Below are 72089 nucleotides of genomic sequence, written 5' to 3'. Positions count from 1 at the left end.
CTGCAGTGTTACTACTCCAGGCTTCTAAGCAGGAGCTTCTGCTGAATTGTATGGTGACAGGGTTTGCTTTCACAATCTATTATATATTCCACCAAAAAAGGCAATCCAATTATTCCCCAGCTCCCAACTATGCCAAGCACAAGAGTTTGAGGCTACACAGTCAGCTAGATGAGGGAACTGATCCAGCTTAAAACTGACTTACCAAAGAAAATATTTAGTCCTTAGCTGGGTGACCACATGGCTGCATGTCAATGGGAACAGCAGGGAAGAATCTTCCTTCAAGAACAAGGATTTACGTTGTCTTAACATAATTAAAATTCACCTATGGATTATTTTCAATTTTCACTTCTCATAATACAGCCCATATTTTTATAGACATTGCATTGCTTATTCCTAACTATCCAGCTTTAGAACTCTGCATTTGTCTGTACTCACTAAAATCCATAGGTAGATTTGTGTACAGGGAATGAGGTCACCGAGTAACCCAAACTCCTCTTCATGGGTGCCCTGACCAGGTCATGACCTGCCACTCTGACAATTTTTATGTCACCTTTAGATATTAGTCATGATTTTATATCTATCATTCACATGTGAAAATGCAGGGAGTCAGGTCTCCTACCGTTCCCTCACAAACATGGTAAAAACACTCCCATTTAAATGATGATGCCCCATTAACAACTACTTTTTGATATCTGTCAATTAACTGGCACTTAATCCATTTTAGATGGGCTTTGCTGATATTGTAGAGTGTTAATTTTTTATCAGATTGTCACACAGTAGTAAGTCAAATACTGTACAAAAGCCTAAGTCTATTACATCTACATCCACAATAAAGCCCACCATTTTATCACCACAGTTTTACAACCTGGGTTTCAAAAGCTGCTAAATTCTTTTCTGTTTTTTAACATTCCATGTCTAAGTTTTCAACCTTGAATAAGTAACTGAAAAAATGGAAATTAAATAATTTACCAGTTTCAGATTCTAACCAGTAAATTGCTGTGAATTTGTAACTGCACTATCATTTTCATTGTACTACATTGGCCATTTAGGTGAATGATAACCCAGGAGACAGCACCATGCAGGGCTAGCAAACAAGTAAATCATTTAGATTGCACACTGCTTTCAACTGAAAAAGGGGCAGTAAATCTGTCCTGCCATTGCCTTCTCTTTTGTTGAATTTTTAGGATGGTGCAGTCTTTTCATTGAAACAAATAAAAAAATTCTACAGATTTAATTTATTGTCTGGGTTTTGCGCATAATGACTAAGGCTGACCAATACAAGTCAATGCTCTAGAAGAATAGGTTTAGTCATTTAAGATTGTGCCATATATAACATGCAGCTGGTTTTAAGCATATGAAAATTCTGGTTACGCCATGGCACCATCTAATGGCTTTGGGTTTAACTGCAAGAACTCCAAGTAAGCAGGCCTAAGTGGTGGCAGTAGGAAGTGCCCTTACATAATTATTTTGGCCACCTACCTCCCTCTGTATCATACACATTAAAAAAAAAAAAAAAAAAAAAAAAAAGAAATCATGTAAGTTTAAAATAGGAAGCAGGACTGGCAACTTACTTGGTAGTAGCAACTGCAGCCTATTTTCAAATCGTGGCTGAATATTTTAGTTCCAAGATAAGTACTTTAATACAAACGAAATCTAGGTGTACATCACTGCCTTGTTGTCTATACACATAAGTAACATAATACTGTATTTTCAGAGCTTGTAACTTACTTTTGGATTATTTTTGCCAAGAAAAAGCATGCCTTGATTTTCTGTTGTTTTGCACAGCGTAACATTACATTTCTTTGAAATGTATGCTCAGAAAGACAGAACTTTATACAATTAATTGGCAACTTCTGTTTTGATTTTCTTTGTCTGCAAGTGAACTAGTGATAGGTAAGAGACAACCAAAACTCTTGGATTGCATTCCCATCTGCTGGTGACTTACTGTATTGTACTCAGCAGATCACTAGTTTTCCTGCACGAAAACTGTTTTCATTACAAATATGGCAATGCTAATATTAAAATTCCTTGTAAGGATGCCAAAGATTAATAAATCTTTCGAGTATATTAAGAACTAAAAACATGCATTGTCGTGAGAAAAATTACTCTTGTAGAAATTCCCTAGTAAGAGATGCAATGGCCAGCATTTATACAGAAATCTTCGCTTGGATATTAAGTGTAGTTTAAGAACACATGACTGCCACTGAGATGTTAACAAAAAGCAAGTTGTATGTAAGAGACTTATAAGTGAAAGGCGCAATAGCTTTACCATCCCATCAATTTCATTCACCACAGTTAAAACATAGTTTAAGCCTAAGAAAAGGGTGGTTGAACACAGGAACAGGCTGCCCAGAGACGCTGTGTAGTCTCTACTCTTGGAGATATTCCAAATGCAAGCAGACAGCCCTGGGCATCCTGCTGCAGCTGCCCTGGCTCTGAGCAGGGCTGGCCAGGCTGTTCTCCAGAGGTTCCTGCCCACCTCAGCCGTCCTGTGCTGCTCTGATTCCCTTAAATGTTTTGGTTTTGTTGGGGTTTTTTGCTGCTTTTGAAACAAAACCCCAGATCTCAACATAGAATTACATTGTGTTCATCTCCAAATCTTGTGCTTATCCTCCAAATCTCCTAAGATTTAGAAAAGTTCCCTCTCTTGTAAATATTTAGGATAATATCTGAGGCTAGCGAAGGAGTGAACAACTGGAAAGACTTAATAGTGAATCTGGAACTAACTCAATGGTTCCAGAGACAAACAGTAGAATTTGGTCACACCTGGCATTATTCACAGTACACAGATTTTTTTCATCTATGAAGATAGCACTATGAATAAAAACAGCAAAAATTTAAAGTCAGATCTACAAAGTAATTCAACTGTTCTCACATACCAAAAATAGATTTTTACTTACGTTCTACAAAATGGGAAAACAATTTTTGAAAAAAGTGAATAAAAATACAAAATCAAGGGACAGAGAAATAGACCTGATTAATACACACACTCTAGACCTTCTCTTTTTATCCTTTAGAGAGATACATTGAAAAGATCTCCTTGCTACTTTGTTCTCCATACTGACTTTCTCATGTTCCACTCATGTACAGATAATCAGTTATTTTTGTGATTACTGCTGGCTTGGAGCCTATTCATGTCACTAATGCAAAAGCATTTGCTGACTCAGCTATAATTTGGTTGTTCCCTTTTATAATCACAGCGAAAATCTGTTCGGAATTGCAGCTGGTTCTGAATCGTGTTCTAAGCAGCAGGATGGGTATGAATACATACGCTTTGGCAAAGCCTAAAGCATCATAATGCATTTTTATTAGATCCCTCTTGTAAAACTGGATCCCGAATATTGCTTAGACACCTATTCTTCAGGGATGCAATAATGCATTTGTCCAGCTCACAGAAAACTGAGGTATGGATAGGGAGCCACCGTTGCTCCTGTCCAACACTTTGAACAGTTATGATCACAGTCACTTGGACAGTAGTGTAGTGAATACCTCAATATGCACAGAAAAACGAAATCTAACAAAGGAGATAGCCTGAAATCTACTATTATTAATTGTAAGAGTAGATACATTATTCAAACATAAAACATTAAAAAAAAAAATTAGTGTACTAGAATTACCTGATTATGGAATAAAAACAAACATAAAATAGTTAAATACTCAATAACAGAATCATATGTTATAACTTTGCATTTATATAGTATATTTAAGATGTCTGTTCCAACTACAGATTCTTACAATGGGAATACAAAACCCCCTGGCAAAACCGAAATCTAAACCTAGTCATAGTTCTTGTTTACAAGGATAGTTGTAAAAGCAAGAAACAGAAACAGCAGCCTGAGGCACTGACAAGAAGTTCTTTACAGCTAGAAGCCCTGTGCACATAAGGTAAGCTACTGCACCAGGTGAGCAGTGATGTATTTACCATTGGTTATACAAACATGTAACCAAAGACTACCATAGGATATATATTGGGGAACTAAGTGAAAAGACAGTTGAAGAAACACAAATAGACACTTCAGACAGAAGAACAAAGAATAAAGAGCAGCAGTTTAAGAATCACACTGAAACAAAGGTATATAAGACAGAGAGCAGGCCACAGTAAGATATTTTGAGAAATTAATTATGTTATTTAACTGTGATAAGAAACATAGTCTGGGTCAAGCATGGAAGAAAGCACAGAGCCTACTGAGAGAAGCTGCCTTTCAGTAGTTTTTATGCTTACAGTTTAATATATTCCAAATCAATTATCTCACAATATATTTTCAAATGTTCGTATCGGTTTTCACCCTTGATAATTTTATCATACCTCCTCTGTAAAAAATAAACAAAGGTAAAATGGCAATGAACTACATATTTTTCAAGCTGCAACCTCTGTATGCAGAGATTCCACTGTCTGACAACTACTCAAAATCTCAGAGCTCCTATACTGCTTATTATGGTATCAAGTCCTACATAAGCAGAGATGTAGCAAGAGAAAGTATTGTTTTCCTGCATCTTAACTTCACTCCCCTGTGCCCTATGGCTTTGTTCAATAAAGCTAAATCATGGTGAGAAACTTATTGTTCCTCCTTAAACTAACCTCCCACAGCTCGGGTTATTTTTTTTTTCGTCTGTGAAAACAGCAACAGCGTGGCCAGTGGCCATTCACTGTACGCTGCTTTTTGAACTTGTGTCTCCACAGAGCATCCTAGTGCTGCAGGTCGTGCACAGCTCCCTGGTGGGACAGCGTAGGTAGCTCAACACTTCAGCAGGATGGACTTGCCACAGGTTACAGCTTAGGTACACTAATAAAACAGTGTGTGAAAAAGCATATTGTGTTTGTCATCGAGAGGCTGCCTTTTAGTCCCTCTGAGATGAGGAACATTAATACCTACAAGAAAACATCTACGGTTAGAGGTTTAGCTCCCTTTTTTTGGCTGTCTTTTCTTAAAATGTTAAGTACTGTTTCTGGGTTCTTTTGAACTCAAGACTGCAAAGAGAAAAACTGCCTCAACTTCTCTTTCTATCTACCTGATATCAGTATGTTCAGCCTTTACATACCTTTCCCTTCCCAAGTCACAGATACATAACACAAGAAAAAGTGGTGCTATTTAAAAACCTGATAGGAAACTAAGCAACTGAAGGGGTTATTACCACACAGTTGCTTTACAGTGATATCCCGAAGCTACAAAAAGGTGTTACAGTAGAAATATCGAATGAAACCTGTGAGATTAGCAAGAGAGCCTCAGATTTGAAGGAATGCAAATAGAATTTCTTTCTCTGTACTATATATACCCCAAATAGTCTATTATTGCCAGCTTTTATTTCTCTGATCCTGTATGCCTGAGATGGAATGCAGATTACAAAAACAGGGCACGATAGAGGAACAGTGGGAGAAAGGCAGCAGTCACAAAAGAATTTTAGCTCTTTGGTCATCATAGAGAAAGATTATGGTAAATCACATACCAGTCCCTAACAAAAATGCTTGAGTAGTAATTATTTGTGTTAGAAAGAAGGACACAATTCTACTGAAGTCATGCAAGAAAAACAAGGCTGATGATAAACTTGTTTTCAGAATGCTTAGGATTAGTGTACGCAGTAATGAGAGTAAGTGCATAAGCAGATGTGTATTTTTTGTAGGAGAGGAAATAAATGTTCAGCAATGGCTAGCATATCCAGCTAGCATTAAAACAAGCAAATAAGATTCACCATCTCATACACATAGGAGGAACAGAGACTTCAGATCCAGACTCAGTTGCATTACAGATTGCCTCCTGTTCAGTGGAAATATTTGTAGAGATGTATCCCTTATGCTGACTTTGAAACGTGCCTTTAATTAAGTAGTTCCTTTGCCTTTAATTCATTTATCAAGCTTGATGCAAAGAACAGACCTTTCAAGAAAAAGCACACTTTTCTTTCCCTCTTGCTGTATTTTACAGCACAGTAACCTCACTGCTGATCCCATACGCTTTCTCTAGGGTACTGCCTGTGCTACCTTTGCTGACTTACCTGTTTTTCTATGTACTCTCTCCCCACAAAGTTCTCCAGATCAACACCTTCTTCCTGGTCTCATGATAACAATGTTATATAAGTAATTCTGGCCCTCTACAATCAATATATTCTCCAGCCGACGTTTGGCTATGCTGTTTGTCTCTCTATCATACAGGCTGAACATCTTACATTATAAAAGTTAACTCAGTTTAAGTACTTTATACATGATTCTCTGTATTTTCTCTCCATAATGATTTACTCTGAGACTCTGCTAATCTAAAGATCAGTTCAGACTATGCATGCACTACCAGCTGAAAACAGTTTCTCTGATTTTTCTTTCTAGGAAACAAAGGATCAGATTAACATTAAGGTTCTGACACTATACTTCAACAGATGTGACTGTATCAGCATCAAATGTAGATGAATGGTTTGAAATTGATGTTGAACTGGAACTATTATTTATTGTATACCAGTTTTAAGCTGTATGAACCAGTTAAGCATTTTCAGGTTCTTATGACTCATTTCGAATGCCTAATTTTTGGACAGTTGATATAACATTCAAGAAAGTCATTACATGGAATTAAATGGTTTTAGAGTAGTTTTGAATTGCGTATCTATGAAGAGTGTACAAAGTTTTGTCTTCAAGTCTCATTAACGAAACAAATCTTGGGAGAAAGGCTGACATGTATTTGTAAATAAATAATCTGTGACTGTTAGCTGAAAAAAAAGCACATTTTATAAGAGAGGAAAAAAATAGGGTACAAATGCTGGGAAGATCATACTTCTAGACTTATTTTCAGTAGTGTCCCATGGCACGCAAGACACTTTTAACAAAACAGAGCTACTATATTTTAGTTTAATTTCTACAGTTCTTAGCAGAATTCTAAAGACAGTGTAATAATCAGCACAGAAGATTGTAATCCATTTTTGTTGAGCAGCCCAGAGCCACCCTAAACAGATAGCTCTTTTGCCCTGCATTTTAATCCCTCTGGAATGTATGAAAAAAGGATAATCTTCTATGTAATGTATATATAAAAGTAACTTGGATATATTACAGTGGTGTCCACTTAAGATGATTCTACACTTCTTCACCTCTAAATTTTCCACTAACCCTACTCTGGCATTATAAGCAAAGCTGAAGGGGGCAGATAAAGCAGGGTAGAGAAGCATAAAGAAGGCCATACCATTAACTCAGATATAATGAAAAGTCACTTATGGCTCTTTAAACCGTTCTTAAAATTCATGGAAACTTTGCTTATGTGAAGTTCCACTCCTACACAGTCTTCTCTGAATTATACTTCAGTGGAATTTCTTCTGTGATCAGCAGCTCTAATAATCAGGCGCTTACAAAGAGGTTCCGCTCTACTTGTGCTGGGATGATTACATAGATGACCAACAGCCTGTGTACAGCTGACTGTATGTATGTAATACTGGAAAGGGGTAGGAGATTATTAATCTCTTTTCCATAACCTTTTTGTCCTTTCACTCCCAGTGGGACAATTTTGCAGTGGCATAATGCAAGGTTTGTAGACCCTATTATATGAGTCTGGAAGGAGCTAATGGGCTGTTGGGGCCCTAAGCATCCTCTCCCAGGGGTGAACAACAGACTTCAAAGGAGGAACAAAAAAGGAAGAACCCTGCTTAATTAGTGCTTAGCAAAGACGACGAGCAGACTTGGGGAAAGACACAAAGATAACTGCTCCCTGTCAGAGTCCCTTGGTAGAGACATAGGCCTGGCAAAAGATGTTTGCTTCTTTGGCTGCCAATGCTCAACTTAAGCTTGCCTGAGTCACGGCAGCATGGACATTTTTCATGCGTTAGTCATTCACAGAAAGGAACAAAGAATCTGCTGTCAACACAACCCAGAAGCAAAACAAAAGTGGAACTGTTCTGTATGTTTAGGTCTAATTTTACATACACCAAAGAGAGGTTGCGTATACCTTAAGTGGAGGGTTACATCTTTTCACTCCTCCAGGTGTCCGTGGGCTGGTGAAGCAGCGGGAGCAGCAGGAGCCAGCGCAGGTAGAGCTGCAGGTTCTGTACCTGGGCACGCTCTCCAGGGCACAGTCCCGGGTGCACCCGCTGCCTGGCAAGCGTCAGAGAGCAGTGACAACTCGGGAGGCATTTTCATGAATTAACTGCAAGTTGTGAAGGGCTTTTCAACATTAACTTTGTACAACTTCTGTGCTTTTTATTATGAAAGGCATGAAAAGATATGGGTTTGTCATGGTAGGTGTTTTTTAGGTTTTTTCCTTTCTTACTTTTACCTAAGAAATATTAGAAACTAAATCTGGTCTTCAGTGATTTGCCTGTGAGAGGTGGACAGTAACTGAGAAGAGGACAATGTTCTAAACCAAATATATGTTCATAATAAGCTCATAAATAAGTAATAAAGGACAGACAAAAACCCCTGCATTTCTCTTACAGAATTGTAACCACACAGATACCTCATCTGACTCTTCGCACATTTTCATCACATTGCTCAAAACAGCAAACTTTAAAAAATAATTTAGGAAAAAAGAAACCAAGTTTTAATGGATATAGGAAAAAATATGTGCATCTTAACTGTCCTTAACAGAAAGAGATTATGAGAAAATATTGTTCCAGAAGAAACTTGTAATAAACAATTTCACTATCAAAACAGCTAGATATTTTCAGCTTAAATGTTTTATGTATTCATGTGTATAAATGCATATATTGAAATAAAAACATTTTGTCATCTTTTTCTTACTGTCAATTTTAATTTTAATTACTCTTTCTCAATTTCATTGTTTCTCTGTCCAATTACATATAAGATCAAGGTTGAGATAACTAGCTACACCGATATTAACAGAATATACCATTTGAATATAGAGACTGTCAACATGAACATTTTCTCTTAGAAAGCTTTTAATTTTTTTCTTGAATCTCACTGTGCTGGAAACAAATAGATTGATTTCTCATAATACCCAGGAGAATACAAGGCATCAACAGCTAAGAAAAAGGACAGAGCAGCTTTGGAAACATTAAAATAACAGAACAAGAGCTTAAGAACAGCATCTATACAGACTGCTTCACATCCTGTATTACAAAACCTACTCACGTCTAGAGGATACCACTTTGTTTTCAAAGACCAAATGAAGTGCACAGTCAGATTTATTATACACTTCAGAAAAAGAGAGATATGGTCTCTGAATAAGTAATCCATGCTCAAATGCACAGCAAAACGAATGTACAATTTTCTTACTTCACATTCTTCATACTGAGTATTATAGACATACACAAGCCTTTCTATGCAGGTTAATTCATAGATGGGAAAATAAAACTCATGTTAATAACAAAAATCTATAAAAGCTCAAGTCCTTAGAACAGAGTCTTTACAAGCAAGCTGAATAAGAGCTGCTGTTTGCCACAGTGTAACTGAGGAGGGGGAAAAAAAACTTAAGGATGGATAAACTGCATTGACAGTGTCTGTTTATTCTTTATCTCAAGACTAAACAAGTAGGGCATGAGCAAAGTATTATAAAGAAATAAAGAACGTGATGGACAAATCAGTCTTAGAATAGAAAGATTATCAGCTGTGTCTCTTAACATTTACTATGAGCTTTTGACAATCAAGGACCTTCTGTAGAAATACCCAACTCTTGGGTTTTAAATACAATGAATTATAGCTTAGAAACTTCTGGTCTTTATGTTAAAAAAAAAAGTAAGTAGAAAACCATCATGATCTGAAGCGGCTAATGGAAACAGAGCATGAGGAAGGAAGTACTGTTAAAACTGAACAAGTTATTATATTTTCATTTAGTACAGATCTAAGTTCAGCCTGAAGACTGCCATTAAACATAGCCTAAAAGTGGAAAAGGCAACTTATGATTCTTTAATAGCTTCAGCTGTTTCAAAAGGATATGCTTATCATTAAAATATTAACTAGTATCTATTTTGTATTAACTTTTCACTTTATTCATTGCTTATATTAAATAGTCGTTTGTGACCTTACTTCCCTATCACCTTACAGTTACTGGGAAGTCAAGAAAGTGAGTTGAAATACAACTTTCCAAGTGATAAAAACGAGAACAGCAATTAGGGAACTCTTTCTGTGCCACTGTAATTACTAATGGAGCCGGGTCAACACAAGTAAAATGAAAATGGGCTGTTGAGGGACATCATATATAACATAAATAGGTGTTCAAAGTGAGAAAGATGACACCAGTTTACTAGTATAGGAATATATGTGGTCTGAAGGCACACACATTGGCTCTACCACTTGGGCAAAAATACTTGTGTGTGTGTGTGTGTGTGTGTGTGTGTGTGTGTGTGTGTGTGTGAGTGTGTGTGTGTGTGTGTGTGTGTGTGAGTTTCCACTGCTGCAAAACCAACAGCACTTACAAATTTATCTCACAAAGGTTCCTGAGAATTTTGTGACAAGTGATATTATTAGACAACAGTAGTACAGACACCAGATGCGTCATTCTGCAAAGGTTAATATTTACCTAAGAAGCACTATATTGTACACACAGACCAATAAACAAAGATGTGAAATATTACTGTAACACTTCCTCATTATATGCGAGAAGCCATCTCCCCTCCACATTCAAAGTAACTCATATTCCCCAAGTATGACTGTAATTCTTAATTATTAAATGATGACTTAGCGCACCTGCCTTTTGAGCACAGAACACTATTTACAAAGGTGATTTCAAAGAAATGGTAAATGCAGAAGAGTGTCAAGAACAACACTAAGCAAGCAGTCGAAACGTTTTCTGATGATGAATAACCACCTTTGAAGTGGTCTACTTCAAAATCACTACTCCTGGAATTTCAAGCATGAACTCTGCAAGCAGCCAGACTACACATTTCTATTCAGTGGCAATAAAAGTCAGCTAATTTGGTACCAAGTACAACAGGATATTATTGCTTATGTATGCTCTCTATCTCACAGTTAAGGGAAAATCTGACAAATTCCACAAGTTATTTCCTTATTGAAGGGAATTTTAGAAATAAAGAGTGGGACAGTGTTAGTACACAGTCCTCCAATTTTCTTCCATTGAAATGAAAATGTCATCCTTGGAAAATACTCTTCAGTACTGAATGTATTCATTAGCCTTTTGCATTTGATCTTAATTTGATGACAAAGGCATTAAATTGATGTCATGTTATACTGAATGCAGTTTTGATAATGGGTTCATTCATTTATTGTAGTAAGAAAAGGTCCTTGTATTAAAAGAGCTAAAAATTCTCAAATATCATCTCAAAAGGTGATTAATTTAGGCATTAGCTTAAAAAATCCTGTCACACTCCTTTTAAGTTTTTTCCCTAAACAGTAATCAAAACACATTTGCACATTGAGACACTGTTGGGTGTCGCCTGAAAAAAAAAATCACAGTAGATAAATTACAAAGCAAGCTTTTTCACAATAAACACAGAGCTGTGCACAAATTATGATGATGTCCTCTTAATCCCTAAAGCAGAGTAGAGCCAGATGTATCATTAAAATGATCCAGAGCTGCGTGGGGGGGGGGGGGTTGTTGGTTTTTTGGGGGGTTTTTGGTTGGTTGGTTTTGGTTTTTTGTTTTTGTTTTTTTTAAAAAAAAAAACATACTCCAGTGCTATGGGCTTAAATTTCTGTCATTGCATTGCTCCAGGCAGTGGATTTCTAAACACACATGCTTTTATCCTGTGAATATAGGTGAGAGGATCCTTTGCCCCCAAACCAATGCCCATTTCCCAGTCTTCAAAATAATGGCGTTTGTAGTTTGGTTCTAACTGCAGTTACACAAGAACCTGTGAGATATCAAACAGGCTAATGACACCTGACTGCTTTCAAAAGGACTGGCTGAGAGCTTGACACTCATTTTTTAAATAAACATTTGAAGTTGTTACCTAGTGCAAATGCTTTCATTTGGGGTCCAAGAGTAACTTTCTTGTTATAACATAAATATTTCAAGTAATATCATAATGCATTGTATGTTCACTGAGATAATAGTATTTGATTGTCACAGATGTATTAGTATTAATTTCTGAAACCATCAGGTATGGAGTATATAAGCCTCAATAAATCTGATAGAAAAATACAGGAAGAATTCAGTGTCCAAATAAAATTTCCTAAGAGTCATTTGCATTTCCTGTCATACAGTCTAACTAGAAACTGATAGTTATCAGTAAGAAATGCCTTTCATCCCTTATTATAGTATATATCTGTGAAAATTGAGGTGGATTATAAAATAGTAAAATAATGAAGTGGTATCAATGAGAAAAATATTGATTAAAAATAAAGTGATTTGGAAAATAAAAAGTATTGATTATACTTACACCCATATTTTTTTAAATTGAATTAATCCCAGCATGAGTGTCTGAATAGTAATGCTACGGAGTAGTAGACACCAAATTCATTCTTCTTTTGAAATCTTTGATCTAGAGTTATGCTTTTGCAGCCTACCATAATTCAAGTGAATGAAATGTGGTCATCCAAGTGGCTTTGATTATTAGCTTGATTTGAGTGAAATGGTCTGTCACTGCTTTTCAAATCAATATATAAATAATTTGCAATATTTGCAATATATATTTCTTTATTACTTCAGGAAAAAATATTCTTTGAAATGTCCAGTTGCTTAATAGTATTTAAACTGGCATACAGTAACACTTTCGCATGCCACCCCATGACATAGCACGCATACAAATTCAAAATGCTTTTAGTTATTATTTATATCTTTATTTTGTATTTTCAGTTTTACCAGAGAAGACACTTTCTCCAACACGGGAAATTATTTGATCACAAAGCTTAAAGAGCAAAATATGACCTGGGAATAAATACCCTAATATGATGAGTAAAACATCACAGGTCTACTTCACTCTTTATTCAAGAAAAAATAGATACTTGTGTAATGAGAAGGCATTATTAATGTGTTCGTGACTTGCAATTACAGACCCTGAAGTGAAATAAGATTTGGATTGCATTCTAGCCAAAGTACAATTCAAACAAAAGATCATCCTGCATGTTAGGTCTATAGCTCATCTCCTTCACAAAACATTAACATGCCTTGTACTGGCTCTACATGCTGTATTAATGTAGCAGTCAGCTCCTGAATAGATGGCACCATTAAGATCAAAATAGTTGCTTGTTACAGTATGCAAAGAAAAGGGAATTTTCTTATCTGCACATACACTACTTTGAGGCTGTCCTATGACAGGTATCTCTCAAATATAACTATTTCCCCCTTCTTGCCTCCCTCCAAAAAGTTGCAAACTTTGATTTTATCATGCCCAGGGGAATGGATGAAAAATTACAAACATTGCCAAATGTGTAACTAGAAAAAGTGCCCTGGAGTGGGGGTGGGAAAGTTTACATCTTGGCAGCTGCTGTGTAATCAAAAGGTTTTACAAAAGCTAAAATAAATTAAGTCTTGTTACAGAGGCTTGCTGATTCTGTGAGTTATTTTCCTGCAGATGTTCTAAGATATTCAGCTTTCCAGACAACATTCACTGGGGTAGCTGTCCAGAGCAAGTGCATTGTGTGTCCCTTGAGCAGGCTTAATTCATTAATGCACAAGATTTTTGAAACAATGCAGAATCTATGCTTTTGAAAGCATGAAATGCAGCTAAGAAGTGAAACTCTGGCTATTTGTGGATTCTTTTGGCTAATTTCTTTAAACTTAAGTCCTGTTAACCACAGAAATCAGTAGCATCTAAAATGCTAGCTTACATGGCTAGCACGGATATTCAATGCATCTCTACTGATGTAACAGCAAACCATAGGCATTGAACTGAATCTTAACATTAATTTAAAATTAAATTAATTTGGTCAATGGAATTTTGCTTAAGGTGTTGCTGATGTCTAAGGAAATATTAAGGTAAAAAACTCACTAGAAAGAAAACAGAAGTAAATTCTGTCTTGTGATGCATGGTTCAGGACACGTGACTGAAGATGTACCAAGAGGTGACTGTAATACTTTACACACCATTATCGGTTTCTTTCATGTCAACAAGGAGAGGAAGTTGAATTTTCAACTAAATTTCTGTCTGTCAAATATCCTTCCTCACTTTTGAGAAACTACAGCTCCAAGATGGTGTTGCCGCTATCAGGTATCAGGTAATACCATCATGTAGAGCTACCTACCTCCGTAGATATTCTGGCACCTGACTAGACTGGAAAAAGCCCCAACACTCAAATAGCTTTAGCATATGCTTGTAGCAAGAGTAAGGTTTCATGGTAGAATAGGATTTTGAACCCATAGTTGAATAGAACTCCAGAATCTGGAAGCCATCTGCACCCAGGCAATCAGACAGAGTTTGGACAGAACACCTGGACACTTAGCCTGTGAAGAATTGCGAAGCATCGCACAGATTCAAGCTTCTTGTTTCTGCTTTGGGATTAAAGCCAACCAGCAAATACAAATACCTTGAGTACAATCAAGTACAAGAGCTTTTTTAAAAACAGAAAATGAATCCTTTCCTGAATAATGGATTATAATTTTGTATTTAAAAATCATATATTTAATTTTCAGGTGTTTCCTGAACTTCATATTGAGTCTGATACCAACAGGAATTCAAACCAAGTTTAAAAATAATTTCAAAAAAATTAAAATATGATATGAAATGCATAACAATTCCAAAGGAGAATTCCACAATATAAGTGGAATATCCACATAACTTTTTTTTTCTATGTAAACAGAGACCTATGATTAAAGTCTGAGCTACCATGGTTTTGAGGCATACAAGTATGCATTACACACACTGTCTCAGCAGATACTCATTATGCAGCCACGGCAAAGAAAAAGTAAATGCCTCTCTGAACAAGGAGAAAGGAGAAGAATTTTCACTAGTTCTGTCAATAGACAACTACAACTTCATTAGAAAGGGAGTTATTGCATACTCTTTTTTTTTTTTTATCTGTGATTTTGGACAAAATTACTTACTCATAATAAGTAGTTATAAGAGTACCTCAGTTAAAAATTGTTTCGGGAATCTGTAAGCCTCAAGAGTTCCTTGCCATTCAAAGAGTAACTACACAAGTATATAAGATTAACTAGGTAATGTAAAACCTAAGTAAATTATTAATTTAGGTTAAGTCAGAAACAACAACCTGCCTGTTAATATTTTGAGGGTAAATGATATATGTTCAATTACTCCAGACACACAGTCGCTGAAAGCTAGAATTAATCCAGGAGACATGGTCTAGCTCTTTACAGTATTTTTGTTCCACAGAGGATGTAAATTAACCCATCTGTTTCGGATACCATAAATAATGCAAATTATGTCAATATGCACACTTAAAAGAAAGTTACTTTTACATTATGTCCTCCATTCCTTCTCCAAATCCCACTGCATACCTTATCTTTAAGATGCTGCCCCAGTCACACAGAAAACAGACTACTTGCATCAAGTATACTGCTGCATTCAAAGTAGTGGTGTTTGCTTCATTCACCTTATCATATGAGACATGGAAAACTCTACTCGGCATGCCAACAGCTACCAAGATATCCAAGCTAAACATGGCTTTTGTGTGATCATGGGTATCCCAAAAGCTTCTACTTGCATTACCCCATTATGTGAACATCAGTTTGGGAAGGACAGAAACAAACATGGCTGGATTCCACCACAGCTTAATTTATTTGATTTTCCCCCTACACCAAAACCATAAAACTCTGAACCACAGATATTCCATTGCCTACAGCATGGTGCAGAGAGCTAGATCTGAATGAGAAACAGTTGTTCCTGTCTCATAGCAATCAAGATGTCTAGTTGGGCAATTCCTGATCAACACAACTGGATTTATCTAGCGGTTCGGGGGCTTGCATCATTTGAAAGCAGGACAATTAGTAAGAATATAAAAGGGCTTATTCTTTTGCAAGGAACTAAGAAGAAAACCAACATTTGACATCTTCAAGGAAGTAGTTTAAAAAGCACAGTATAGTGACTTACTCTGGTAAAGACATCACACTTCAGTATCTACATGCAGTCCCTGTTCATAGAAAAGAACGTTGTTTATCTAGACCTGAGGGAAGAATTTATTTTTAAGATTACATATTTAAATTAATGAAGCATGTAATGTATGTCAAGGACAAATTGTACAGAGTTTTTTTTACTAGTTTTTATGCTATTTATAGCAGTTTTCACACATTCTTAAATTAGTCTGTGGGCATTTTGAAGGTTAAAGAGCAATGAACTTTGAGAACATAATAATGAAGTTTAACGCAAAGAACAACATAAATCATATGCTGGACATGGTGACATTTCAATTTTGCCAGAGGCAAGGCAAAAAGCGTTAAAAACAACTGCATTGAATGGAAACTTGTTATGTTAAAAGTAAAGGTAAGAAAAAAATAGCAAGACTAAAGCCAAGACTGAAAATTACACATTTATTAGAGGTGTTTTCTGCAATGTCTCTCCTGTTCAATCTTTACAGCCTAAGGAGTCTGAGACAAAGGGAGCAGTGGCTGTAAAGGAGCATTTAACAATAAAGCAAACAACTGTAAACTTTGGAGGGCTATTGTGAAAGTGTGCGTGTGGAAGAGCCAATGCTGTCCGGCACACCAGGAATGTCCTCTACGCTTATTATTATGCACTGACTATTCCATAAATTCTTCCACTTCCATCTTAACACCACTAGAGGCTCATAGGTGGGACTAAGACAAATATTCCCTGAGAAAAATAGCAGCTGGAATTGCACTACTGTGTCATTGAGGCAATTTCTGTTATGAAACTCCCACTCTTAAGTTTGAGACTGGTATATGGCCCATCCATGTGAAAGGGGTCCTAAATTCAGTGTACAGCCAGTCTGATAACATAGGTGTCAAAACTTATGCAAAGTACATGCTCTAAACTTGAGCAGTGAGTCAAGCATTTAAATAACTTCACTCTTAGGATAAAATTTTTAACAGATGCAGCTGGTTAGAAAATATCTAGCATATCTGTCTCCCTTCTAGCCTTTTCTTCCTTGCAGTGGTCGAAAATTTACCACTTTGTTGCTAACAGTATTTGCATAGCCACTGTTGGACATAATGTCTAAGGCAAAACCAAACCATCAGAACTATAGGCTTTTTGTTGACTGTCGTTGATGGCTTTAATTTTCTATTGAACAGCAAACCCAAGTCTTCCTCTTATTAAGAACATAAGTACAGAATTATTTCCAGCTACTACTGATCCCTCTTGCTAAATATGCACTCCTTTCTGCACCTTTTGTAGTGCTATAGTAACTGTGCTACTATTGTGGAAAACTGTGAGTCAGGAAGAACCTTTGGAGGTCACTTAATCTGAATACTCTGCTCCAAACAGGGCCAGGCTGGACTGCTCAGCACCTGTCCAGGCAAGCTTTGAGCAACTCAGAGTGCCCACACTCGGGACAACCTATTTTAGAGCTGGAGCTCCCTGTTGTGAAGGTTTGGGGTTTTTCACCAGGTTTAATAAGAACCTTCCTTGTTGCAACTTGTGATGTTTGGTTCTTTTGTGTTCTTATAACGAACAACCAGAAGCATTGTTTACCTTCTTGGATTCTTCCACATGTGAGAAATCAATGAAGAGTTCATGATTCACAGCCCCTAATGGATAAAATTCCATCCACCCTCCTGAAAACATATACTTGAGCAGATGCATTTAGAGAAGCATTACTGTTATAAAACACAAATGAATAGTCTATACGTTTAAGTTTTCATTAGATAAAAACTTCAGATCAACTGTTGAAATGTACTGCATGTTAAAACCATAGTGTGTTTTATCACATGCTTGCGGGAAGTTTAGCCACAACCCAGCAAAATACTACAGCATGCATACAGTCTTAAGCACTTGAGTAGTTCCACTGATCTTCAAAGGGATTATTCACATACTTAAGTACTTTATTAAATGTTGTGGCAGATCAGTCACAGTCTAGGTCACAGTTTTAGTATAAATTTGGGCCTCATCTATATAGCAATATAACATCTGAAGTTTTTTTCAGACTGTACAGCACCTAGAGTCAAGTATAAAGACAAGGAATATTCTTCCAAACAGGGATTTGTTCTACTAGTTCTTCAGCATTATGGATATGTAACATATATGTAGTTTATCACATTGTAACCATAGCAATTTGATTATATGTATATAGATATAGAAAACAAATTTAGCTAGCGTTGCACTAAATCCCATAGAGCTTGCTCATTTAGACTATTTGCAAGAATAAATCAAGAAAGACTTTGGCTCATTGTTTGTAAACACATTCAGTACATACTGCAGACAGCCCCAAAATACTGAATATTCTAAAGCAAATCTATCCTAGCTCTGTAATGAAATTTTAAGTTTCTAAGCAGCTAAGGACTGTCAAATGGAAAGAACATAATAAAATTATTAGTTTGTCGCAAGGTGATTAAATTTATATAAAGACTATGGTTTTGATTAAATGCTGGGGGGGAGGTTCTAATACTGTAAAACACAGAATGACCTAAGTCTCACATCTGACTGTTAGTTTTTTACTTCATGCTTACACAGTCATAGTAGTATAAAACCTGGGGATTTTCTCAGGAATGAAAATACGGAATAGCTGTAAACCAAAGATATTTGGAGTCTGACTGTGTATCTCAAGTTTAACTTTGAAAACTAAATTTAGGAAAAAATGTAAATATAAACAGTAGCTTTAGAAGTGCATTTTTTGTTCATTTTTTATGTGGTTTGCTCAAACAACATAATCAACATCAACACTATCCACAGGTGAAATTCCTAGAACTGAAAGATTTCTTCCGTGGTTCACATATTCTTCATTAAAATGATGGAGGCTTTCTCACAAACTATGTTTCTCAAAGAATTTCAGTTTACAAATTCCAGGAGAACCTTTAAGTCAGTAAAAAGAAGTCAGCAGAACACAACATAAGAAAAATACACCAAAAATATGTGGAATATGGAATACTATGAAATCAAGGTAACATCAGTTTCTGTCTCACAGCACTCAACATATTTTTGTCCAAGCAACTGTGCAGTTTACCGCAATAAGGTTGTCCTACTTCCTGAAACTGTTTGCTAGTACTCACCTTGGAAAGACAATGCAGTTGCAAGTTAAAATATGCACAGTTATTTTTAAATATCACAATGAAATAATTATTATCAAAATAAGGACTCTGAAAATCCTGTTTTGATTAAACATAGCAAAAACTTCTAAATTATTTCACTCAAGTAGGAGAAAAATGCTTAAAAGTATTTAAATGCCTTAACAAATACTAGTAAAACCCATTCTTACCACTTTGAAGTGAAACTGGAAGAGAAGGGAATGGAGCATAAGCATCTTATCCACCAAGTCTAGGTTGCTTTATTCACTGTGAAAGTACTAATTGCACTGCCATGCTTGAAGAACAGTGCATTTTTACAAATTTGTAGCTTAAGTATCATCAAGTACCTTCCATAGATTCCCACCAAAATACAAGCCCTGTTAACGCTCTGTGGGTTTTGCAAGGTAACATCACATCCCTTCGTCTGCTCCAAGGCATCTGACTGGTCAGCTTCTGACACTCAAAATTTACTGCTCCTCATTTACAGAGATCAAAGGTAGCTGCATCATGCCCCAAGCACTGTATTTTCACATTAAGGAAAATCTCTAAGCAGAAATTGTGTCTGTTATATAAATGGTCTACTAAAAGTGCCTTATCAGTCAGTTATAAGCACTTGTCTACTTGTAATCTAGTAGCTACTTTGGATAACTTATTAAGACAATACCACATAGGTTCTGTTTCTCTTTCCATTGAAACATCTAAACTTCTCATTTTCAATTCAAATGCTAAGACTTACCAACTCATGATCTGCAAATCACAGTGAAAGACATGCTTTAAAATTATTGTATCCAAGTACATTTTACAAGATAGTCTGTTTCGATTTGTGAGATAGCTAACCTAGAAGCGTTTTTTGTGTTTCTAAAGGATGTCGCAAACAAAGAATGTAAAGAAAAGGCCAGTAAGATAGTATAATTAAACAATATGACTTGTGGAAAACTGGCAGTATTTCCTTGTTTTTACAGTTACAGCTTCTAGCAAGGCCACAGTTCATCAGCTGAACGCACCTCCAAAAGAAATCTCAGCCAACCAATCTTTTAAAACACTATACCGTGTTTTCATACAATACAACAATAATGACAGCAGTACCAGTCGCTTTTTCCCTTTTTTCCCCCCATACAAACACAGAGCTGGAAGGACCAGAGTTAGACCACATATTGGTTCCACAACTGCCACCAGTAAAAACTTGCTTCTAAATCCCCTGATATTAAGTTGCTGATATGAGCAGCTCCAGGTCTTCAACTGGAGCCATATGTGCAGGATGTGTTAACACCAAGAAAGAAAGAAAGAAAAAAAAAAAAAAAGTCTGTTGAACCAGCAAGGTTTGATTACTATTACAGCTGGATTTTTATGTGCTAATTAATTTCACAAACTCAACATTTGCACACTTCAACAGATTCCTACATGGAACAAACAACAAAAGTCACAGACAAAACGATCACTTCTGGTTTTCTTGGCTTTTTACTGCTGGACTCCTCACAATCTCTTTTTCTTGTTTTCAGAACAGTATATTGTCTTTGAAAATATTTTTTTAAAATAATTTGGTAAATAATTTTAACAATTTAATAAAATTTAATAATTTGACAAAGCATTTCATGTTACAAATGCTACATACAAGTTTGCTTAATGAATTGTATATACAACAGGACAAACCATTGATGGCATCTCAGGGGTGTATCAATTCAGATAGACCCTGTCCCTGACTAGGAGAGACCTCATCTGGGTGTGCTACTCCTGCATCTCAGATCTAAAGATGGGGCTTCCTAAGCTGGCTAGACAAAAGGCAGAAATGCAGAGCCCTATAGCTTTGCTTGTGTCGTGGTTTAACCCAAGCTAGCAATACAACCACAACAGCCACTTACTCACTCCCCTCCCCACTTCCAAATAGGGGAGAGAATCAAAAGGGAAGGCAAAAACTTAGATTGAGATAAACACAGTTTAATAAAATAACAAAATACTAATACACTACTAGCAAATATATGCATAAAATAGAAATAAAAGATACTTAAGGCAAATACTTACAAACTCTGTCCACAACGAGCAGCCAGTCCCAGGAAACAGGACCTGGTCCCAAACAGCTGATCCTGAAGAGAGAAAAAAAGGCAGAAAAGCTCAGAGGCCTCTGCAAAACAGCAAAAGGCCAAACTAAACATCTCAAACCAAACTCCCCAGCTCAAGAGAGAAAGCACCCAAGGGATAGAGATCTCTCCCCTCCTTAAATATGAAGCATGATGCCAATGGGCTGGAATACTCTTATTGATCAGTCTGATGTCAGTCAAGTTCTTCCCCACCCGTGCCCCCTCCCTTGATGCCTCACACCTGTGGGCAGAGCGCTCAGAATGTCCTTGGCTCTCAGACCAGAGCAATTAAAAACATTAACTCTGTCTCAGGTGTTCTCTCTTGTTCTCAAACTAGGTCCAAATAATGACCATGCTAGCTATGAAAAAGAAAGGTTTCTAACTGCAGGAAGAAAATTAACTCATTTTCAGTCAAACCAGCATAGCTTGCTTGAAGACGCACCTAACTAGCAAATCCTGCTAAAATAATAAAAATTATGTGACTAAGGCACTGCATGAACAATAAGTACCATAACAACTTATTTTCCAGAGCCCCATGCATTCATACTTCCTTTGGGAGAAAAAGCAGGTGCAGGTCGTCTTCATTTCTGGGATAAAGCCATTTGTCCTTCCAGTCCCTCCCTTTCTATCTGTATGTTAGGATAGGACATCTCAGACCAATAAGAGTGTTCATTAATGCTTATGTGACAGTTTTACAATTAAGTGTTGGAGGATATCTAAGAACTATGAAAGATATCATTATCATTTTTTAGTTAGATCTACTTTCTATTATCTTCTGTCTTGTGGTTAGTCGCCAGGTTCTAGGCCCAAAACTCTTCTGCTGAGTACTGCTATCTACTATTTTTGCTCTGTGTTTTAAATTAACCCACTTCATCTCAGGTCTAGACTGCCACCATCAGCATTGCTACATATCCCATTAGGCAGCTACAGCAATTATTTGTTATGTAATGACAGTAATGTGGCAGAAGTGCTGGCATTATGTTTCTCAATATCTATTAAGTGTTCAATAAAACAATCTACTGAAGGTCTTTTGGTTTCTCTGGTGTACAAAGACATTTTCCACAGATAATACAGCAGATCACACAGTAATAAGCATGAACTTCAGTAGGAAACTTTTATGCTTTATTTCAAATTTGTCAACATTGTTCATCTATCTCCTAAGAAACTATGCATTGCACTTTCCTCCCCACAAATCCTCCAAGTTAAAGATTCTTAATAAAGAAAGTACATTCTAAAAGACTTAGAATGGAAAAAAACTGCAAATATTAATAAAGTCAGAAAGACACGTTAAGTTTTTCATGCGTCTCACTACATCTTCTTTAACTTTGCATAAAATAGTGTGCTAACCTTAAGGTTATAACTCCAATGGAGGTACACAAACATTTGCATATCAGTTTGCATTCTGCATGCAGCTCATATACCTCTAAATGGCCCTGAAGGCCTCTACCCTCAGTACACAGATTCATAGTTTGCAGCATTAAATGTATTAATCAGGTACTACAGACATCACACTCCAATCTAGAAGCCACAGAACTAGCCATGAGGAAATACACATTTCTGTCATCCAGGCAGCAACTATAAAAGATCAAATTATCATTCAGCAATAGGGAAATTCATGACCACAGAACTTCAGACTTCACAGGACTAAGACCTACACTCTTGAACTCATTGCCAGAAGGATTAAGGCTGACTGTCAGCTTTACTACATTCAGAATGAAATGCAAGAAATGCAAAGACAGACAGTGAAAATAAAAAACATAAGCTCCAAATTCTACCCTTCTTAGGTCCAGCTATAATTTTCATGCATCCTGGTCAGCCATACGAAAAGAGCAAACAACATTCCCAGGAATTATAGTTTTTCTTTGAATATTCATCAGATGTTTGTCATCACAGCAAGCATCCGTGCTTTCTCTTTAAAGGAACACCTTGTTACTTACAGATGTGTTCAAAATGAAGGGAAGTTTCCAGATACAAGTGACTTGGAATATAGTGCTGCTACTGTGTTTTGTGACTTGCACAGTCACTGGTTTTCTGTACCATCTCAGCTCTCTCTCCTGCAACTTTCTCTCCTTTTTCAATATCACACCTTTAATTTAGCAAAGAACCACACAGATAACATTTCATTCTCTTCCTATTCCTAATCTGTCCCAGTAACCACAACACGTCTTTTTCTTTAGGTACCTACAGCTCCATAGGCAACACACAAGTGATTTCTGGAACTCTGATAACAAGAAATTTTCAGCTAAGTGATCATGGATAAAGTACAAGTTGCCAAAAGCTGCCCCATTTTGCTTTATTTGATCATCACTTTTAGCAGTAACAGCCAATTTGTCACTAAGCAAATAAACTGCCCACACATTGAGTTCTGCAGTGACTGAAGCGAAGTTCCTAATCCAGAAACAAGGTGAGGAGAAACTGCTAAATTAAGGTATACTGTGATTAAGTTGCAAAGGACATACCCATCGTTAATCAATAGACACGATGAATGCTTTCTAACTACCTGCAAAATGAAGTAATATTTTTCAAGTTTTAGATTCTCTTGCATGACAAGCTAGAGACAGAAGGTTAAGTAATATACTGTTTAGAAAGAAGCAGAGAACTTAGCTTGTGTTTAACTAGAAATTAATAGATGCATTGTAAGTAAGAAACTAATCAATTACTTATGTAAGTGAGCACTAGTTGCGCTTGTGCAAAGAGCTGCCAAGGTCAATCAGGGGACACTTGAAAAGACCCCCAGAAGCCCCCCCCAAAGAGACTGTGGCACCGGTAAAACGACACTAGATGGCAGCAAAGGCCGTGAAATAACTAACTCCAACTTGCTCTTATGATTTCCCGGTACAGGTGTATTTTATGTTAAAAATTCCCAAAAAATGTAATTAATATGCAATAATTGTGTGGATATAAGCAATGCAAGAGCATCCAGTCGCTGGAGCACTTGTGGAGAATGATTCCCAGAGCTCCCCAGCGCTGTCAATAAAGAATGCTGCTCAACAGTATAATTGGCTCTGCTGTTAAGTTTATTTCTCCGTTTCAAAGGAGTCCCCTGAACCGCAGTATTTTTTCCAGTTGAAACCCTATTTACATACTTTTTTTTTTTAATTATTATTTTGCACTTTGCTTGACTTCAGTTATCTGAGGAATAGCTCAGTGCAGTAGCTGGTCCATGAGTTGTTTAGTGTAATGCATTGATTTGGGCTATTTCTATCTCTTTCATATATACACATATAATAAATGAGAAGAGAATGGTGATTGGATGGAACAAAAATATTTGGAAAGGGCTCATTTCTGCCCCTCCACCCCCTTAATTTGCACTTTCAGAGAGAGCATGGTATATCAGGATCTTTAAAAGAAGCATCCATCAATGTACACACAGTTTAGCAGATTCGTGATGTGAAACGTGACTAAACAGTTCACGGTAAAGCTGACTCAGTTTTACAGACTGTGATACAAATGCATGTAGATACACAGGAGGGTGGATGCTGCTAGCAAAAGCTGGAAGAAACATCTTTAACCACCATCGCCTTCAGGATGTCTGCTCTTGAAGTCCTGCTTTTCGTTCTGTTCACGGCCGGTGATTCCCTGGGCGCACAAGAAGCTTTAGAACCTAAGACGTGGTTGCGTTTGGGGTTTGTAGCCGGTCAGGGCAGGGCTGTGTGTGTTACCTGCCTGGCTGACCCCTGGCAGCGCTGCCGTGGCATCGCAGCCCCACGGGTACAGCTTCTGAGGAGATCCGCCTTGTGGTTCGCATAGAGTTTATTTTTAAATAATGGGAAAACAATGAAAGTGTTAAGAGCTTTGTGTGACAACTGCTTACCTGTGTCTGCTGTTGTGGGCTGTTTCATAGTTCTTGAGCTCTGTACCGCCAGGAGTTTGGTGGGATTTCACACAGACGTAGGTGCGCAAGACAAAAATGCGTTTGCTTTCAGCTGTTATTCTGTACTTCTATATATTAAAAAGATTGCAATACAACTGAAATACTGGGTGTTCCGGTGGTTTTGAGAAGAAAAGGACTTATTCAGGCAAAACATCACCTACAAGGCTACGGACCAAAAACAATGTCTACAGCTAAACAAAACAAAGGCATATGTGAGATCAGTGAAAAGGATCCAATGAGAAGCAAGACGATCCCATAGTGAATTATTGCTGTTGGATTGAATCATGGTATGTGTGGTCTGCAGAGATATTTAAGTCTATGGTTTGCTACGGTCGAGTTGGACCCCAGCACAGGCGCCCAGCTTGAGCCAGCCCTCCTGCTATTCTACTCTTTTTTTTTCTTTTTTTCTGAGAATTTTGTTTCCTGAAAGTCTGCTCTGCATACGGTTACCAGGCCTTGTCTGAAAGTTTGCCTCTGAAGTTCTAAAATGTAGACTCCAGAGCGACCAGTTGTCAGGGAGGGAACACCTGAAAGTTTGCTTTTGTGAACGGGTACAGGTCTCCCCTGAAAGTTTGCCTTCGAACCTCCGAAATACAGACTCCGGAGCGAACGGTTATCGTGGAGAGAAGAATCCTCAAAGTTTGCTTTTGCGATTTCTCTTGATATTACCTCAGAAGACAGAATCCAGCACTGACGGGATTTTGCTGAAGAAAGGGATAATTGATCTCTCTGTAGTTCCGCTTTTCTGATTGTATCACCTTGTGAGATTCTCTCTTGTCCTTTCCCCAAGTATTCGGGTTTGTGATCACCTTTTTGATATTTTTTTCCTCTCGTTCCTTAAATGCGTTGGTCAGTTTGAAATTATATTCTCATTACGATGTCTGTTTTTTTGCTAGAGCTGGAAGAACCGATTAGAAAGTTCTTAATACTGTATTTACTTGGGTGTATGGCATGTTATGGACAGCTTCACCCCTTAAAAGAAAAAAGAAGGGGAGTGGGGTCAAATTAGGAGAGGTCTCCAAGGTCTGCGTTGAGGAGGTGAACGTCCAGGAGTAAGAGTCTTTTAGGAATTCCAGGAGAAAACCCCTGTAACTCTGTATTTAACAACAATTTACAATTATGAAGTGCAAGATGAGATGTACTCGCATGATTTCAGTATCCGGACAGAGGTGCTCAGTGCCATTTTTGACGCCCTGTGGCAGAGCGGGTCCGGGCGGTTCCCGCGCTGGGGGCCACCGCCAGCCCAAGGTGACACCCGGTGCCCCCTCACGGGGACAGCCCCCGTTCCTTTTCTCCTTCCCGGAAGAACCCGTGGGGTCACCTGCCGGCCCTGCCCAAACCAGCCAAACTGTGACCGGTGGTGGGAGACAACGCGGGGGGGGGGGGGGGTCGGCTCTGCCCCCCCCGCGCACACGCGCGCTCGGCGGCGCGGGCACAGTGCGGGCAGCGCGCGGGCACAGTGCGGGCAGCGCGCGGGCACAGTGCGGGCAGCGCGCGGGCACAGTGCGGGCAGCGCGCGGGCACAGTGCGGGCAGCGCGCGGGCACAGTGCGGGCAGCGCGCGGGCGGCGGCCTCGGCGCGGCGGGTGCGCTTGCTCGGCGCGCGCTGACGTGCGGCGGCCGCCGCGAGGCCGGCGGGCGGCGGGGGGAGGGGAGCAGGCCGCGCGCGCTCGCGCCCCGCCGCCCGGCCCAGCCTGTGATTGGTGCAGGCCCGGGCCCGGCGGACCCGAATGCCAGGCCGCGGCGGCGGAGTCCTGCGGGCCGAGCCGCCCCCGCCCCCGGGCCCCGGCGCGGCCGCCCGGCGCGGGGACCCGCACAGGTGAGCCGAGGCGTCCGAGCCGGGCCGACGGGGGGATGGGGACAGTGGAGGCGGCTAGGCCTCAGCGCAGGCCGCGCCCGAGGCCTGCCAGCGCCGCCGCGGCCACCGGCGGGCCCGGCCGGGGCTGCCCCTCAGCGGGTCGGCGGGACTCGGCCGCCAACGGCTGCTGCCGCGCCGGGCGGGCGCGGGCGGGCGTCGCCGGCGGGCCCTGCGGCTCAGGGGCCTTTTCGGGCGGCCAGAAAATGGCGGAAAACAAGATGTCGGCCGGCGGGGCGGGGAGGGCTGCGGCTCCGCGGGCCGTCGCGCCGCCGGGACAGGGGTTATCCCCGCCTCCCCGGCCCGCTGTCGCGGGACACTCGGGCCGCGGGGCAGGAGCCTGGTGCCGGCCCGGGACGCGCAGGCGGGGCCGCTGCGCCCAGGGGAGGCCGCGGGGTGCGGCGGTCCGGTTCCTGCGCCCCCGCTGCGGGCGGCATCTCCCGGCCGCGCCGCCGCTCCGCGGGCTCCTTTGTCTCCGCGCTCCCGCCCCTCCTCCGCCTGGCCGCGGCGGGCGTCGCCCAGCCCCGGGGATGGGGCGGCCGGGGCCGCTGCCGGCCGCGTTCCGGCTGAGCCAAGCGGGCGGGGGAGGCTCCGCGCGGGGCTGCCCGGCCGGCACCGCGGGCCCGCCCGCCCCGCCACGCTCCCGCCGCCCGGCGGCGCGCCCGCTCCGCGAGCACGCGCGGGGTCCGGTTGCGCCGCGCAGCCCCGACCCCGGGGCCGTTCCGCGGGTGTCGCCGCTTCCCCGCCCGCGGTTTTCCTGACGGGACGTTTTGCTGCCGCCGGGGGTGTCACACGTGGATGTACATTTGTCCATTTTATTAATTTATTTAAGAGCTTTAAGCGCGTTTCGGGCCGTAAGACAAAACGTCATCCACTGGTTTTGTCCCTATTATTTTAAACGGATTTAGCGTGCGGTTGCTTTTATAGGTGACCACAACAGAACACTTTAAGGTGGATATTTTACCTTTTAATACCCAGTCTTCTTCTGCAAAGAGCTCGTGCCGTTCTGCACATCAGTTTATGAAGTGGCCACTTCTGCTTAAAATCTCTGCCCAAGTAGGATTTCTCATTGAATTTCTATTGGTTCCTGCATTAAAAATCACGAGGGGAAAAAAAAAAAAAAAGAAAAACTGAAGTATCTTGAGCGGAGGATAATTCTCTTGTATTTTTATTGAACTTGAATGTTAAGAGATAAGATAATTAGAAACATCTGGTTTGGATTTTTCAATTACATATCAGCTGATTTATTGTGTCACATTACTCTATATCTTAGCTTGGTCCTTTTGGTTTAACCGAAATGTCATATGCAGCTTACCAATATTTGAAAAAACTGACAAAGCATGATGTTGTGTTTTGTTTTACTTTATGTAAACAAGACTTAAATATTTTTTAAAAGAAATTCACCATTTTAAAGGGGTGCTTAAGGATGTGTAAACTCAGGGGATGCCTCACCTTTGCAAGACCACACTGTTTAAGATATAACAAAATGTATTAAAGACATGGTCTTTGTGTAGATTTATTAAGTTGTAATTGGCATTTTGTAGAAGTATTTTTTCTGTGTTACAAAAGTTTTAAGTATGGCAACAGTGGCCAGAAGCCAGCATGTCAAATGGGAGCTTCATTGTACCTCTGGGTACAAAAATGAAACCCTTTTTTTCCTGGAAAGGGTAGAAGTGCCGAGACATTCATATTTTGCCCTCCTCCTTAAAATACTTCGCTGAAGATCTCTCAATTTAGGGTGTTTCCTGAAAGCTTTCTCAAATAAAATTAAAATATTAATGCTTTTTTATGGTGCTCTTTTAATGTGAAGACTAAGCTAAGAGTAAATCAATTTATATACACAGAACAATGTTTCTAAGGGCCTGGGCCTTAACCAGTTTTTTAATTGAGCATTGTCGTTAAAAATAAGTGTTCTTAGGTAGTCCTGAACTGCCAGCCGTTATCTTTGATTTTTAAAAATACCATTTACGGTACTGTTCCTGCCTGGAGACAGAGAGGTCATGTATGCCTTTTTTTTCACTCTAAATTTCACTGCCTGGTCTCAGCTGAGCCAGCTGTGGAAGGAAGAGGTTTGGCATAAATAACTGAAATAGGTTAAAATCAACCTTCTCCTGAAGCTGCTTAGAGAGAGAACTGTATTTTTCAAAAAAGCAAAACAATACCAGATACACACATATTTTAAAAATTCAGCCTTGAGGCACTGCTCTGGGAGTCTCAGTTTAGGTTTCATGCAGTTGTTCATTTTGAGATTGATCATAATGTATTCCTTTCTGGTGCAAGATAGTATGCTGTAATTTTTTAAAAAATCAATAAAAATATTAATAGAATATTCACTGATATTATTTTATTGGCTAATGAAGCATTTTCACAGTATTTTCTTCTAAATACACAGAGAAAGAGGGGAATTGAGAGCTAAAATTGCACTGTGCATGCAAATCTGAGGGCTGATTAAATTTTCCACTAGGCCTTTTGTCAGACTTTTGTAATGATACAGAGGAGTTAATCCACAGTCACTGGAAAAGAAAATCAGCTTTGGCACTTTTGTTCTTGTAAATTTAGTGCACTCTGCAGCTGTTTCAAAACTTACCTATCATAAAACATAATGTCCAATTGCATTTGCACATTGAAATTTATTTTGAAATATCTGATAGCTAGAAAATTGTGAAAGAATCTGAAAAATTGATACTCCAAATCATGTCCGATGTGTATTTCTTGCTTCTACAAGCAGCTACAAGTTGTTTAAGGCAAAGTTTCTCCTTCGAGATAGTAAATTACCTGTAAGTAGGGTGGGGAGGTTGAAGGTTTAGGCATTTCTTGTGCTTATTGCTCCTAGAAATCAAGCAGTGCTGAAGTCTGTTCCTCTGTTCTAGGCAAGGCAGTAACCAAAGATTTCCATTAAAAAACCATGACCAAGATCTGTTGAGTTGTTTAGTTTCACTCACATAATTCTTTTGACTACTGTAGGTCTGCTTATAGATGGAAACATTGTTAGGAGTTGGCTTCACAAAAGCATAAAATAATAAAGTGAATAATATGATGTACTGTGTGCTTTTTTCTTGAAGTTTCGGATAAATACTTCTCTGTGTTTATCAGTGTGACTTATTAATCTGGTACAGCAAATCAACCCGATAACACTGTTCAATATAAATTCTGATTTTGCTTTTATTGCAGTTACTTGTGAATGAACTTAGCTGAATATGGATCCAGGTGGTGGAAGTCTTGGATTGCAAACACAAGAATCCAAAATGCCTCACACTATGATTATGCAGGATTTTGGTAAACATTTTCGTTATTAAACATCAATAAATAAAAACAAATTTAAGGTGGTGTATAATATGTCTTTGTATACTTTGGTTGCTGATCTTGAAATATCCACTTATTCCAAAATACTGAAATAATTACTAAGAAAAAAAAAAAAAAGTAGTTAAGTCTGTGGCCCAGAGTGCTCCAGATGAGACAGAAAATGTTGTCTGGAGTTCAGTGGGTTTGTGATGCATTTGCTTCTGCTTGAAGTCACGTGGACTAGTTGTTCCATCTCCAACATACAGGAGATGGAAATACCATCCAGGACAGGATGTAAACAGCACCCGAGCTTCTGTGTGATTGCCTGGGGTCACTGTCTCCGGTTTTCCTGTAGGGTATTTCAGTACATGTGGTGGGAACAACAGATGACTCATTACATAGACAACGTTTTACAGATTTAGCTAAATCTGTGTGTTCACATGTGCTTAGAAGTCTCTCAAGAACATCAGTCTGTACTGATGTAAGAATATATGTTCTAAGTTGATTTTTTTTTTTTTTTTTAATTAATACTGTTTCTTTTGGTGGCAATAATAAATAACCTCAGCAATTTTGAAGGTTTAGAGAATGTGCAGCAAGAAATCTCCACTTTTTTCTTTTTGTGTCTCTGTTTCTGCATTATGTCAGGAGATGACCTTCTCAAGTATTGAGAAAGGCCATGTCTTTGTTCTAGCATGAATTAATATCCCTCAGAGTGTACCAAAATAATTGCATTTGCAGTACAGTGCTGAATAACTTTACCTTTTTTTTGTTTTGTGTTGTTGAGAACCTTGAGTCTTCTATTCATTGAGATTAAAACTGCTATTTATGTGCCTGTTAAAATAATTCACTGTACGTTCTTTTTAATGTTTAGAAAAGTAGTCCACAAATGTGACTGGCCAGTCAAGTCTGTTAATGAAAAAGAGGTTTCTGCTTCTAGCAATTCCTTGCAATGTGGCAAGTTGTTGGAAATTGTGCTATAAATATTGCATACAACTGTTTGTTTATTTTAATCAAGGCCCGTGCAGTCTAAAGGGTGAGAGTCCTTTTATTGTAACAGTGATTAATGCATTGTTACCACACAGTATCATGCAGGAATTCTGTGAAGGTGCAAATTGCTGCTGTAATCAAACGTTTTCTAGCTGGAACTAAAAGATGAAATTACAAACTGGCCTTGAGTTTTTAACATACCAGCATTGTAAAACCTAAATTTGGGGCAAACTCCGCGTTATGACTTAAAGAAGTGGCATGTTTTGTCTTTCTCGATTTAAAGAATGCACGCTGCTTTGAGTAGTCTTTATTGGGTGAAACGCAGGATGTGGATTGTTGAGAAGTAACAGATTTGTACTTACTTATCTATACAATTATTCCGTTCCTTAGATAAACTAATTGCCAGTGCAATAATTTTAACCCTTTTCTCCTCATTCATGATTGTTTCACAGTGGCTGGAATGGCAGGCACTGCTCATATTGATGGAGACCACATTGTTGTCTCAGTCCCCGAAGCTGTCCTAGTGTCTGATGTTGTTACCGATGACGGAATAACTCTCGATCATGGCTTGGCAGCTGAAGTTGTCCAAGGACCAGACATCATCACTGAAACTGATGTTGTAACAGAAGGTGTAATTGTTCCCGATTCTGTTTTGGAAGCTGATGTTGCTATCGAAGAAGCTTTAGATACCAGTGATCATGTTTTGACTTCTGATCTAATAACAGAAACGGTTCAAGTTCCTGATCAGGTGTTTGTGGCTGACCTGGTTACGGGTCCTGATGGACATCTGGAGCACGTGGTCCAAGACTCTGCGTCAGGAGCCAACTCGCCTACAATGGTTTCAGAAGAAGTTCTTGTGACAAACTCTGATTCTGAAGCAGTCATCCAAGCAGCTGGTACTGTTCCTGGCTCCACGGTGACTATAAAAACAGAAGACGACGATGACGGCAAAAGCACATCTGAAGACTACTTAATGATATCTTGTAAGTGAAACAAAGGTAGATATGAACAGGAGATTACCTGAAGTAGAAGTGGTCTAGTGGGCAGAAGTTACTCTAGCTGGACTCCTGCTGCCTTCTGCACTGGAACTCTCAATAGTATCTGTTGCCCTGTTAATTCTTGGTGTTGGGATTTGGGTTTTCTTGATGAAAAGTCCATTATCGCTAATACAGCAAGAAAGAGAATGACATTCATGCTGTTCAGTGAATGATTATGTATTTTTGTGTTTCTGAAATGAGATATTCCTGAAAATTAGAAATACACGTTGAAAAGTTAAACATTCCACATATTTTGAGTATAGTACTTTTAAAAAAATATGCAGGTATGTTAGCATGTTATGTAGATTTGTGTGGAAATAACGTGTTGGGTTTACTCAGAAGAATCTAACAAAGAAATAGGTTTTTAAGATACCTGACTCCTGAAGTTTTCCCTTCTGTATCCACAAAATACTGTTTAGCTCTACTGACAATTATAATAGACATGTTTTGGTATGTTGTGCTGTTCTGGACTGAACTTGACATTAAGGGGTTGGTTGTCCCTCTTAACACTGGCAGTGGCTGCCCATTTCAGTTTCCACACATTCAACTCTGTGGAAACTATATGGTCCTATACTGCTTGTTGAGTGAGAGCTACTGACAGAGCCTTAGGCAGATTATGTTTGTTCAGCGGTTAAATTATACTCAAGATACCAGTTGTTACTGTTACGCAAATTGGATAAAATGTATGAGAGTTCATTGGAGATTTTTGGCTTCTCCAAATTAGTGATTGAAATGTGAGTAGGTCAAACCAGATTTTATTTAGTCAGAAGCAATATGTTAAAAAAAATGGCAATGCCAAGTGTGTCAAAGTGTCAGCCTGTTCACAGCAATCTGCATTTATTAAAAGTTTCAAAGCAGAGGACATGTCTGATTAGTGATTATAATGATTTCAATATTTCGTAGCATTTATGTTCCTTATGCAAAATATCTTTTTGGTATTCAATATTCAGTAATGGGTTTTTTTCATCATTCTATCATTACTGCAATGCCATGTGTTACTAATAGAAGTCAAAAAGGTTTTTTTGAAAAATAACCAAAAAAAACTCAGTCCAAAAGCAAATTAGACCTACAACAGAAAAATTCCTGTGTGTTTGTAAATAAAGGAACACCATTCTTACAGTCAGTTGTTTCACTGAAAAAATTCCTCCTTTCTGACAGAGTACTTACGATGAGTTGTATTCTGTAACTGCGGTATTTCCAACTGCACCTTTGTAATTGTAAGTAAAGTCATCTTTGGAATTCCTTCTCCGGTAGATAAGTGTGGTTACTAACGATGAGCGCGGCACTTAGGCTAGACAGCTGTGGCTGATCTGTTTATAGTTTGGGTAGGTGCTCTCAAGCCTACCAATGGCTTTTGCAGTGTTTCAGAGCCAGTTTGAAACCTAGTTCTCAGCAAATTAGATTCTTATATCTGTATAATCATGATATGCCTGAGTAATCACAGTTGGAAGATACACTGTTAATCTAGAATTTTAAGTAATAATTTTAGACAAACGAAGTCTCTTGCCTCTTCTAAGTTTTGAGGCTGTTATGCCAACTTGAACCAACAAAGTATCTGCTATTCATTTTTTTCAGAAAAAAATATTCAATCTTATGAATTTTGTTTCTTTGTGGGGGTTTGTTTAATGGTTTTAAAGTAGCCTTAAATTTGTATGTTTATGGAGATAATCTGTTGTGTAGAATAGACAAATGCTTCAGTTTATCAAGGAGTTTAAAACCCGTTTTATTTACTTACATTTTTTAATTAAATTAAATGTTCAAGAAATGTTTTTAATTTTATGATATTTATTTTGGGGTTAATGTATAGGACTGTTGAATTTTTTTATAATGTAATGATAGTTTTAAAGAATCTCAACATATTTAGCATCTAAAAAGAGGGAACATAAAATGACAGATAATGCCCATCAGGAAAACATGTGGAACACATTTTGGGAACTTCTAAAATACTACATTTTAGGGTGTGAAGCTGAGCTGAGTGTGGAATTTTAATTTATCTTACTCTTTTGTTGGGAGTTACGATTTAAATATACTGAAAGGTGATTTTTCACCACTTTGAGATGATGTTCTTGTGTAGATATTTTATACACTATTGGTAATTCTATTTTTGTGTAAATACTATTTGGAAAATAATATTTGTCTTGATAGTTGTATAAACTAGCTGTGTATGATTTTGTAATTGGAGATTTTCACTAGAAGATTATTGCCACTCCACTATCTCAGTGCAGTCGAGTTCAGCTTTTTAAAATCAGCCTTACAAGCATAAGTCTTAAAAGCCTTTTTTTGGTACGTTCACAACACATGCCAGAAGGCCTGTTTAAAAGGGACCTGTTAAAAAGGAAGTTAATACAAATTGAATGTATATGGTGTGATGCTGAACGAAACCCATCTCCTAGCGAGGTGGGCAGATGATGAGCAGTACATCCCGTGTTGCCAGGGAGGAGTTGGCACCCGTGTTACTGAACGCCTGCCCTTTTTTGTTTTTCAGGTTTGCGATATTCAGAGCCCCGGCGGATTGCCAGCCCCCGATCCCTGCGCTGGCCCTGCATGCACTATGCTGGTGACCCCACACCCACAGCGAACAGCTGGAGCTGGCCTAGGGTAAGGTACCGTGCCCCCGCCGCCGCCTTTGTAGTGTCTTACAGTAGTCTTTGCTCAACGTTTGAATAGTAATACTCCTATACGGTAACCTACGGGATATAAAATAAGTATATCGGACATTAGAAAAAGATGAGAAACTGTAAAACCACGGGACTTCTCTTGCCCTGGTGTTATCCCTGTGGGCTCCTCTGGTGGGTGTGATATCACCAGCATAGCGCGGGCTGAGGCATCACATGAATTGGGAGCTGGCAATCCACGGTGAATCTGGACATCACACACCTGAAAACAGCCAAGCGAGGTAAGTTTCAAGTTGGAAGTGTGCTGAGTTTTCCTTTAAGCCTTGGTTATTCAGGAGGATTCAGCATATGTTTATAAATGTTCTTTGTTGTGTTTTTTCAGTTAATTGTAAGTGATGAGATAATAATATGTAGTGCTTCTGGTAGATGAGTTGGATCTGGAAGACACTTTCATATTCCGTAGACATAGAGTAAGCATTTCTGTTCCTGGGAACTGTCGCTGGGCAAATTCATCAGATAATTTAGCACTGGTGTGTTAGCAGTCTGTGATTGAAGTCATCGTACTTAGAGAACAGAATGTTTTAGTGATCTGTTTTTTTAAAAAAGGCCTAATACTTTGGAACTCGACAAAGATTACGTGTCCTGCTGTGTTGATTATTTTCCCCTTACCTAAACATATTTAAAAAATTGATTGGAACCATGAAATTTACTTCATATAAGACAGCAATTTAAGCAATAGCAGTTGCTGATTCAGTGTCTTTTGTTGCTGAGGTATTTGAAAAAAAAGGCAACATCTTACAAATGGCAATCTATATCACTGTCATTTTCCCAATCCAGTTTATATTTTTCAAATTTTGTTACATTTTGCTTTTCGTTTTTTAGAAAAGCGATTCCAGAGGCCCTGGATACACAGGTTTCCTGATACATTTCCATTACTCTTGCTTAAATTGTACAGACTGAAGATCTTTGAAAAAAACACAGGATGGTTAATGGTGTGGGAGTAACCACTAATTTTAAAAATAATGAGTTTGCCCCTCTAACACGGGGCTCCCTATTTTTTTTAAAGGGTATTAAAGATTTGGGGGCTTTACTTGAAATGGTAAAATGCAGCATGTGAGCATACATGCTATGTTCATGTATTTTACTTTATAATTTTGGCTGAAAATATTCTTATAAAAATTGAAAAATTTATCGTCTTTTTTTAGTTCATGTAATCTTTGTTATATTGCAATTGATGGTAAGGCAACTAATCTAAAATTGTGTGTTTATTCTTATTTCACTAGATATATAGTTGTTTACGGTCACTGTCACCCAATACTAGTTAAATAATTGGAAATTTTGCCGTAAAAAAAACTTACATATGTGATTACTCCACTGTTTAGTAGGAAGTTGCTATTGTTAAATAACCTTCTAGTATGGAAATATTTACGATCTTAAACTGATACTGGACTATGTTTATAAAATTTATGAGTTTAGAAAAAGTTGATGATACTTGAGTTGCAGATTTGAAAATAATTTTACTACCACCTACCACTTTTAAAATTACAGTAACAGCTTACAGTTAGTGATTTCTTCCACCAGCCTTTAAATATGATTTCTGGGTTTTGGCAGCGTGTCTGATCATACAACTGTACATATGATCACTCCTGCCTTGTACTGTTAGTTACCTCCTTCAGAGACTCATACATGCAGTGGAAATGTTCATTGTACAAAAATTAAATGTATGTGTATCATTTTGAAAAGTATGGATAAGAAACTTTTATAAATGTTAAAAGCCACGCAGAAAAGAAAATGGTCTTCAAAAAATGAAGACATACTAAATGTATGGAAATACTTTTACCAAGATAGGTATCTTGTAGCATCTTCCCTTCTCCTGTTAGTGCATAATCCTCTCTTCTAATAACATATTTCTGGTAGCATGAAAAATTTGAGTTAGCAGATGCAGCAACACTCCCATACTGGATATAAGGATGTACTAATAACCTGATGCTGGAAACTGGAGTGTCCAAGGAATAGGGCAGCTCCTCTGCTGGGGCTTTCTGGTCTGTGCTGCTGTAGTTCTGTCCTCAATTACTTCTGTACTTTTCTGATGCAGCCTAAGATTTGCGAAACAGAGATCAGGTTCCTCAGTGTGGGGATGGAAAGTGGCGTTACTTGGACAGGCATTTCTGTGGAATCCTGTCCTAGTATGCGCATGTTTCATTAGGTATGCAGTAAATTGCACCTTCCATGGATTGTATTAAATGCAGACTTTGCTACGTTTTGTGGAGTTGCTCTATTCAGAGGATGGTGGTGGGTGTTTAGCACTGCCCAGGTCTGTAGTGGCTGTTGCACAGGAGCTCATTTTATCTACTGAGAAGTGTCTGGCAGTACGTACGTCACGAAAGTCCAGTGGCCTCCCTATTGGCAATTTGGGTGTATATATAGACATCTAGGTGAATACCCTTTTTATCAAAACAGTGTTACTTCTACACTTTTTTAATAGTTTGAATGTAATTTTTGTTGCATAAATAAAGTGAGCATTTCGAATATATAGACCAGATAATCAGAGTGACTGGGTTGCATACATGAAGAATGAGAAGTCATTTTCACATAGTAGTAGTTGGACTTTTCACTGTATCATTTGATCAGCTGTATATTCTACAATAATCTTCATTAATTCATATGTTTTCAAGTGATAAAGTGGATCAAATAATAATAATTTCTTCTAGGGGAAGATGTAGTAAAATTTTTGATGCAAACTTCTTTCACTGGGAATGTTCTCTTGGTCATCACTCTTCAGAAGAATTTCAGCTACTAAATTTTAGTTACCAGTATCTTAGAGTAGTGAAACTTTTGGGGACTATTAGACTTTAACAGGCAATTCTGGGTTAGTTTTTAACATTTTTGGTTAGATATTTCATTTTATTTATTGATAACAGTTTTGCTTTCTAAGCATAATAGTTTCAGACATAACCAATTACTGCATTCTCTTTGATGACAAGCTCCCTCTTGTGTTCCTCGTTCTCTAATTCTTGCTGCGTTTCCTGAGTTGCAATAAAGCAACTGCTGAACTTCTGGAATCTCTGTTAAGTATCTTGAGATGAACTGCATTGTAAAGGCTATTTATGAATATAAACCTTTACTGTGCATGGGGATAATAGTGCAGAAAATCATGCTACTGATTACTTCAACTGTTAAAAAAACTTGTTTGAACCTCATCTTTATTTTCCTATCTTTACAGTGGATGATGTTGGAGAAAAATTGGACCATATAGGAAGCACTCCCTTGAAAATTAGTACTGAGGTGACAAACGATGATGTTGCTAAAGATGATGGGTTTGGTTCAGAAGTTATCAAAGTGTACATATTTAAAGCTGAGGCTGAAGATGATGTCGAAATAGGTACTTTTAAGATTCTGTGTATTTTTTCAATAGTCTGAAGTATTTCAGGGTCTTTTTGTTTGTTCTTAATTTCATGTAATCCATTGACTGCAACATTTTGTAGAATGTGATAGTTGTGGGGGCTGCCCGTACACGGTGAATACCGGCTGTGTATTAGTCTCAAGTTCTCTTTTGAATAGCAGTATTTATTTTCAGGCAACCAAAGCCAAAACATAGAAGTGCTGGGGTGTCTGCAGCTGTTTTTCAGCTGTTCCTTTTCTCTGACATCTTTTGCAGTGTGATACAGTGTAGATTTTGGAGCCTGTTACTCAAGTCCTTCACTCGGTTACCAAAATATCAAACTTGCATAACTTTATGACAGTCGTGGATGTCAAAACATTTAGTTGGAGTTTTACAAAATATCTTGGTTGTAAATAAGAAAAAATACTTAAATCTGCAATTAATCTTAACAGTAGTTTTTTTTACGCTTACTTAATGTGTTTAACTTCTTTTAATTAAAGGTGGGACAGAAATTGTCACAGAGAGTGATTTTCACAACGGGCATCCCGTAGCTGGAGTCATTGAACAAGGAGGTGTTGGTAGAATGCAGCGAGAAAAAATGGTTTACATGGCTGTTAAGGACTCTTCTCAGGAAGATGAAGATATTAGTAAGCATAATAAGAAACATTTTTGTTTCTCATGCAGTTTTTTACAACAATATAAACATCATATTCAAGGACTTCTTTAATTTTTCTGAAGGATTCTTCAGCCTGAAGTAGAAAACTAAGCTCATCTTCCCTAAAAATAAAGAGCAGGCTATAATTATTTTAAAGTGATGTGGATAAATGCACTTTGTGCATACCATATGCAATCATTTCATTATTTATATTAACTTAACATGTCCATGGATGAAGTTAATGAGGTTAGTCAAATTTCTCATTTTTCTGTTTTCCTACTGTGAAGTGCCTTGTTTAATCAGCTTTCTGGCAAAGTGGCAAATAATGTTGTCGGTTGTTAGTTTGTAAGTTTGTATATTTGAATTTATGTTGGTATTTTTTTTTAAATTTATATTTATTGATATGTGTTTTCTCTCTTTAAGGAATTTCTGAATAAACAATGATCCCTTAAGGGAAAGGGTGGTTCTAAATGCCAAAGGAAAAAAAGTAATTTGTAATGGTTATCAGTCAGTGTGAGACCAGATTAAATGAAGGAAAAATTAGGATGAGCAGAATAAAATTAAAGATGTATTATTCTCTTTTAATCCAGGCTGTGCTGAAATAGCAGATGAAGTTTATATGGAAGTTATTGTAGGTGAAGAAGAAGCTACATCACTTCCAGACACGCAGCTTGAAGACTCTGGCGTGAACAAAACTTTTGTCCCTGTTGCTTGGGCTGCTGCTTACGGTAGGAATCTGTATCCCTGTTTTCTGAAAATCCCTTCTGTTATTTTCTCCCTTATCTGTCTTCCAGAATCCCTGTGCAAACGTGATAATCTCTCACCTTTCCCTGGGGGTCTGGAAGCAGCTCCTGTGATCTTTTAGCAGTGTCAGTTAGTGGAGTTATGAAGCAATGTGAAAAGTGATTTTGACATAATTCACGACCTTTTACATATAAGGTCCGTAGGTTTTTTGGAGTTCAAGATGAAGAAAACAATTCCATGTTTACATTGGTGTTTTTTTTCCAATACTGGTCTGTCAAACAGAGATTAGTAGTTGATTGTCTTGCATATAATGAATGGATTGCTGTGTGTTGGGTTTGATGAAGTAGAAAGGAAAGCTGTTTAAAGAATTCTTTGCTCTTGATTCTGGCTCAGATTTACAGAATGTGTGGGGTTTAATGGTTGTTTAAGTGGGCTGTTGAAGATTTTACAAAAAACAAGCATGGCCTTAAGTATTTTACATTAGCTAGGAGGAAAGGGGAATAACTTTAAAAAGGGAATAGTAGGAATAAATGTGTAAACACATTCCTAATAATTTCATTTATATACCTTTTTTTAAGCCTGTTAGTCCTTCAGATTAGAAACAAAAAAAAGGCAATCTGTTCTCTGCAGCCGTGCTTCAAATAGTAGAAGTGTCTTATCAGGATACGTTGCGAATTCTGAATATTCTTTTATTTCATATTTATTATTTTCTCGGATTTTGACATGTTAATTGTATATTAAGAGGGTATCAGGTCATCCATAGTTTATATTAGTCAGTTAAAATTCATTGGTGTAATATTTCTGAGCACAGTAGTTGGGCTGATAAAGGGGTTTAGAACCACAGAGTCTTCTCTGTCTGCCAGAACTGTGTAGTGCAGAGCGGCTGGTAAGGTGTAAGTCGTCTTATCTGCCTAGTTCTCCAGAAAGATAAAGGACTTCATCCCAAGAACAAATTGTGGATTTCAGATAACCTCATTTCTCGATTGGTATTCAAGGTTATTGATGAGGTTAAAAGTTTGCAGAAACAAGGATATTAATTCTGAGGAGCAGGGAAGTCAGCATGGTAACCATGCAGACACAGCTTTAGTGGATATTAACTGCCACAAAGATGTGATTTTATTTCTTGGGGCTCATAACTGCAAAATACTGAAGTGAGCTGCACATTTCAGTTTGGATAGAGTTAAGCTGTTAGTTATTAGTTAAGTTAGTTTTCTCTCATTATCAGACTTTCAAAGCCATCACCTATAAAAAAGAATTTCAGTTTATAATGATTAAAATACCATTTTCTGCAGGAGATGAAAGAAGGCTACCCAGAAGATATGAAGATGGTCAAGCGGCAGGTAAGAACATGTGACTGCGCTTGGTACAGCATTAAAACTGACTTTCTGTCTTCAAACATATATACATTTATGCATCGGTTCTCCTAATCAGTGAATGCAAAAAAATACCCATAATGTATAAATTGAAGGACTCCACAGTCTTTCTCTTTTGAAGTGAAGACAATTCTAGACGTGTTGTAGGCCTGCAGAAGGGGTGGGAAAGTTGGGAGGATCCGCCAGTTTTTTAATATAGTTTTGTAGTCAGAAAAGAGATAATGTGGTTGTTAAGAAGTGAAACCAAGTTAAATAAAAGGAAACAAGCAGCATAGCTGATAAGAAAATAATGTCTTGAGAAGTATGAGAAATCAAGGAATATAATTGAAAATTAATTAATGTTTAAAAAATTATATTCTAGACTTTTGCCAGCAACGAGATAGATAGTGCTCTATATTGGCACTCTTTCTTTTTATACATATATTCCTTGTAGAGGAATGGTCAATATTGTTTTTTTTTAAAGTAGATAGGCTGCTGTGCAATTCCAGTCATCAGTCCCAAAGAAAAGCGTTGTTTAAGGTTTTTTATGGTGTCTAATTTTTGTTTCTAGGAAATAACTTGGATACACGATTAGAAAACAAAAACGGTAATGCAACACAATACCTGCAGATTTGTGATAGCATTAGCACTAATAGAGTGCTAAAACAAAAAACCAAGAAAAGGAGGAGAGGAGAGGCCAGGCAATGGCAAACAGGTAAACACTGTACGGTGATGCTTATTGTCATGGAGTGGCACTTACTCCTGTACTATTCCTTTTTTTTTTTTTTCTAAAGCTGGTGCAGAATTGAAAAATCTAAATGGTGATTTGCGTATTTCCTGTGTCCTTCCCCCCTCCAATTCTGTGTATAGAAAATGTCATAATTTTTGCTATTCAAAGTCAGTTTGCTTAGGCCTGATGCAATTCATTTGGATTTTGCAAGCTATTAAAAAGTAAGCATGGATATATTCACTGCATAGATGATATTACTGATCTGTTTGAGCAGTTTCTAAAACAAAGCTATATAAACTATAGGTGCTGTGGATTGGTTGTTTTTAAACTACTGAACCATTCTCTGTCTGCTGCAAGTGTAAGTGCATGAATCTGAACAGCAGTTGGCTGATTTAAAACTTCTTAATGGGTAAATTTGTTTCCTTCATAACTTGTTTTTGTTTGTTTAAAAACAGCTGTTATAATAGGTCCTGACGGACAGCCCTTAACAGTTTACCCTTGTCATATTTGTGGGAAAAAATTTAAATCCAGAGGATTCCTGAAAAGGCACATGAAGAATCATCCAGATCATATGATTAAGAAGAAGTACCAGTGCACAGACTGTGACTTTACAACTAACAAAAAAGTAAGTTTCCACAATCACCTGGAAAGCCATAAACTTATAAACAAAGTTGATAAAACCCATGAGTTTACAGAATATACAAGAAGATACAGAGAAGCGAGCCCCCTGAGTTCTAATAAACTAATTCTGAGGGACAAGGAGCCCAAGCTGCACAAGTGCAAATATTGTGACTATGAAACGGCAGAGCAGGGGCTGCTCAACAGACACCTGCTTGCGGTTCACAGCAAGAACTTCCCTCACGTGTGCGTGGAGTGCGGGAAGGGATTCCGGCACCCGTCGGAGCTCAAGAAGCACATGAGGACGCACACGGGGGAGAAGCCGTACCAGTGCCAGCACTGCGCCTTCAGGTGTGCCGATCAGTCCAACCTGAAAACTCACATCAAAACCAAACACGGGACTGATCTGCCCTTTAAATGTGAGCACTGTCCCCAGGCGTTTACAGATGAAAAAGAACTGCAGCAGCACACGGAATTATTTCAAGGGCATAAGACTCACCAGTGTCCACACTGTGACCATAAGAGCACTAACTCAAGTGACCTGAAGCGACACATTATTTCGGTTCACACAAAGGATTTCCCTCACAAATGCGAGGTATGTGAAAAAGGCTTCCATCGTCCGTCGGAGCTCAAAAAGCATAGTGAGACCCATAAAGGTAAAAAAATACATCAGTGTAGACACTGTGACTTTAAAACATCAGATCCCTTTGTACTTAGTGGGCATATCCTCTCAGTTCACACCAAGGACCTGCCTTTTAAGTGCAAAAGATGTAAAAGAGGATTTAGGCAACAGAATGAACTTAAGAAGCACATGAAGACCCACAGTGGAAGAAAAGTTTATCAGTGCCAGTATTGTGAATATAGCACGACGGATGCGTCAGGCTTTAAACGACACGTAATATCAATACACACAAAAGACTATCCACATAGGTGTGAGTATTGCAAAAAAGGATTCCGTAGACCTTCTGAAAAAAATCAGCATATAATGAGGCACCACAAAGAGGCCATAATGTAATAAATGATCTCCAGAAGGAAGCAATTTAGAAACTGTGATATGCTAATTGGGGACAAAAAAAAAATATCTCATGAACTGTTTCTCCTGGTTTCAAAGCTTGATATTAAATCATAACTTTACATTCTTTGTATTAAAAGTCTTAAAAGTATTAGGGTTGACAGGGATCTCATAGCCCTATGATTGTTGCTTATCAGAACCTAAAGAGCACTAGAGAATGCGGAAGGATGGATGAATGTCTTAAATTTGCAGAACGATGGACGAATGTCTTCAGATCAATAGTATTACATGTTGTTAAGCTGTAGAAGACAAAAGGAAGCGGATTGTGTTACCCGTTGTGTCCATAACAGCACTTGTCTCCAATATAAAAACAGGTCAGATATATGGTGGGATTGTTTGCAAAGGCAACCAAGTCCGACTGCGTGTGCAGTTTGAGAGTATTAGTCAGTCACTTGATCATAACGTTTTTAAATTGTGCCTGGAAATTAAATTCCAGAACTGGTCAGATTTGGGGGGATTATCCTGGTTTTTGTTGTTTTGTTTTGGCTTTTTTTTTTTTTTAACATTTCATTAGGAAACTTTTTTGTTTCCTTTATTAGTTTAGGTCCAACAAGAATCTTTTTTTGTGGTTTTCAAAGCTGCTAACCTATTTTATTGCAGGATATGATGTTTAAAATACAGCATTACGTTATGATCTCAAAGGTGGTGTTCTGGTGCTAGGATTAAAGATGTGTATGTATATAATTTCCCTTTTTTTATCTGAAACTACAGTTGAATGTTGTTCGGTATGGCACATATAACAAAATGAACTTTGAATTTGACTTTTTTTTTAAGGATAAAATGGATGCAGCTCATAGTGTTGTGACTCAACACTAATTCTTTTTCTTGCTACTTTAAAATCTTCTCTAAAGAGAATATTTAAAATAAAGTTGAAAAATGTAGGGGTTTTTAAATTAAAATTCAGAGTACTTAGAAGTTCCTTAGGGCAGTGTTCTTGACAGGTATGACTATTATCGTCCTACCACCTAATATGAAATTTTCAATATAGACATAAAATTGCACCTTTTAATCAATTCTTTAAAAAAGAAATCTATACCATACTATAAACGTGCATTTTCAATCTGTAAGAAAGTATATATGCAGTATTTAACCAGAAAAACATGCTGCCACTAGAGTTGGGAGGTGGATCTTGAGTTTACAGTGTATACATTTAAAATATGCATCCCTTTAAACCGAGCTTTGTGTTAGCATGCTGCAAATCAAATGGCGCTTAATATAACAAGCTGGTCTAGGGCTATTTAATGAAAAACCTGTTCATAAATGTTATGCATATAATGTGTATTTTTTACTTTTTTAGTTGCTTCATGTTTGCACACAGCTGTTCACATGATAAATTGTAACTTCATGCTATATTGTGGCTTTGTGTTTCAGATAATGTTCATGTTTTGTTTTTGCACCAGATGAGAATCAGTTCTTTGAGAATAAATTTTTTTTTTATATTTCTAAACTTCAGAAAGTTAAATTTGGGAAATCTCTTAGAAAAATACGTGTTTTATGTGGCTGTAAAAATGATGTACACGCTGTAAAATAAGATTGTCACTGTTATGTGGGATTATTATTTCTAAATGTGTTACTCATCGTAACGGGCATACAATAAAACGCATCTCTTGCACTCCAAATTTTTTGGAGTTTGCTTTTCATTTATGGTGTTTAGGAAGGTCTCATTCTGCACAAATTTCCTTAAGATTTTTCATTACATTATTCACTAATTAATATGTAATAATATTTCAGGTAAACAGGTTACTTGAGGTATATTTATCAGACTGTTGGGGTGAGAGTATTGGGTTTTTATTTGCCTAACCCTTTAAATTTAGTTACAGGTAATGTATTTGTGCTTATTTCTAAAATAATCATCAAATACGGTACTAACATTCTTTGAAATTTTTTCCTTTAAGTAAACAGAACATAAAACTTCTCACATATTTTGGGAAAAGCCAGGTAGGTTTTGTCTTTTTATCTGTGTAATAACAGCCTGCAAAATGAAATACTAAAAATATTGCTGTCTTAGTTTCCCTCTCTTTTTGAATACTTGAATTACGACATCAGTAATAATTAAAAACTTTGAGTGCAATATTAAATGAACTTTTCGTCAAGGATTTCCAGTGGGCTTTTAGCCAGTGAACTTGTAGATTTTGTACTAAAAACCGGAAACGATGCAGACATCAATCTATACTTCTGTTTTTGTATGCTCAGCAATTAGAGGAGGCGGCTGTAGAATTAGAAAAATCTAATAGATTAAAGTTGTGTTTTGTTGACAATTTTAATGCTTTATTCCTGAACCTTATATTGAATACATAGACTGAAGGAGTTTCCTCGTAGCAGACTGAAGACGATGGTTTCCGACTCTGTGACATCTGTGCAGGCTCAGTTTCCTGCCTCACAGATGGAATAATCGGGTACGTGAGTATTTCACACATTTTTTTTACAGCAAAATTTGTGGAAAGATTCGATGCCCCATTGCCATGGAGCACAGAACAGGATGTGGGGGCTAGAAATGGCAGAAATTAAACTTCTGGGGAGCTGGTGTTTGAGCCAGCGGTGTGAGATTTGGAGCTGCTGCTCTGGAGCGTTGCGCTCAGCCCAGGGCTGTGCGGAGGCCGCTCGCTGCCCGGAGCTCAGCGCTGCTCTGCACCCTTGGGTTCCTGCTCTGCCTGCTCCTGCCGTGCCAGGCGTGATGTACAAACACTTGGGGGGTGCTTGAGCAAGCAGCGAGTTTCACAGACAGGTGGAAGGGTGGATCTAAAACATGGGATTTGTTTAGTGCATTTTTGAAAGACAGACTAAGAATTCCCTAAAAGCCAGGAGCAGTTAAAAATTATTCACGTCTTGATCACCATCTGTATTTTTTTTTTTCTTCAGGTTTCAAATGCCGACAATTAAAGGTTATGAAATTGAGAGAGAAAATGCAGAAGAGCTGCAGCGGAGCGCTCGCGAGGCACAGGTGAGGGGCCTTGATGTGGCGTTCAAAGGCTCTGGCGGCTCTTCCGAAGGAATGCTGGAGGTGTTGGTAGCTTATGAACCAGGGCTGTATTGGGCTTTTATTTTACAGCTGAGGCAGAGAAACTGTTCTATATGGCGTACTGAGTTGTGTGGAAGAGTCAGGAGTAGAAACCAGAGGATGATTTTCTCCTGCTCTTAAGAACAAGAACCTCCACACTCTGTCAGATCTGCTGGGGCAGTGAGGGTTTCATTAACAGAACTATTGGTAAAGACAGTAGGGCAGTAAGTAGATTGTTGTAAATATGTGAAGTAAACGCTGTCTTTGATTTTTCTGATTCGTTCTTGAAAAAAAAATGTAGAAGTCACAGTGGACCTACCTGAAATTGAGGTGAAAAATTCTCTAAAGTATGCTGTTTGTAATTGGGGTGATAATGAGGATTTAGAGAGATGAGTAAATGAGAAACTATAACCAACTCCAGCAATTATGTTAGCTGAATCAGTTTCAGTTCAACAGAGGCAATAGATGAGACTACAGCAAGTAAGATGTGCTTTTATAATAAAAAAATCCTAAATCTGCTTTTTAAATAAATCCAGTTTGAAATCAAACCCAGCCCCAAATGACCATTATGCTTCATCTCTGCCTAGTTCAGGTTTTTGACAAGTACCTATTGCTGTGTGTTATCTGTGGGTAAAATGTGTTGTTACGACAGCTCTGTAGCACTGACAGCTTATGAAGTCTAAAAATACAGGAACGAGCCTCAGCAAAGCTGATCTGTGCCACACAGCACGGTATTGACACCTGGCTTCTGGAATGAGCAAACTGGGCTTTTTTTTTTTTGCTCTTTTTTTCTTTCTTTTTTTTTTAAAGTATTCGTGTTCCCTATCTCTTCAAGTAACTTGCATTCCCGCTGTTCGCAGCCTGTCGGAGCGGTTTGTGATCCTTCCACCAGTCCAACCCACTGAGATTGTGGCCAAACCCAGGGTAAGTCAGCCAAGTATTTTGTGTCTCCTTCAAACAGGGTAACAGTTCTGCACAGGTAACAGTGCGATAGCTTTAAATGAATGTGTTCTTTCTTTTTTTATCACTTAGGTCACCAAAAGTGAAAAGTCATTAGATGACAGCATAATGGAAATTATGTATTGGGACAAAATACACTTTGACACTCTTTTGTGACATTAGTATGTTAACTCTGTGTGCATATGTACCTTATATCTAACTGCTACACAGAAATGAGATTATTTTAGAATCTAATAATTACTGATTTCAGAGGGGCAAAGCACTCCTCATTCAAACGAGAATATTTAATTTTTAACCAAGTAAAACCTCTTTGTGATCGTGGTTTGATGGTGCAAACTCTTACTCGGGCTCTGATCCCGCAGGCTGGACACGCTGCAGCAGCGTGGGGAGTGGCTTTCACCCCAGCTCTTCAGGTACGAAGAACACGAGGTCGCCTTTGCCATCCCAGCGTTAACTGAGCACAGGACTGGCGTGAGGAGCAACACAATGGACCCAACACTATTCATTTACTGGTAAATACTCATTTAGACTAACAAGTTGTCTAAAAGAAGGCCATATTGTACCACCTAAAACAAGCCCCCAGCCTATCACATAGTCAAGGGATGTTTCCAGTACAGACAGACAAGACTCGAAGTTTATCTTGGGTTTATTTCATAGTTACACCTAGCCTACAGCCTGCTTTCACCATTAAATGTTGTCTATGATATATATATATATATATATATATATATTATTTGTGAATAGAAATATATGTCCAAAGAAATAAAGCAAAGCAAGAACCCCATGCTAAGAGCTAGCACCTTTTGATTGCATAGTTTAACATTTCCCCTGTGATTCTCCGCACTGTGTTGCTTAGACAACTGCTTAATTATTCATACCAAATCATTTTGAGAGAATTTCTGTGGTCCTGCAAGGAGCAAAAATTGTAAATGGAATGTTGGTCTGAGAATGAAGTTTAGCCTATGAGCTATTCTCATACGAAGGTTTTCTATATAAAAATATACCAAGTTCTTGAACTTTTTAAGCAAGGCAGAGGAACTATTTATGGCTGGTTTGGGGAATTAAAGATTCAGCTGAAAATACATCAGCTCTGTGGTCAATGACATTTTTAGAATTAGCATTTGCTCTGTCGTTGCACTGAAATACATAACTCTGGTATTTGCCAACTCAGTAGCTAAGTTTGAGTTGTTGTGTAGCTGGAGTCAGTTAAGACATTTTCCTTTGTATTTTAGGTTCCCCTGCGCAGGCAGATGCAAGGTCAGTGTTTTTCAGTGAGGTATTTTTAAAGTTCCCCATGAAGGTTGCTTCTTGGGTTTGCTTCATCTTCAACAGGCAGCAGTAGATAAATTGTCAATCTGAGAGTCCATCTGTGCTGAACCCAGCCACTCGCTGTGGATGGGACTTCCATTGGTATCCCACTCACTTCTCAGTGTGAGGAGACAGGACAGAACAGGAGGCTAATAGGAAAAAAAGGAAAAGGGTTCAGGCTTATTCCTTTTGTCTCTCAGATTGCATCAGGACTGACTGGAGAACAGAAGTCAGTCATGTCAAGAAACGCAAGTCCACACAAAAGCAAGGCACAGCGCTCTCCTGAGGGAAACGTAAGGGTGCAAAAGTACAGGGGAGATTTGTACACAGCTGTTACAGACACAGGTAACTGAGTTCTTTATGGTGGGGATGAGACCGTGTTTTCCATGTCTTCATGCTTCCGTGTCCTTAGTGTATTCCCTAGCCTTTCTCACAGTCAGACCAAACCTTTTTCGGATGCAAAATAGCAGAAAGTAAAGCACTTGAAGTCACCTTTGAGCAGCTCTGGCTTAGGGGTTTCTTTCATTCCTGAAAGAAACAAGCAACTTGTTAGAAGAAAATGCACAAACCTATTTGTTCATAAAGCAAACTTGTGCTCTATAAAGCATGCCTCATTTAATTATGTACTTCTTCTCTAACAGCCTGACTTCAAGGGGCCCGTGAGCTTTTCCTCCCTCACAAACACTCAGCAGGTCTGTGCTGGTGAGGTCCAAGCCATGGCATTAACCTCTGAACGGTTTTGTTCAGGTGGGGGCAATGTCAGAACTGACACGATTCACTGGCTCCAAGAAATGCAAAACCGAGGACAAGGGCCTGTTCTCTACTTGGGGAAACAGCTGAGAATGGGAAGTTATCAGATACCTACATAGCAGGTACTACAGAATTCTGCCCTAAAAGTTTTCTCTAATGTAACTGGGATCAACATTACAAAGAACATTGAAGTACTTTGAGTATCTTAAAGGCCTGAGCATAACAAATAATCAGTGCTTGAAAGCCTGCATAATGTACCACCTACTCTCAGTGTAAACCTGGCACCACTCAGCTGCTCATCAGTGTTACTGTTCAGTACTGAGCGCAGATAGACAGATCTGGCTGCAGGACATGAGCAGAGACCAAGTGCCTGTGAAGCCTGGAGTAACGGTGAACTTGGCACTGCTCACACGGGATTTATCAAGTTCATCTTGCAGCAAAGTAATTTTGTTTCAGCTGAAAATTGCAGCAGTGATTGATAGAGTGCTTGGGAAACTAAAATACAAACAGTTCTCATTGGTGTAATGATACTGATCTCTTCCAATGCAGAGTATACTCATCCTTCCCATTTTTTATAAAGTATGACTAACTTTTCAAGCAGGGAGGGGGTTGGGCTTTATTTTTGTAATTCTTTTCATTACTGTTTAACTCCTGGACATTTCACCAGGTTGCTGTGCAATTGGAGGAGTTTCAGAGATCAGTAATAAAATTCTGCCATTTGCCAGTGCCCTCTACCTTTTTTTTTTCTTAATCCTACTCCAGGTAACATATCCTTCTAGAACATGTCAGATGTTTTACCCTTTGTTTTACTCAGCCCGCTCACATCGTTGTCTTTTTCTTGGCCGTGTCCTCCCACAAAGCTGCTCTCCTACACTTGTTTATGGTGCTGCTCGGCCGAGCTGCCTGCAGCCAGCGTCCCACAGTCCCTTGTTCAGAACACAAGAACTGGCCACACTGATCTTTCTCAAGCCTTTACCTGGTCATTCAGACTTGGCAACATGACCTTGTGCCCTGTAACATAAATAGCTCCCGTGTCTTATTTGCTATTTCACTTGGGATCACTCCTTAAAAAGTCACCACGCTGCTGCGTTTCCTGGATTAGTCTCTGCCCTGGCTCAGTGTGGGCTTCAGGGACAAGGTGCTTGTGATGTTTTAATAATAGTTTGGAGTTACCTTTTGTTAATTTTGTTGAAGGTTATTATGTGCCAGAGAAAACAAGGAAAGACTCTTTATACTCCACCCCACAATTACTGCCTTCTTGCACTAGAGAATGCAGTTCCGTGACTTTAATTGGTCACTTTGCTTTTTGCAGCCAAGTTAAATTAACACTATGGCTTTCTCTCAGCTGTCAATCTTGGCTAATACTTTCTTTGAAGCTAAATTGAATACTTAGGAATTTCAGAGACTGAATAGTCAATCTCTAGGTAGAACTTACCTGTTTCCATATTTCTCCAGTCCTCTCAATTACAATAGTCTGTGATTTATTGACAGGTGATGTCGCCTTGTAGTCATCAGACAGGAGACCCAGAATAGGATACTGATTTCTGTACCTGTATTGAAGAGTTGCAAACCTGTAAACTGAAATCTGCCCACCCATATCTAGATCCCTGACTCTGATCTTGCCACATGGTCCTTCCACTCATTAATCCCCAAAGCTTTTCACTAGTAACTAAAAAGCTAATCCAGTCACTGAAATGTCACGTTACCGTGCTGGCCGCCCTTCCAGCTGCTCTTACAATAAGTGCTTAGTATTGAATCCTTCCCGGACAGGAAACCCTAGCTCGGCTTTTTCCCTGTCAGTTAACAGGCAGCATTCAGCCATTTTCAGAAGGCAAGCACTTGGTTAACAGAGGCTTTACACTGGAAAATCAAAAGGATGTATTGTTAAGAAAGGTGAATAACTACATTACTTCTTAGTGATGATAGTTGTTACACCAGGGGACGGACTGCCTGATAATTTCTCATGCTTCAATCTGAAGAGTTCCTGAGAGAAGCAAAAGTAAACAGTCAAATGAAACAGCATTTTCTGAAGTATTAGTTCACTAAAATCACAACAAAATATTTGCAGAAATTCCTCTAAGAGAGCAGTCCAAACAAGCCTGTCCTTCCCAAAGCCTGGCAGAGGAATAGTGTGCAGTTAAAAACAATCCTAACCCCGACTGCTGAACCAGCAGAGTACAAGTTGCTTCCAAGTTAACTTCCACCAACACCGTAAGTGGAGGCTTAAAGATCAAAATTCTTAGCAGAGAAATAAGTTGTATTATTTTACCTCTTGCTGTTGTTTGATAACAGCATCTTTCTCCTCCAGCGTCGATGTCAGTTCATGCAATCTTATTTGCAGGTCACTGTTACTTCCTTCTTTCCTTGATATATCTTGATGGAATTGGGATAACTGAGACTATAGAACATATTTTAAGGAATAATCAGGTGTTTGGTGCTCCTTGCAGGTGCCCTTTCATTATGTATCTAGGACTCTAGATGTTATTTTTTTCATTACAATCTTTACCAGTGAGATCCAATTATTTTCAAATAAGAATGCTGAGCTGCACAGTAAATTTGGAAAGTGCTAATTGGACTGAAGTCCACCCAGTATCAATTTAATGGTTTTATAATGGTGAATAAAGCTAATACAACACTGACCAAGTTGAATTGGCTTCCAGGGTGAGACAATACTACTACCATGATTTAAATGAGAGATGTTTCCTACATACAGTTTTCACTGGGATTTTTTTTTGTTTTCTGTTTTATGTCTTTTGGCTAGTTTCTTACTTTATCAGGACACACAACGCATCCCTTTAGGAAAGGCTGCTAATCTCATTAATCCCAAATTTCTATATCTAAGGAATTGTTGTTTCTTTGGTTGTGGGGTTGTTTAGTTTTGCTTTGTTTTGTTTTTTCGATCACAGTTTTATGTTCTACCCTAAGGGTTTCTGAGCCCTCTAAGTGTCTATGTATAAAGTAATTGCAGAACCACAAGATATCTAAAAAGTACACATGGTAGATCTTTCCTGTTCCTTAATTAAAAAAGAAACCATTCACCCACAGTCACACAAGGTGAGGAACTCACACACAGAGTGAAACAACTTACCCTGAGACTGCGGATCTCACGATCTTTGTCCTCTCTCAAGTTATTGATCATCTCTACGTAACGGCTGGAGAGCTCATCTGTGGTGGTCTGGAGCGTTGGACTAGAGCAGGCCTACAGAAAATTCAGTAGTTTTTTTATTTTAAAAAGAGTGTTTTCATCGTTATTTTTCATGCATTAACATGTCTGTATCTGTGAAGAACAGAACAGGCGAGCCCGTTACCTGCAGCCGGAGGCTCTGGATCTCCTGCTCCAGGGCGCGCTTGCCGTACTCCAGCTCCTTGAGCTGACAATCCTTCTCGCCCTCGCTGAGCCGCAGGGAGAGCAGCTGCTCCTCCAGCGAGCGGCACCGCGCCGTGCTGTCCCGCAGCGCCTGCTGAGCGAGGGCAGGGATGCGCGGTGAGCGCGGGGTCGTCCCGCAGAGCTCACAGGATCACACGCGTGCACCGGGCAGCAGTTACAACACTCACAAGTCAGCGGACTGGCTGGTTTGGGGCTGACTGTGATTACACTGGAAATATGGGTTTAGATTTACCTGCTGCTGACGATTATTCTCTCTCAGAGAAGCCAACATGGTTTCATATTCTTTTACTTGAGAATCTTTAAAAGCCAAATCCTTCTTAAGTAAGACATTGTCAGTTTCTAACTTCTGCAAGACAAAAGTGTTTATGGTCAATAGCAGCAACTTTTCAGTACAAACTTTTCCCACAATCAAAGTGCAACACACTCAGTAAAATTAGTAAGTGATGTTTCAGAACTGAGAAAATACTCCCTTTTCTTGAAACGGTGTTTTTTAAACTACACAGCACACAGTTGCCCATCACAGTGGTATCTGTGACTCTGTGTTGTGTGGTGACGCTGGGATCCTGACGCTGCTCTTCCAGTTCCGCACATCGACACCTGTGTCGATACGGATGCACCGTGTGGACCAGTTCAGCTTTGAGTCTAATTCCACTCAGCAGTCTTTCCTCCCTTTGAAAGCATTTGGGTTTTTAGGCTTCAACAAATTGAACACAGGAAAACCAGTGCTAGAAAGAAACGTAACCTCATCCACTGTGTGAGCGCTGCAAGTCATTCACAAACCAGCCACTGCCATCGCAGAACTAAAGCCCAGAGCTCACAATTTCCATTTCCTCCTAACGATGATGCCACAGGAATGAACAGCCTGACTTACCCCCAGGTCATCCTGCAAGTGGCCGAGCTCTTCACGTAGATTTTTGAAAGTGGAAAGCACAAGTCTCAAAGATTTATCCGATGTCACCCTCATCTAGGAGAAAAAAAAATGATTAATTAGCGTGCTTTGTTTACAACATGCTTGACAATGGGTTGGACAGGTAACTGCTCTACAGCCAAGAATAACTTCGCTCTCAGAACTGCTGCATGTCTGGCTTTGAAGTGCCCACAGTTTCTACAAAGAAATACATTTTCATGCACTTGGTTCTGCAAATGGCATAGTTTGTGTATTACTGCTTTGGAACACAGGATCATATTTTTAAATGGAAAAAACGAGAGAGTAAAGAACTGCATTTGTACACCAATAAAGGGAAAAATGAATGTGTGAATATTGCACAATCATTTTTTGAGTTTCAGAGCTTTGTGACTTAGGCAGATTTAAAAAAATTAACTCCCCTACCTGAGAAGCCAGAGAGGAATGAATCATCATCTCTGAGATCTGGCAAATGATGCTTTCCGCCCATGGGCAAGATAATCTAATTAAATTTTTAAAAAAATAATAATAAAAAAAAGGCCATACAACTAACTCCTCCCTTTAAAAGATCCCAAAGATTAAAGGATTCAACTGGATGAAAAGGAGAGGCAGTAATGCACAACAGCCTAATGCTGATCTCTTTGTTCTTTAAATGCATGTTAACAGCTCTGTATTGATTCATATTAAAACACAACTGTTGCATTTTACGATACATTTCTAATACTTGAAAGAAGAAAAACAGATTTTGAAAGAACAATTCCTCAAGTTTTGACTCAACTGGAAGGGCTGAATATTCTATGCAAAAGACGTATTTTTTACTATCTGGACAAAAATTAAATCCTCCTGACTCTTTCTCTTCCCCTGAAACTTTCCCTTAAAAGTTACTTGTTAAAATAGAAATTTGTTGATCATTCAAATTGAAGAAAGCCGTCAAGGTCTCCATTGGTATGGTGACTTGCCCTTGTTATATCTTTTATCCCCATTGGTGCTATTATGTGACTGAGACTTCAAAAATGACATTTCTAGTGTAACTCACTCATTTGTTTCTTAATTAAAATAGAATTTCAGTTTTGACTTACAGTTTTCTTTTATTGTAAAACATAAGAGTAGATTAAAAGAAAGGATTAAGTAAAAGTGGTTGAATTTAGACTATAAGACTATAAAAATATAAATAAATCTCCACTCAGCAACTACTTAGTGCTAGAGGTTGCTAAATTCCATAGGTGCCACTTGCAGTGAAATCCTGGGCGCTCTCAGACCTGTGCCCCTGTGCACACCCAGCACAGTCCGTACGGGAGCAGCGGCAGTGAGCTCAGAATCCTCCCCTCCGTAAAAACCAACCCCAGGTAACTCCGTCCCAGAGGCTGGAGGGCTCTGTAGTCCCAGAGCACACTTGGTATGGATGCTGACAAAATCCGGCTCCCCAAAAGACAGGTGCATTTTTTTTAAGCACAGGTGTGAGAATGTAAACCCAGGGAGACTTTCAGAAACCAGGAAATGTGTTTCGGCTCTTTCACACAGAGCGAGCTGAACCAGCTGCCTGGGACACTGTTCTAACATGGGGTCACTAAATATTTTGGTGTCAGTGTCCCTCTCCCTTGTAAAAGAATAATTCCGGTTGGAAGGGACTTGCAAGGTCACCCTGTCCTGTCCAACTGTCCTAAGTTACAAGCATTAGTAGCTGGCAACTGACATCCAATTCGACATGCAGTAAAGCACCTACTATTTGCCTTTAGCTTTTAAAAAACCATTAATATACAACACAAAGATGAAAGATCTGTGTTCTCCTATAATTGGTCTAAAGCCAAGGTGGTTTCCAGTGAAACTGCAAGCACCAGTAAAGCTCAGTTTAAAATACACGAGTTGCCTGTGGAACCGACTGCCACAACACATCAGTTGGAGGCACCTGTATGATTCCTCACCCTTCACTAGAAAAAAATGGAATAAGGAGAATACAGAGTGAAGTATGTTATGTACTAAATCCGCGGTATGTGTAAGGCTGTTTCAAGTTACTATAGGCTTCAACACACACCCCGTACTCCACTCGTGTACCTGAAGGAGATAACGAATCTGCTGCTTTGTTGCCTCAGACAGTCCTTTAGGAATTAAATCTTCAATATCTTCATTCTAAGCAAAGAAAGGAGGAAAGGGGAGACATCTTGATTAAGAATTTTGCCTGGTAGATCATAATGTGGTTTCTTCATTAATTACACAGGTCTACTATGAAAAGCATGCCTAGCACAAGGCAAATAAGAATGAAAATAGATCAAAGTATATCCAGAAAATTTCCAAAGTCTAATATATGTTTGACGTATAAAAACACAGATGAAGTGATACATGAAACATATATTCAAATCATCAAGTTTAACATTTATTTTTAAAAGCAGTATTTGAAACAATCCTCTCTCAAGAAAACAGCTGATGCTAAAACAGAACTCCCAGCAGTTTATGATACAAGCAAATCTCGTGCTTCTAAACAAAGAACAGACTGTCAATGAAGATGACACCAATGTGTCACAGGAGATACTGCCAGTGGCATTGCTTCTCTAATGCTAGACAAATATTTCTGCTATATACACAATACCTTTAGAAATAACAGGTGCTGATGACTCTGTCCTGGCCCAATTCACAAACATGAGCTTTCTGCAGAGGCGGGAACCCTGTTCTGCCGACCTGCCTTCCTTAGTTCTGCGAGAGGCGACGTTCGTCACTTCTCGCGGTGTAGGGCAGCACGTGCTGCCGAACAGCAGCTTCATTGGCAAAAGAGTCAAAGATCCTTTGCAGAACGTGCAGAGTGAAAGCCCACGTAGCTCTGTAAGTTTGTGTGACAGTGGAACCACTACTGGCACAACAGGAAGGCTTTCAAAATTTGATTCTCACACTGGAATAATGCAAACTCTGCAAGGTTCCTTTCAATATTACTGCATTTGCAAATACATGCCTAGCAGTAGGTTTCAGGCTCTGAATATTATTAACTAGCAGGAATCATTAACTAACGAAGACCAGCATCCTTCATTAAAACTGCCTTGCCTTAATTTGCTGGCAGATCCACACCACTGTTACTAGCACTACACGTCAGGAACTGCTTGCCCAGAGCGTGCCTGATGCTTACCTGAGATGTAAATTCAATGTCGTGGTTCCTGTAAAACAGACAAAAATCCAAGGGACCCATTAACAGAAAGTGTACTGAGAACTGTTCATGCCCACAGTCCCAACTATATAAAGATTAACTTTAAAATATGGAGCAAGGAAAGTTCTTTATCGGATCTAGAGCTGTTTCCTTTTAAGGTGCTGGGCAACAGGAGTTAAATGTGGCTCTGTGCAGAAGTATCTGAGGAGGCTGGAATCCCAACAGCAGTCCAGTGAACACAGGCTAACTATCTTGGTTTCTCTGAGCAGTTATCCCAATTATGTTTGGTTACCCCAACTACATTGTTAATTGCCTGGGTAATGGTTGACCCAGAACTGTTGCAACATATTGACATGCCTGAAGTGTTTATTTAGCAGTGTCAGGTTGTGATGCTTAAATTCCACTTCTCCCCTGCAACGGGACCATTTTCTGATTTCAGTGAGCCTGGAAAGCACCAGACTAGACTGGGGGGAAGAGTGAAGGTGATGGTGAGGGAAGGGGAGAACATGGTGAGCACTCAAGGTTACCAGCTGCTGCGATTCTGCATTTCTTTTCAAAGACAGTCCATAGGGCTCTGCAGACACATGCTTAGCGCTAATTTGCATGTAGATACTGAGCTTTATGCCAGCCGTCTATTAAGCTGTGATATAACACCATGACAGAACAAAGGAAATGGCAAGTTAGACGTTTGGGTTGTTTCTTCAAAATGTAATAATGGATTTGTATCATTAAATATACGTCAGAGCACACCGTAAATATACTCATTTGCTCTATATGCAAACAGGCATGGAATAAGTAATTCCTATTGCATATTCATCTAAATTTGAAAAAGCATCAAATTCACTACATTTACTTGGCTTGGCTTACAGAATTTTTATGTCCTCAGTTACTCTGTGAATTAGATTGTGTAAAATACCCAGTCAATTCTAGTTGTCAGGGAAAACAAAAAAACCAAACCAACTTGCAAACAATCCTGTCCCCCCGCTGTGCAGTGCTGAGATTTCTGGAACACCAAAATGGCAGAACGGAGATGATGCCAGTACCTTCCTCCTATCTTTTCCACGTGCTGTAGTAAACAACTGTACAGGTCGTTGGTCTTGCGGTTCAGCTCAGCAAGGAGCTCACCGAAGTAGCGGCAGTCCAGCTGGTCATGATTTTCCTGAGAGCAATTCACCTGGCAGAAAATACACAAGAAGATCACAACTGAGTTCCCTTCAGAATGAAAGCTGAACATGAAAACGCTACAAGGATGACAGATTTGATTGTTTGCTCTTACTAATTTGCAGTTTGTTAACACTTGTTTTCCTTGGTATTACATCTTCCATGTCTTCTGGTTTGCAGTGAATACTACAGAAATAAATGACTTCCTTTACAACAACAAGAAATACGCAAAGTAATATCTTGTACAGCAATGTCATCAACATTACACTAATACGTGAAGTACTGAGAATTAGGAAATCTCATTAATGTACATGCTTGCCTGGGGGCAGCACCCAGATAAAACCAGGCGGGTACAGGATTCCCCAATGCAAAAACGGTATTTGTGTTGCCACAGTTCAAATGTTTCTGTGTGTGAACAATAAAAAAATCTAAACAGGAACCCCGGCTGAGTGCACTTAACTTGGTTTACGGGAGCATCTGGCTATAAAAGATTCCGCATAGGTCTAACACTGAGGTCACCAAGTACATTTGTCTCACCACCTATAGATCAAATAGATGCACAGGAAGGACGGCTACACTCCCTCCCCCACCTGAAATAATAGTGCACACGTATAGCAAACCTCCTACAGCCCTCAGAAACTCCAGAGCTTACAACCTGGTATAGAATGAAGGGTGAAGGAAGCCAATTTTGTGCTTCCAGTGAATCTATGTCAAATACTTCTACATCAAATTGAAATATATTTGAAATCCTCCTTGACCAGTTTAGATAGAAAGCAATCCTGAATTGATGTCAAGTTTATAAAGTAATGTATCTTTTCTCCAAAACTAGAGGCATAGGCCTGACATTACTCAATCTTTGTTGTAAAAAGACTGACAGATGCAACCTGACTCAGTGGGTAACACTCCCAGATAAAGAAAAAAAAAAAAAAAAAGCCAAACCAGCAAGACTTGACACATTTAAATGACAACAGAATTATGATCAGTCAGGTCTATGCCAACAAGAAACAGGATACAACACCTAAAACAGCCTTTTTTTTCTTTCTTAATTGCATGCAGCTGAGTCCTGGACAGTTCTAGACAGTGTCCGCAATCACAGCACACAAAGAAGTTACCTGCAACAGACCCACAAACTCTGCTGTTCACTCACTACGCAGAATCTTTTTGATTGGAAAAGACCTTTAAGATCATCAAGTCCAACCATTAACCTCACAGTGCCAAGTCCCCCACTAAACCTTGTCCCTAAGAACCTCATCTCCATGTCTTTTAAACACCTCCAGGGACGGCGACTTGTGTACAACAGGTGTATAGTGCTTAGTGACCCTACTACGGGTTTGAACAAAAACTCCTGAGATTGGGGACTGGCAGTTTTATGTGTCTGTAAAGTTTTGTACTCTGCATACAACACAAAAATACATTGTGAATAGTAGAACAAGCAGCAAATGGTTCTTACCGGTTCGCAGGCTTGAACCGTGACCCTCCTCACTGTGTTTCCTCCGCAGTCATCGCTCACAGAAACTGGAAATATTTCACAGGGGCTGCTGGTCTGTGTGTGCTGGCACTGGTGCGTGACTGGGGGCTGCTGGCAGGGCTGGGCAGGGTGGCACTGGTCCGGGGGAGCCTGGCACTGCTGGGAAAACTGGTACTGCTTCTCCTGGAAACAACAATGAACCTTCTTCAGCTGCTGCACTAATGAGATGGAAGCTTAAGATGAACACATAAATGAATGAAATGGGGTTTTGCATGGAAAGACTGATGACAGATTCAAATATTTTAATAATCCTAATAAGAATTGCTTTTTTTCCTAATTGAACATGAGTTTGCCTCACACTTTCACACTTCAAGGTTGTAATTCACCAACTCCTCAAATTTTAGTAGCTGCAAATGAAAAGAACAGACAATTCAACTTTCCTGAGTTGTACATTTAATTATATTGTTACTCTTAACATACTTGGGCAACTGGGACCTCCGTGATCTAACTTTTAAAAACATGCATATCCTGTTTCGTTTAAGTATTTTCGAGATAAAAAAGAGCTCCAGTTGAACTGAGTTTTTGTTATTTCTGTTAGAAAAAAATCAGTACAGGAAATGGCTTGAGATATTTCCCCTATAAACCTTTTCAGCAATTTCAGGTTCAAAGTGTACAATATATAAGGGACAAGTATCTTGTTTTATAATCACGAAATGCGCTGTTTACAAAGCCGCCCACCAAAACAATAAACTACAAGCTAGCTTATGTTCCAGTCAAAACAACCCAGGAGCATGACTTTGCTGCTACCATTTCCATTTTCTTTTGCAATATGTAACATAAACAACAAACTTACTTGCTGGGGATTTAAAAGCTCGTATTTTCTTATTGTCTTTTCATAGATGACATTATTTCCAGGAAAGAAATTCCCCCCTCTAAGAAATGGGGATAACGGCTCCTGTAAAACATTTTAATAAAAACATTCATAAATGCTGTCAAGCAGCAAATTCAGAATTAGTGTAATCTTGACTAAAAAATGATAAGGGAGTTTGTAATTTGAAGACACAAACTTCGAGATAGTTCTTTAAGGTGTGTCCATTTGGAAACAAAGCGACTGTGCTTCCATCTAGACAACATTTGAAATAAACACAGCAGAAACAGAAGTTAATCTCCACTAGCAATGCTATTGAAGCACATTAACAGACTTCCCTGCTCAGAGGTGGGAAGCCTGACTGGCCGTTCTGTAGAATTTTCAATCCCTAATAATTCCATCTCTTCCCATCACAAGTACGGGCCATGGGACTTCAAACCATTCAGCACCCCTGACGGAGACAGCTGAGCACTTCGCTGAATCACGAGAATTAAGGGAGGAAAAGTTACACAAGCAGAACTTCAGCACTAAACAGTTTTCCTACCTGATCAGGATTCTCGATAATAATCCTTCGAATAGTGCCCTGCGGGGAAGAAAATAAGTTTCAGTGATTGTTGCACTTTAAAAGCTTTTATGCTGAGAACTCAAGCTCACAGATTCCCAAATTAATCTAAATGTGGCCATCAGGTACAACCACACGGAGATCACTGGCTGCAATCACCCAGCAGTGATTTTAAGACAGGGTCTTTCCACCCCAAAGAAAATAAATAACCCCCGCACAGTGTGACAGGACGCCATCTGTTAGTACCAGTACTAAGAGTTTGTTTTTTCTCAGTCACCTCAATGCAGGTCTGTGGGAATTAGTCCTTATTTTCTGTGGGTGCCTAGAGAACAGGATGCAAATCAAAGCTGACATCCTGGAGTACACCCTCGAAGACCTCAAGTCCCTGTTCCACAGACACTGTCTTCTACTTACGGTCTTAGGTATTCAGGTCAGCTGCTGTAAATGGATGCACATCTAAAACACTTTGTTTCACCACAAGAAGAAAATTTGTGTTTTGCTTAAACACGGAAATGAAAGGGGCAGAGGAACTGCCAACAAACCCGGCAGGTCGCTACCCAGCACACCGAGCAGTGGCAATTGTTTTAAAACAATGTCGCAAAACTCCCTAATTGACACCTATGAAACAAGATGGCCACATGGAACATTTGCTCATTCTTGAATGAAAAATGAAATACGCCTTTTTAAATTACAGAAATCCGTAAATGGCAGTTTTGTTCATTTTCAAATAGATTCTTACCCTTTTTTCCCCCAGCACTGTCTAGAAGCAACTGGGGACACCATCTTCCATCCTGTGGACCAACACCAATTAAAACAAATTGCACTCATTGCCTCAAGTCTCCATGTCAAGTTCTTCACCCAAGTAAGCAAAATTCCCACTGCATCTAATCTAAGGACTGGACAATTTGTTAGTTTACAGCATACTATTTATCCTTCCTCGCCGTACAAACTTCCAATTTTCATAGCAAGTCATTTCTTCCCTTAACCCGTGGGCAGTGCTTGGGAAGCTATATTGCTGCAGCTCAGCCTCGGAGACATTCTGAGCCAGGTACGAGCAGCGCTGAAGTAGGTCAGGTTTCCAGCTCAGAACTGTTTGTTGTGCAAGTTTAGGAAGCCTGAAGCAGTTTTCCAAATCTCCAGAAAGTGAATCATAACAGCACCAGGAGAGGGAAATCAAAGTAGAAAGGAAAACTGTTTTAGCAGCAATCACGGTAATTGAGAAGTCTCAAAATCGTAACTGCTGCAGGAAACTTAGAAAGCTGCTCACTCCTGCTGCCACAGCCGCGTACTTGAGGAAGGTCGTAAAGGAAGGGAACCCACCGACGCCAACACAACTCTCTGAGTCGGGACATAACACTGAAGAGAGACAACGTGGAGGTCTAAACGTACAGCCCAACCCCGACATCTCTCTGACACCTGCAGAATTTGAACGAAAGTACTTCAAAAGTGAACGTGGCGCACCAGTGGCTCTGTCCGCACTGGAGCACCCGGTGCTACAACAACACGGGTGCCAGGGGAGAGCAGAAATTGTTTTTATTCAGAGCTGATAGCACTGTACGGCACATGAAAACAAGGTGAGCGTTGTGCATGAAATTAAAAGACACCTTTTCAGTTTACTGATACGTTGGACAAACCTGCCTGAAGTAAATTGTGCTGCCACAGAGCTGTGGAATATGCAACTTGCCCTGTCTAGTTTAGAGAGGGTAACATGTAAAATTATTTTATCTAGTTACCAATGTGTTTTCAGAGGAATACATTCAGAACTAAGACGACTAGAGTATTTTGAGCTGAAATACACTTTTATAATATTCAAAAGGACAGCCTAATTATGAGTGGAATATTATACACAACCTAAGACTGGTTTGCTTGGATAAAATTATGCTTATTTTTAAGACACCAGGCCTCTTTCATTTCCAAAGAACTTTGATGCAGGTACATTTCCTTCGCTCCATCACAAACGGGGATTTGCCTGCCCTTCCTCCGGCACCAGCCGAGCAGGCTGGACCCGCACTGGCCAGGAGGGAACCGAGGAGCCCCGAGAGCTGGTGCCAGCCCCAAGTGCCCCCGCGCCTTCCCCGCTCCCCCGTCCGCACCAGGAGGTGCCACCCCCGGAGCTGCTCCCGCGGGGGACGGTCACCTCTGGCTCTTCCATTTTGCATCGCTCTGAAGGAGCAGAGCTCGGGCCATCATCTCCTGCGAGGCTTCGGAGATGCAGCATTTGACAGGGGGAGCCCAGCGCTGCTGTGGATTTCAGTGGCACAACCGGGTTTGGGATTTGTAACGACCTGACTAGTTGTTCTAGGTCTATGTTTCTAAGGGTAATTTCAAAAGGTACACGCCAACACTTCCATAATGATTCTTGCTAGTCTTTAAGATTTTTAAGTAGGATTTTTAAATTTTAAAATAAGCATTTCATAGATGTATCCAGTTATCACATGCAAACTTTATGCAAAAACAATCAGTACACTCTTACTTCAACAATTTCCCTTAGCTAGAGAAAAAACAGCAACTAAGGCAAGAATTTAATCTGTGTCAAATTCCTTTATCCATAACCTATTGTCTTGTTAATTACAAGCAACCCAGTCATCTAATCAGAATGGAGGAGTTACATTTGGCAGCTGAAATAAGGAAACGGCAGCGCTGTTTGAGGCTGTTTCAAACCATACAGACAAACCTCACAAGCTGGTTAATATTATACCATTTTCACGATGGGAGGCGAGAGCCCTCAGCACTTCACAGGACCCAGCCCAGCCATGAAAAGATCTCACACGATCGACAACTCCTACAGAGGCTTCCAGGGTTTTGCCCTCCGCACCAACAACAGACGTCTGGTGTCTGCCATCTCCTATATTATTTTTTCATGACCACGGTGAAAGAGTCCACACAGGTAAGCCATAGTGGAAGGGAATTTATTCTAAACAAAATTCCTCATTTAGATTAAGCAAATGAGAGCAAATTTGCCTTGATTTGCTCCAGATGAAGCTTGCCATGGCTGGGAGTAGCATTTGGCTTTTACATCAACAAAGTTAGATTGAAAAAGTAAAGAGAATTGAATCCTGGATGACAAAAAGCACAACTATTTGTGCTATATGCACGTGCCAGTTTCAGACTTTCCCTCCAACTTATTAAAGATGTACACAAACACAACAGAACACATCAACCAAACAATAAAAGTGTATCAACAGTGCTGCAGACTTTATCATTAATCTACAAAAGCAAATTAAATATTGCTCAAAGACAGCCCTTTTTCTTATCAACAGTAAGAAGCTTGAACTGCAGCACCAGGCTGCCATTAACTGAAAATTCTAGTGTGAAGTCAGAAGATCTGTGCGAGCCGCGTATCGCTGCATCCCTTGGTTTATGCAGCTGGACCTGATCTGCTCAAAGGGCAACCGACTCGATTTTCTGGAAGGTTCCTACATCCTCCCCAGCACCTCTGCCTGGCAACCCCAGTCAGCACCAAGGCTGCACCTTCTGTGCGCTCCCCGCTGACTTCCCTCTTACTGTTTTCTTCTTTAATAACTTCCTAATAATCATTATTAAGGACCTTCCCTCTCCGCCCTTAAAACTGCAACCCACACAAACCCGGGTTTGAACTACGCCCTTTTTTGTCTTTAAAGTCTAATGCCGCAAAACACTACAGCAAGAAATTATTTTTCATCAGCGCGACTTAATGGATTCGGTGACTAAAACACACATTGAAAAGCAAACATACTTCGTAGAGCAGAGACAGCATTTGAGGCTCTAATCAAATTGCATACTTATCCAAGTAGAGGCAGCCTGGGACTGCAGTACTTATTCTAATGAATATTTAATTAATTGAACGCAATTCAGACTATCACCCAGCCTCGTTGAGCAGATCGCTTATCTGGGAGGTGAGAGACCAGTGTTTACACTCCTGCCCCACATCTTGCAACAGAGGGACCAACAGCTTTGACACAGCGGGAACGTGTCTGTCGCATCCACCCCACACTACACCCGCAGAGAAGCGGCTCAGTGTCCAGCATCTACGGAAGCCGCCCTGCAGAGGAAGGCAGCCCTTCAACTCTGCAAATATGGTACTGAAAGAGCAGATTTCACATTGGTCTTAATTCCTAGTCTCTTCCATAGTTCATTATTTTAATACCACAGGAAAGAAATTTAAATAAAAGCTCAACTTGAAACAAATAAGCGTTCTCATATTGAGTCCTACTTGAAATTAACAACAGTCTGAAGAGAAATAAGAAGTTGTGAGAATCAGCTCTGTTCTCCTTTTCTGTTTTATAGTCAAAGCTGTTCTTGAGTCATTGGTTTCAAGTTTTAAGGTTTAGCTAAGATATCAATCGCATATGTTAAAATTCCATAAATTCCATAAATTCCTTCAAGCCATTTCCTTAACACACATGCACAGCAGCAAACCTGCTAAACTACATTGTGACGACTTTTAAAGCAAAGCTAAATAAACTCTATTACTTCCCTACCTGCCTAGTCACACACGTTATTAGCACCACCGATTTAAACAGAACTATTAAGCATACGCGCCTTTATATTATATTTACATGAATAGCAGCAAATAAGCAGAAAAGAGTTTTTGTGCACATCCCATCTGTGGGAGCGGCAGCACCAAGCTCCTGCTCTGGCTGCATTTTTACAGTTCCACTGACAAAATGGGTGAAAATACTGCAACAGAATGAGGTGTTTGGGAGTTCACGTTTTAAAAAAAATGCAAATTGGACTTGCCAAACAGGAACAAAACTAAAGGAGGGTAAATTCTGACAAGACATGAGGAAGGAATTTTTGACACTGAGGGTGGTGAGAAACCGGCCCGGGTTGGCCAGAGAGGTGGTGGGTGCCCCATCCCTGGGACATCCCAGGCCAGGCTGGACGGGGCTCTGAGCAACCGGAGCTGGTGCAGATGTCCCTGCTCATGGCAGGGGGGCACTGGGGGAGCTTTGGAGGGCCCTTCAACCCAAACCCTTCTATGATTCTATGAACAAATATGGGATCTACTGATCTATCCAAAACGAAAAGGATAAATTTAAAGGGAAATGTATTTTAATAGTTCTAGACTGAAACGGGTTACTGAGGTACGAAGCTTTGGCTCCTTCGTCGAGCCACGAGTGCTTCCATCAGCTGCCCGTCTCGGAGCTGAGATCCTGGCGGTCGGCGCGGCTCCGAACCCATCTGCCGCTGAACCACTAAATTAATTACGGGGTTGGGGATCACACTTCGCCAAAGGAACGGCTCGGCTGTGCTCCAAAGACGGGCGGCGGGGGCCCGCAGGGAGCGCCCGGGCCGGGCCCCTCGGGGCAGCGGGGCCCAGGCCGGCCCTGCGGGGCCTGCTCCACCGAAACGCGACGCCTACAGCCGCGTTTTGCCCCAGACGGTGCTCTGTGGAAGCGCCGAGTGTTTTTAACGGCCGCCAGGCGCGGGGACGGGTCCCTCGGCTCGGTCTGAGGTGGAAGGACTTTTCCAAAGGAAAACCCCCGCGCACAGGCGGGGCGGCTTGAGAAGGGCTCGGCCGGGCCCGGCGGCCCGTCCCCGCGGCGGGCACCCCGTCCCGCGCCTCCTCTCGGCTGGGCAGGGCCTCCGGGCCCCCGCAGCCTCCGCGCCGTGCCCGGCGGCACAAGGGCGTCTGGCTCACGGCCCGGCGCTGCTTTTGCACCTGGGGCGGCCTTTGGCTTCGACGCCGCCTCAGCCCGGGCGGGAACGCGGCACCGCGGCGGGCAGGGGAGCGGCGCCCCGGGAGGGAGGGCTGGGGGCTGAGCGGGCCCGGAGACCCGGCGGCGCTCGCCGTACCTGTTGCAGCGGGTCGCAGCCGGAGAGGATCTGCTGGTAGCCGTGCGAGCACTCCATTGGCGAGGCCGCCCGGGAGGAGCAGGACGAGCTGACCCGCCGGCAGCCGGGGCCGTAGGTGCGCACCCGGTCGTACGCCACGCCGCTCTCCTGCTGCTGCTGCTGCTGGGGCTCGAAGCAGGGCAGGGGCCGCGGCGGCTCCGGGCAGGGCGGCGGCTCCCGGCACGGCGGCGGCTCCCGGCACGGCAGGGGCCGGGGCGGCGGCTCCGGGCAGGACGCGGGCCGGCGGGCGGGGAGCGTGCTGTAGTGCTGCTGGCGCCGGTAGTAGTGGTGCTGCTGCTGGTGCTGGTGCTGCTGCGAGAGGTGCGGGGGCGGCGCGGGGGGCTGCAGCTGCTGCTGGGCCCCGTACATCCCGGCCGCGCTCGGGGACCGCTGGCTCCCGGGGGAGCGGCGCGGCGAATGCAGGAGGCAGTCGGGGCAGGGCGGCGATTAGTACCTGCGAGAGGGCCGCGCCTTGGGCAGGACACACCTGCGGCTGGCAGGGCCCCGCGGCCGCCGCCCCCTCGGCGGGCAGCCGGCCAGGGGAGCCGGGGTACCCGGGGCCGCCTCCGCCCCGCCGGCGGGACCGCGGACCCCGGGGCCGGGGCCCCGGGCGGGTTTAGCAGCAGATTCACCTCCCTCTCGCCCTTCTCCTGCCCGGCGAGGGGATTTTCCACACAGCAGATACCGCCTTGTGATACAGCACCGTAATGAAACCTCGCTAATGGAAAAAGTAGAGGAAAAACAAAGCATAATGCTGTTTAATAAAGCCCTTTGTTATTAACCCATTTACAATGTGCAGGGGGAGCGTACACACACGGCTATCAGCCACTCAGTCAAATGACTCAAATACTTTATCGGGAAGTTCTGAACTGTGCAGTCGCAGGAGCCATCGCCTTCCCCGCGCGCAGCGAACGCTGCTGGAGCAGCAGGTGTTGGGACAACGAGCACGTCGCCAAATGCGCCAGCTGCATCGCAGAGGCAGGGCAACCCGCTAGAGCCTTAGGCAGCGACGTAGACTACAACACCGCGCTTCTCCAGAAAGGATGGAATTAGTTACTTATCCAAAATCTCACTCCATAGAGAAGAATGAGAATTCCAGTTATTTCTCAATGCAGCATATTTTGGTTTGGGTTCCTTTGCCTACATCTGGCAAGCCGTAACTGAGAATTATGTTCAGCAAGGTAATGTAGCAATAACATAATTGCAGAATCTTGTGTAATAAATATTATCCTTTATAATATAATCCTTAATAATAAACCTTAGATTCTTAATTTTGTCGGTTTGTTTCCCCTACACGGAAACAAATTCAGGTCACACAAGTTCAGGTCACACAAAACAAAAAATAGTTTCTATAGTACCATGTTATAGCAAAACACCTTTGACATAATGGAGCAATACCACTGTGTACATGGCGTTACACTGGCCATTCACTGAAAGCTCTGTCTCAGAAATTTAAAAGTTCTCACAAAATCTGCTCAACAGGTGGCTGGGAAGCAGGGAATTTCGGGATGAGGTCCTGCAACAATTCAGTATTTTAAGGTACTGTGACACCTGGAGATACATCCATCCAATATGAAAATTTCCACTTTTCCTTCAGGCATTAAACCCAAACAGACTTCTAGTTTACATCTGAATGTATATAAAAAAGCCATTTGAGGCAAGTTTTATCCCACTGGTTTCAAAGGAGCTATATGCAATGAAAACCTATGTTCTCTTAAAACCTCATTCTTGGTTCACCAGCTTGAAAAAGCTACTGTTGGCTTCTCACAAAACAACTTAAAAATACCATTTCTTGGAAAGCAACAAAATATGGTTACAACAGCCCAGTCTCTGTTTTACAGAAAAATTGTTTTATGCGTCAGTAGGAAACTACAGAAACTACAGCAATACTCCTTGTGGGGAAAAAAGTGCTGTAATGTAAAATGTGCAGAACACTCTTGGTGAGCCAGCTCAGGAATCTCAGCAGCGTGCCTGTACTGCCCTGTTTAATAAAGAGTGTCCTGGAAATTTCTTACAAGAGTCAGCAGAAAGCAAACCCTAAGTCATCCTATTATAATGAAAACACAAAATAACTTCCGGAAACCTTTGTAGAACAGTAAGTAATATATGCACGGTGATCTGTACCAGTTAATGAAAAGAGCCTCAAACAAAGCAATTGAATTTTAATGTGACCAAAGTTTTCTATACACCTAAACCCAAGAGTGATACTGCATTCTGTATCTTACAGGGTGTTACCTGTTCAGTATGATTTCTTGCTGTGACAGCTGTGGCTAGGAGGAATAAAACTGTATTTTGATATAAAACAGGAGATGAAAATACTCATTTGGGAAACAACTAAAAAAAAAAAAGTTCTCTTCTGGTGTCTACACTTAAATTCTTGAAATTATTTGTCATATGAGGTTGGGAAACCATCTGAAAGGGTGGAGGAAGAGAGGGTTAAGAAGCTGGCAAACTGGCAGGCAGCTACACCCCATAAGCAGCTTGATGAGGCAGAGATAAAAATCTGCTTTCGGCTGAAAGGAAGCTTGAGAGCTGGAAGGGGAAGTCAGAACCAGCTGGGAAGCTGAGGCTTCGGTTGTCTGATCTTCCCTTTGAAGGAAAAGCCATAATGCACTCGAGGTTTGGCGGAAGGTGCCTGCCTGCAGAGCCTGAGCCAGGCAGCCCAGGGCAGCCACCTTTTTCCTAATTAACCTCTTCACCCTGGGCTCCCTGGCTGGGGCTGCGCGGATGGTGGGACAACCCCCGGCAGAGAGAGGAACCCCAGCATGGTGGGACAACCCCTGGCAGAGAGAGGAACCCCAGCCAGATGCCGCCTCTGTCCTCGTTCCTCGCGGCTGGACAACCTGGCTGCAGAGCTCTGCTCATGTTTAACCAGCAAAAGCTCAGCGCCCTTACTTTCCCATAAAGACGAAGCCACGTGCTTTCAGACAAGACAGCAAAAGCTTAGGGTATGTTTTTAAAACTCTTGTTTGCTGTGCTGGCATTAACTAATGATCAGACCATAAAGCCACTGTTGCAAGTTTGACGGGAAACTCTCTTATTTAAGTGTATGCACTTCAAAAAGAAACCAAACTCCTTGGAGTATACGCAGAAATCTAGATTTTAAAATTGCATCTAATGATTAATAGCTAGGCTGATTTATAATCTAAAATTGCCAAGGAACATGCAAATACACTCCTACTATATACTAGCAGAAGGGAAAAATAATCTTTGTATTATATGACAACAACAGTACATAGAAGGGCAAAACAGAACAAAATTACTTTGTTCTATAAGAACACTGGTTTTCTGATGGCTGTCAGTACTTTCAACAACTCAAAAGCTCAGAAGGTTGTATTTCATTATATGAAATTTAATAATGCAATACTGTACTTACCCTTAAGCAGAAGTTACTCTTTTGTTCTAACCATTTTCCTGTTTGAATTGTTGAGGTTATTTAACAGTCAATTTACTTTGTTTCAGATAATTAGTACTATGCATGAGATTGGTGATCAAACAAAAAAACCACCATGTTGAGCAGCTTTTCTCCTGTCCATTAAAGACCTTGTTCAGCATGCTAAAGAGTGAATACCTCATTTTAATGAAACACTACCAGTCATCGTTTACTAAATATGACCACAAAAAATAACTTATGAATATAACATCATATACCAAATACAGAATTTTATCCAACAATGCGGCCTAGTGCAAAATAAATAGCAAAAGATGATGCTAAACTTTCCTCTCCATGATACTGCACAAGTCCTGTGAGCACCTGTCAGTGGTATCTATACTGTGCTGTCAGTTCTAATTTCTAGTTCAGTGACGCCGTAAGAAACCTGATCGAGGGCCTGCAGTCATGTGGAGCATGGCACGGAACAGCTGATCTGTGGAGCTCGGTACTTTCAAGTTTCACGCCAAGGCAAGATATTAGATTCATTATGACCAAAGAGCAGGAAATGAGTTTGATTCCAAAGCAACAATTTGCATTTACCTCTCCTGGACAGGTTGCCTGAGGAACAATTCTCGTTATTAAAGGAGATAAAGGAGCTGGGGTTGTGACACACTTTAAAATAAATGTTGGTACCTTGGATTTTAGGGAAGGCAACACAGGGATTTGGGTGTTTATTTATCTTTGCTTTTACTTGTGCTGAAAATGTGTCATAGAAACAGCTGGTCTGTCTTTAAAGAAAATCTGAAGTCATTAATCAAATAACACAGAAAACTGTTTAGAATTTGTGTAAACATTTAAAGCTGCATAGAACTACTACAAGCAACAGAATAAGTTCTTAATGTTTGTAAATAAAATCTAGAATAGACTATTTTTCCACCCAGTAACCTATCAAGAGTAAGCGATTATTTAAAATACACTTCCTTTCAGATGGATTATTATCTCAACATTATTCAACTGCTACAAAATTTTCGTATGGCCAAGTGTGAAGGATTACAGGAATTTAAAGTAACAGATGTAATTAATAGACAGTTATTTGGTCAGTGTATGCCATAGCTACACATAGATAGAGCAAAACATCTAAATAGCTGAGGCAATCCGGTCACAGCAACTGGGACAGGGACAATTCAACCTGCTCCATGCTGCTGCGGCCACACTGCTCCAGTATCTGAACAAGCAAACTGCAATACCTGTGCCTTATCTCCACGTTGTGACCTACATATCCTCTCTTTTATACCATAATATTTAGCTAAATATATTTAAACAGTGAGGGGTTATAACTATATCTCTTTCTCTCACGAAATGTAGGGGTTTTTTTCTGTAGTTCATCTCCCTTGGAGTGACTTAAATTTTGCTATATTCCTATAATTTATACCTGAAATTTCAACTCTTTCTGTGAGTACAGAGTTTATGCTGTTTCGTCTTTATGTAACATGGAAGAGTCTCCAGATTATGGATGTGTTTAGCAAGCTTTTTGTTCTGCTTAAGTAAAACTTCATGCCTAATTTAATTTCATTTTTTAAAATTAAATATTCTATTTTAGCCCTTAAATTAAAACTTTCTCTTTTGAGAAAGCTTACATTTCTAATTTGTCTTTTACTGGTCAGGTAGAAAGCAAGAAACCAACTTGATAACTTTCTTTTTTTCCCCTTGGTCTGTAGTTGCTTCTCTCAGATTCCAGAAACAGAGCTCGTGGCAATCCTCCCACATCTGTTTCATCAGCTGACTAAAATGTAGATCTCCTACAAGGTAACACATTTTTGGATGATGGGCGTTACTCTAACCAACTCATCATTACGGAACAACTTTATGCATGATCAGCAACTTGGCAGCGTAAACAACATGAAACAGTTCTTTTAAATAGGACTTGATATTTTGTTTATGAGGCCTTTCATTTAATGGAAGGCTTTACGGCTTTTACAACCCATTTAAGCATAAAAATTTTTGTTATCTTTTAAAACCTATTTGCAGTAAAGACTGTTTATCTAGCACAAGAAAGAATTCAGATAGGAGCCTTTTGTAAAGTGATTAATAACTGGGTTTCTGATAGTGTTATACGATTTCTGGTGTGTATCACATACACTGAAGGGCAACATTTCTTTTCTTTTTTTT

General features: G+C 40.0%; 2 protein-coding genes and 1 long non-coding RNA gene across 6 annotated transcripts; 2 read left to right on the top strand and 1 right to left on the bottom strand.

Moving 5' to 3' along the window:
• Window positions 1-26600: 26600 nt before the first annotated feature.
• ZNF711 (zinc finger protein 711) lies at window positions 26601-44838 on the top strand. 2 transcript variants are annotated; one of them, XM_065643518.1, is made up of 9 exons: window positions 26601-26723; window positions 29931-30035; window positions 31481-32011; window positions 37904-38062; window positions 38563-38709; window positions 39308-39445; window positions 40754-40801; window positions 41385-41420; window positions 41999-44838. In XM_065643518.1, the coding sequence occupies exons 2-9, from the start codon at window positions 29957-29959 to the stop codon at window positions 43174-43176; spliced, it is 2316 nt and encodes a 771-aa protein (XP_065499590.1). In that variant the 5' UTR covers window positions 26601-26723; window positions 29931-29956; the 3' UTR covers window positions 43177-44838. The 2 variants fall into 2 exon arrangements, with proteins under 2 accessions (XP_065499590.1, XP_065499589.1); XM_065643517.1 differs by having other exon boundaries at window positions 41385-41528.
• Window positions 44839-46056: 1218 nt separating this feature from the next.
• LOC135993304 (uncharacterized) lies at window positions 46057-48923 on the top strand. The gene is made up of 4 exons (XR_010606856.1): window positions 46057-46174; window positions 47092-47155; window positions 47554-47703; window positions 48700-48923. It is a non-coding gene; the product is annotated as an uncharacterized LOC135993304 (long non-coding RNA).
• POF1B (POF1B actin binding protein) lies at window positions 47129-67001 on the bottom strand. Of its 3 annotated transcripts, XM_065643049.1 has the most exons (16): window positions 66509-67001; window positions 60713-60751; window positions 60154-60255; window positions 59283-59483; window positions 57715-57845; window positions 56654-56681; window positions 55594-55668; window positions 53509-53601; window positions 52870-52983; window positions 52558-52710; window positions 52338-52448; window positions 51519-51647; window positions 51160-51233; window positions 50685-50799; window positions 48992-49027; window positions 47129-48648 (listed from the first exon to the last, which is right to left on the bottom strand). In XM_065643049.1, the coding sequence occupies exons 1-15, from the start codon at window positions 66914-66916 to the stop codon at window positions 49022-49024; spliced, it is 1779 nt and encodes a 592-aa protein (XP_065499121.1). In that variant the 5' UTR covers window positions 66917-67001; the 3' UTR covers window positions 47129-48648; window positions 48992-49021. The 3 variants fall into 3 exon arrangements, with proteins under 3 accessions (XP_065499121.1, XP_065499120.1, XP_065499122.1); XM_065643048.1 differs by having other exon boundaries at window positions 47129-49027; XM_065643050.1 differs by having other exon boundaries at window positions 47129-49027; window positions 52558-52707.
• Window positions 67002-72089: the final 5088 nt, after the last annotated feature.

The sequence above is a fragment of the Caloenas nicobarica genome, chromosome 12 (genome assembly GCF_036013445.1).
Source record: "Caloenas nicobarica isolate bCalNic1 chromosome 12, bCalNic1.hap1, whole genome shotgun sequence".
Lineage (NCBI taxonomy): Eukaryota > Metazoa > Chordata > Aves > Columbiformes > Columbidae > Caloenas > Caloenas nicobarica.
Note: the sequence above shows the minus strand (reverse complement) of the source record. Positions and strands in the feature narration are given on the sequence as shown.

Excerpts from the sequence above, each read along its gene's own strand:
- POF1B (XM_065643048.1), bottom strand. The coding sequence starts at position 66,916 with ATGTACGGGGCCCAGCAGCAGCTGCAGCCCCCCGCGCCGCCCCCGCAC. Across the intron at positions 52,449-52,557 it reads TCCAGAGCCTCCGGCTGCAG|GCCTGCTCTAGTCCAACGCT; the intron begins GTAACGGGCTCG and ends AATTTTCTGTAG. Across the intron at positions 51,234-51,518 it reads TTATCAAACAACAGCAAGAG|GAACTCTTCAGATTGAAGCA; the intron begins GTAAAATAATAC and ends TGCTTCTCTCAG.
- ZNF711 (XM_065643517.1), top strand. The coding sequence starts at position 29,957 with ATGGATCCAGGTGGTGGAAGTCTTGGATTGCAAACACAAGAATCCAAA. Across the intron at positions 32,012-37,903 it reads AGACTACTTAATGATATCTT|TGGATGATGTTGGAGAAAAA; the intron begins GTAAGTGAAACA and ends CTATCTTTACAG. Across the intron at positions 40,802-41,384 it reads TGAAGATGGTCAAGCGGCAG|GAAATAACTTGGATACACGA; the intron begins GTAAGAACATGT and ends TTTTGTTTCTAG.